Source organism: Cavia porcellus, unplaced genomic scaffold (assembly GCF_034190915.1).
Source record: "Cavia porcellus strain 051 isolate PalLab524CR breed Dunkin Hartley unplaced genomic scaffold, mCavPor4.1 scaffold_1, whole genome shotgun sequence".
Taxonomy (NCBI): domain Eukaryota; kingdom Metazoa; phylum Chordata; class Mammalia; order Rodentia; family Caviidae; genus Cavia; species Cavia porcellus.
This window is the reverse complement of record NW_026947484.1, coordinates 203,676,542-203,748,630: the sequence shown is the minus strand read 5'-3', so window position 1 is coordinate 203,748,630 and position 72,089 is coordinate 203,676,542. Positions and strand designations below refer to the sequence as shown.

General features: G+C 40.7%; 1 pseudogene; it reads left to right on the top strand.

Moving 5' to 3' along the window:
* The first annotated feature begins 26,735 nt into the window (after nucleotides 1-26,735).
* Nucleotides 26,736-44,828, top strand: LOC134477854 (protein lin-9 homolog; annotated as a pseudogene).
* Nucleotides 44,829-72,089: the final 27,261 nt, after the last annotated feature.

Genomic DNA, 72,089 nt, shown 5'->3' with positions numbered 1-72,089 from the left:
TGTTTTTATTACACTTTTCCTTTATTTTCCTCAATACTGGTATTGACCTTGGACCTTCCCATTGAACTACATCTTTAGCTGTTACTTATTTTGTTTATTTTATTATAATCTGTTTAATCTGTCCAGGTTCAGCTACAACTTACAATACTAGTGCTTTTGTCTTCTACAGGGCAGGTATTACAAGCTTTACGACTGCCCAGCTTGAATATGCTTTCAAGTTGGTACAGAGAATGCAGGTGAAACCTATAGTGCTAGGAAGGCAGAGGGAGAGTACATGAAAAGTGAGACAGCCTCTGTTAACCACAAGTTTCCTCATTTTCTGCTCCTGCGTGTTCTTCATGCAATATGCAACAAAAGAGTAGAGTGGACAGTTGTTTTCTTTGTAGGAGTTGAACCTATACACTTCACACCAGCTCAGGATGGCATAAATAGCAGCAGAGTGCAGTCTTTTTAAACATATAGCACAAAGAGAGCCAGGTACATCACCCTAAAAACCAAGATAGCTGTCATTCCCCATTTCCACTAACATGCATGGGAAGCAGAAGAGGAAAGGCAGGCCAACTAATGTTGAGGAAAGCTCTTATTCAGTGTATATAAATATGAACACATGTATCACTATATTGCTGCAATAGATACTCACATTGTCTGTGAGACTGAAGAAGACCTGCACTCTCAGTCTCCATCTTCTTCCAAATGGGATCTGGTCCATCAACTGTTGAACAATGCTCACCTCTGGAATGTCTCTTTCCTCATTATGAGAAAAGAGAGAGCTCTCACATTTTCCTTCAGGCCAGGGTAATTACAAGAGAACAAAAAGAAGTAGGTAAAGGAGCAGGGAGGGGGCTCTAAATTCTAATGCCATACACCAAAGAATCAGTTTAGGAAAAAAGGAAAATTGATTAAGTGGCTTTTGTCCAATTATTCATAGCATTGAAAATCATTCACAGTGGATCAGTGAATGTTCCATTGATCAACATCGATGGTTTTTCCTCCTGGACAAGTTTCCGTTTTAGCGCTCTAACAGATATGAGCCACAAAACTCAGACCCTTACAAAATCATGCCAAATGCAATAGCAGATAAACTGGAAAGGCAGTGTTAATACTATCAGGAAGGATGGAGGAAAACCCAGTCATGGGACAAAGCCAAAATAAGTCCAGAAGTTATCAAAGAGAGAGAAGGAGGAACATTTCTTAGAATATCACCCTGGATGGCCTGCTGGACATAAACATAATTCTCCAGGTTTATAAAAGTACATTGTTACAAATCTTAGGTGAAAGATGCATTACCTAGAACTTCCACGTTGAGTTCATTTTAAAAAGTTTGATAAACTTAAAATGTTCCTTGTGCATTAACAGTTCTATGATTTAATTATCAGCTTAATTTTCACTTCTGCTGCTGTTGTTTGCAACAAATGAGTATAAAACAGTTGAGCTCTTTGAAATTAAAGGGGCAGCACAACATATGTTATGAAGATTAGAGTAAGGTTAAGAAAAGAGCGTAAGCAAAGATAGAAGTGTAGGGTTTTGGTGTGATAGGAATTTATATAATAAGATTTGCCAATTGTGGAAGATTAACTACTAGTCACTGTAGAACACACTGCTAAATGGAATCGATGTGATTCTGGGGAACAAAGACCCACCTGAATGTTCTGGCCAGCAGCATCAAATGAACACTGAAATGGGATTCTGTTGTATTCTTGAGTCTCCTGTAGATGCTTGCCACCATGTTTATCCTGAAATGAAATCAACTGTTCTGATGATCTGAGGAGACTGGATCCTCACTGTCCTGGAATTGCTGTGGATCTTTCAGGGGGACTTTCTTCCTTCCCTTGAGCATTGCTTCTTACTCCAGTGCACATCACTCAGACGGCTGGAACATGTCCTTCAACCCACTGCGCAGACTTTCTAGCTACCACTGATGAACTTTTGGCCTCCACAGTAAAGATTCTTGAAACAGACTTGTCTGAGACATTATCATAGTCTTTTGCCCCCCAGGTGCACTCTTGAGAGACATGGACAGGAAATACAGGATTTGAGCTGGGTGTTTTGTGCCTCTATGATATACACAGTTCTACAGCACATTTTAGATTTGACTCTTTGTCTGAGTACCATGAAATAGATCTATAAAAATTATCTCTGCATGAAATCTTTTCCTTTGTAAACACTCAATCCAACATTTTTTAAAAACTGTCTCTTGTTACTTTTAAAGAATCTTTCATTTACTGACCATTTCCCAGAGCCCTGTCCTCTAAATCTCATATTTTGTCTGCAGATTGGTTGTTTCTGATGCCCATACTTTCGGTCACATTTTTAATCAACTGCATTTGTGTTTGCTAACACTTTAGAGTCTTTCATTCTTTTGTATGCTAGTGATACATAATTGCATAATTAGCTCCACTAGTCTTTTATTGTTTTCTTCTTTAGGCTTGCTGATCACTTGTTCCAGAACTTGTATCACAGTCATTTTCTGACTGTATATACCTTCTTTAAAATTGGAAAGCCACTTGCACCTTCATGAATCATATTTTCTCCACGGATACCCTTTCAGTTTTGTTTTATGGTATTTGTTGTCCTCTCCAGACACATTTTGGAAGATTGAGAGTTTTGAAGGGCGCTGTGTGTGTGTGTGTGTGTGTGTGTGTGTGTGTGTGTGTGCTAGAGCTTGTGATTTGTTTGGCTCAGTGTCCAGTTCTTCCACAGTGAACACATTATTGTTTATGATACTCAGACAGTTCAACTCATGGTATAAAGCAGAAAAGAAATGCAAGCAATAGTTGTAAGATATGGCTTATAATATTTAGGTAAACCAGTACAATATCATCAAATATCAGATGGATATGACAAAATCCAACAACCACTTATGAGCAGCCCTTAATTAGAGCAAAGGGGTCTGTGACTATAGAGAAAACCTTAAGTCGTCTCGATATAGATATACAGTTATGCAAATTGCTAATTTCCACTCAGTAAAGGCAGTATTGTAAGAGTAGAAACATTTCACTGAACTAAATAAATGTCTCATCCTTCAGTTCGACCACTTCTGAAAATTAAATTCAAGAACTCTGGCTTGACACCACAGCATACTGGCCCCATGATTGTCTTTCAATAATTCTGATCTTCCTATGTAATCCCAAGAGATTCTTCTCACCCTCTCCAAATCTGTTTCAAGGGAAACCTGATTTGTGTGGTAGGGTAATATCTTGGCCCTGCAGGGGGCGCTCATCCGATACACAAGTATAATCCTCCATCTGGTTGGTCTTTGATTATCACTCTACTGCCCTCTTCGGGGGAAATCTAGAAGCAGAACACCCTAGAGTTTTATAGCTTGCCTATCTCATTTCCCACACGGGTCACTTGAATTCTGGGCTAAAGTGGTGGCTTGAGTTATGGGTGTACAGGTCCTGTTACTTACTGTATCGTGCAAGGATTATGTGAGTCTTGTATCACCAACAGTGGCTCTTGAGTGTGAGAAGCATGGCTACTCTGTCTTCTTACTTCACTCACAGGCCCTGTGTTGCCGGGACCAGTGCTGGCAGCAGTGTGGGGGGAGAGCATTCAGCGCTTTTCTCCTTCTGTCTCCCATGCAACGTGAACAAGCCCTTATTGTTGAATTTGATAATGTTGCCACCAAATACAAAAAATCTAAATTAAAGAACACAGTAAAATTTTTCATATGGGCAGTTTACAATTGTCCTCATGCCAGTTGTGCTAGCTTCTCTAGTGTTTATGCTGTGGATATCAAGACACAAATAATTTCAGAATGCCAATGAAGCCGGATGGATCTGGACTTTGGGATATTCTTGGAGGCTTACATTTTTCACTTACCTCCACTGCAATAGACCATCTGCATTCAATGAGAGATCTACTTTCATGCCTTTAGTAGAAGATTTTTGAGAAGAACATGATGAATTCATGGTCACATCAAAAATTTAATTAAAAGTATAAGATGTGCAATCTCAAAAAGCATTTCCTGTGCAACAGTCAATCATATTCTTGGTGCTGGTAAAGATTTGAAGTGGATCAAGGAAAATAGTCACTCTTCACTCACAGGTGAAGATTTCCTGAGTTCATGGGTTCAGATAAGGAAATTATGACCACACCTGAAATACATGCAGACATTCTCTCCGTGTAATACAATATATGGTAATATACTGTGAAATATATAATATACTGTGTAATATAATGTGATTGGACCTCTATGAATGAATCCAGGGTTACAAGGATAGACTCTTTAAAGCCTCAAGCATGAGTGAGTTTTGGTTGGATATACCATACTAAGATCTGATTAGGTGTCTTTAATGAACATATATGAAAAGGAAAATCAAGATGTTTGAAAGATGTTTGCAAGCCCTTTTCCATTTGACTGCAAGTGTCAAATGAATGACTATTACATAAGTGAACGGTGGAAATAATCTGAGAAAATACTACTCCAGAATTGTATGCACGATGCTTCTACTTAAATATTTCATGCATGTCCTTGAAATTTCCCTTCTATAATAATTAGATATATTAAAGTACACAGATCATCATGAAAAATTAATAAGTTTTAAACTTCAACTACATTGTATAACTTACTTTTCTATTTTGTAATGATAGATTTCATTCATTAATTTTAAAATTGCTTTTTTTTTAAATTTATTTTTTATTTTTTTAAATCAGTACCAGCGATGGAACTCACGACTGCACATTTGCAAGGCATGGGGTTTATGCCGCTGAGCTAAATCCCCAGCTTAAAATTACTTTTAAAATATGGCCTATTCTAAATTTGAAAGGCAATTCAATGCAGTATGGTGAAAATGGGAATATTTTGCTGTTTTCTTGAACAGAGAAATAGTGCAATCTGACATTTAAAATATCAATGATGGTTTGAAACATGTAGGTTTCCTCTCTGAAGGAATTCTAGCTTTGTGAGTTGAGAATGGCTTCAGAGTATGTTTGAGAAAATATAAAAATCATAAATTGTAGAAACACATCAAATAAAAATAATCTTTTAAGCTGAAAAACTATAAAACCAAAGATTTTCCTTCTAAAAACCACACACAATTAATTTTTCTACTCAGGTACACAAAAGCATCACTGTCAAGATGCCACTGCTTTGGGACACTCTTCCTGGTAGAAGATCGTCTCCTTGACTCATGGTGGGCTGCACTCTTTACTTTTGTTCTTGCCTTACACATTCCTACCCATGTTTTTCCAGCTGTAAGACTGACATGGTTTTCATATTTTGCATCTTTAGTTTAATTCTTTTGAATCTTCGGTTGTCTCCTGTCATCTATATCAAACTACTTCTCCCCTGCAGTTTGAGCCATATTGGTCTCCAGGTCATCATTCATGTCTAATTGAATTTCAAACTATACATTACTGGTGTTTCAGGAAGATGTGCCTCAGATTTAATAAAAAAATACTCTCAGTTGCAAATTGTAATGCATATTACATCTCTGAATGCACACACAAAAGTGCATTCTAACTTTTTACTGCACCCTCATATCACTTACAAAACATCCTAACATTCCATTATTATTATGGAACTCAGTGCCTGGAAAACATGTTGGGTTAGATTCCTTAGATTCCTTATTGGAAATCAGAGGCATCTCTGTGGGCAGAGTGAGAGGAACAGAAATTCACTAGGGTGTGTTTGGTGTCATGCCTTGATACAGGATGCTTCTTGCTGCACTTTGTGTTCAAGGGAAAAGGTCCATGAGCACCATTCAGTGTCTAATAAGGGTGTGGTGAACAGTCTGCTCTTAAAGAGCTTTATAGCAAAGAAAGAAGGTGCACACATCAAGGTTTTACTAGACCCAAGAGATATAACACAAAATATACAAATGTATAAGAAATGGCAAATTGGTTTATGATGGTGATCCCCAGACACAGATAAAGAAACATGCAGAGGGTGTCTCAATGTCCATTATATTGCACTGTGTCTCCCATAGCCAGAATTCATGGGTCCAGGAATCAAGGGTAGAAGGAGGAATCGTATCACTCACCATTACCTCACTCCTGGTATCTAAATTCGAATTACTCTGGGTTTTACTGGAGAAAACATACTCCATGAGATATATAAATGTGTAAGAAATGACATGATTGGCTTATGTTGATTAGCCACAGAGGATGAGGAAGCATGCAGAAGGTGTCTACTTGCAGGAAGCTGAGGATTCAATCAAAGTTTTGGAGTTAACTCTAGTGTTTCATGCAAGTCCACACCCACAGGCTGATGGGTCTGTGATAGAACCATGGAAGCTCTGCTATGGATGGCTGAAGAGACTATGCCAGAAAGCGATAGTCTACCCTGGAAGCCAGGGGACGGTGTCCAAACCAAAGGCGAAGATTGGAGCGCCTCCAAATCTGGAATGCACTCACCTTTGCTTCTTCCTTTTAATATCCCCAGGTGATGACCTACTCTAGTGTGGGTCTTTTAGAACCTAGGGTGTAGCGTTTTAAACCTATTTAGGGAAGCTTTTAAATGTCTCAAGTCGACAGAATCAATCAACCTCTACAGATAGGGAAATTGGATTCCCACATGGTGACTAGATGGAATAGGCCTTCTTGTGAACTTGGTCTCAGCATCATCCTCCTAAGTAGACAAAACTGTGAATGTATCAGTTCATGCCCAAGCCTATCCACTGGGTCACTGGTGAGTGAAAGGACTTAAGGGTCCAAATTATCTAGAAATGTGGCACTTAGGATTATCCAAACTGCAAGTGTGGCAGCATGTGTTAGAATAACAGACATTCTCCTATCTCCCCATAGCCCTTTTTATGGTCTTTACATGGGACCTGACGTGGACTTGTAGAGCCACTCTAGAATCTCCCATGCTGTCTTGTTAGGCATAGCAGATCTCCGCAACAAGGCTTACAGATTATGAGGCTAAGATCCTTGGGTGAACAATCAGGGTTGAAACCAGAAAGTCCTGCTCTGCATCTGCATAGCAGGTAATACAACTGCATCAGTTCCTTCCTAGGAATTTCTGGAACCAGAGTCTGGAGAAATCTGGAGGATGTAGGATCAGTGGACTGGAATGTTCCTGTAGAGAGATGTTGAGTGTCTCAGCCACAGATTCCGATTTGTGCATATCAAATCTATAGGATAGGTATAGCTTCCCTGGAGATTCAGATTTTACATCTCAAATGTGTATGGCCTCCATCTGATTTGCATAAAAACATCTGATAAGCAGGTTTCACTGAAACCAGGAAAGATACAAAGAGTGTGATTAACCTGGATGGTGATAAATGGGTGAGAGGCACAGAACCAGAGGAACACAAAACTAAGAACATCCATGGACACCATGACCTTGGACTGGTAATTACACGGATGCAGGATTCTGGTAACAGATCTGGATGATGTTTGGTCCTTTGGGGGTAGTGCTTACTGACAGAACTACTGCCAGAGTGTCAATCTCTCTTTTCCTGACTTTCAGCATTTCCACTCATGTGGCATGCTCTCTAGTGAACTTAAGAACAGGCAGGAAAAGTTTCAGAAGCCCAAATACTTCATCCCTTTGCGGCAATGTGCATCAGATAGCCATTGACTTGCCCAACGTCAGCATCATGAAATGTGTCCTCTCTAGGCTATTACACCTGGGTATGCTAGGGCTGGAGTGTCTCATGATCCTCAAGCTCTATCTTAATCTCCAGATGCACCTCCTCCAAAGAACCAGCACCTCCTGATAGAGCTGGGATCCCCCACACCATACTACTTCCGCACAAACTGTAGGGCTCTCCTGATTCAAGCCACTTCTTCCCACACACTGGGGCTCCTCCTCTTGCAACACTGATTCCCTGCATCCACAGATCCTTGTCAGTCACATCCTTGACCTCTAAAGTGCAATTTTTTCAACTATACCTTTGCTATTGTTAACATCATCTGCATGGGCTCAGAGTCTCAGGTGTCATGAAGTTACTATAACAAATGGCAACACTATGGTAACTTGACTTGAAATCACCTTGCCAAGGTGATAAGAGCAAATTGTGAAATATACTGTGCGCTGGAATCAAGATTTGAGCAGGGTCTTACTCTCTCAGAAACCTTCGGTGATGGACCATGCCTTCTCCAGCAGCCAGAGCCTGTGGCTCAATCACTTGTCTCTCTGCCCGTGTCAGAATAGGCTTTCTCTTCTGTGTTTAATCACACTGCAACTGTTTCAAAGCACACTTTTGATGACATTCAGGAACAAGTTTAATATTCAAGGAAAAATACCTGTGTCAAATTCTTACTTCACTTAAAAGGGAAAAATGTAATAGGGAATATGAGAAAGAGACATCCACAAGAGGGAGATAAAGAAATAAGTCCTGATGATCATTAGTTAAGATACAATATTTGGGTCTTGGCTAAACATAGTGAGTTCAAAAACAGTCTGCTAGATTAGACTGTGTCCTATCAATATGTTCCAATTCACAAGTGAGAAACTGTCCTAGCCAAGAGGAGGATGAGGAGACAGGATGGCTTCTATGATTTGGGTGTGACCAAAATGTCCTCCAGGGTTTCATATGAGTTAATTTTGTCACTTTCTCCAAGCTATTAATAGGGTAGAGTCAGTTTTGTGAGACATACTGGTTACTGTTCTGACAAGGGGATCCCAGAATGGTGGTTAGAGGCTGACTGAATCCGAACTTTTCCTTGTCAGAGGCTCCATTGTCTCCAGTTCAGGTGAATGCACACAACCAGCTGTTTGCTATGCTCTGCAAGCAACAAGTCAGAGTTGTCTCAATTCCTCGTGCTCCAACAAGACCACTATAGCCTACATTAGTTTAAGAGATGATATTTGTTTCTCACAGTTCTTGAGGCTATAAATCCACGAGGCATCAGGGAGTTTGGTGTTTCACCTGTTCCTCATATTTGGCATCATTGAAAGGATCCTCAAATTGTGAAAGAGTAGAAACAGGAAAAGGATGTAACTGCTTCCAATTTGTACCTCTTTTACAATACTCATGTCTCATTCTCAAGAGCTTGTTTAACTACTTCTTGGAAGCCCAACCTCTGGATTCTACCATGTATTGTCTTAGTTTCCACTAATTGCTTTGATAGAAGAACAGACAGCTCTGTTCCTATGAAGCAGGCACACCTAAAGGAGCATTCTTGTTCTTTGCCTGACCCTAAGGAGAGCAGACTGTGCCCACATGCATGATTATTAACTCAGAGCTACACTGGCAAAAGACAGGGTCAGGGAGAATTGTACGGGGGTCGAGACAAGGATGACATTGGGGTGGGGTTGATGGACTGAATGTATTTGGTTCCAAAGAGACTGTCTGGAGCCAGTGGATGGATACCAGGAACATGCATCACACATCCCTAACTGAGCACCTACCTGCTCTCCCATACTGGAATTCAGATTTGCTGAAAAATTAATCTAGGATTTCAGTCAAAGTTGTCACCTTGGTCCTGAAGTCTGATGCACCCTTCCTCAAGCAGAGAAGTGCCTAGTGCTGGCCACAACTTGAATCTCTCCATAGGGGTAAAGTCAGCAAGCCAGAATCAATACTGAGAAGTAACTAAACTTAGCTTGGCCCCTACAATAATAGAGCTTTGACAAATATTGTCCTGATGACCTGGTGACTGTGTTTCCTCCCTAAATTTTGCATAGGATGAATGATGTTATGCTGGTCTAGTAGTTACCAGGTATGTATGTAATTGGGATCTCCCAGGAATCAGCACAGCTAACTTCTGAGCCTGTTCCTATTCATTTTCTCATTTCATTCAAAATATATTAATTCAAGATTGGATTAGGGTAATGGAGTCAACTTCCGAACTAGATTAGTGTAAGTAAGTTGTTTCTGAGAGTAATTTGAGGAAAATTGTTAAAGTGGCAGTAGGAATCTCATTCCTCTAGAGACCCCAGAAAGAAGCAAAAAACCTAGGAGGAGCAAGGGATAATCAAAAGCTGCCTTGCGTTGTGCATCATCAGAAGAAACACAGGATGCAGATTGTATCAACAGAGACAGGGATTCTGACTAAAACTTCTGTGTCACTAGCCAGCTCATGGGGTTGTGGCTATCAAACCTCATGTGCATCTCAAAGCCAGGAGCAATTTGTCCCCAACCATCCCCAAACAACTTAAAACACCACTGCCATCTAAAGGGTCTCCCCCTGGAATCTGATCCAGATTTCTGACAGCCACTGATTGACTTAGATTTGGGCCTTTCAAGATCAGTCATCAGAGGCCATGGGAAGTGGTCATATTCTGAAAATCTAATAGCCAACATTAAAGTAGCATGTAAGGGGCTGTCAGGTGGGAAATCAGGGTCCTTCAGAGTAGTGCTGACACTTGCTGTTGCCCTGACAGGGTAGAAGGGGAGAAGAGGCAGAAGGAATTGCTCTATTTTGTGCCTAACTAGATCGGGAGCTGATGTGACTATTGTGGAGATGGCGCCAATTGGGTTAGACACAGGTCCAAGCATGGGAATCTTCTCTGAGCAGAATGCAATCCCAACAGCATATGCCTAAAACTCCTGACCTGGACTTTGCTTCTGAATGCACCCTAAAGTAGTCTGCAAACTGTGGTGGTTTAGGGAAAACTTGAACACAGTTAGAATGGGCATAGTTCCCAAGTATTGAGGACAAATGGAGGGTTTGTGTCCACAGGTAATTGCCTAATGTAAAGAGCTCCAGTTTTCTCATTACATGCCTATCATAGATGTCTGCTTCTACCCTGGAAAATCCTGCCAAGGTCACCGACACCCAGCAGACACATGATCCTGATAAGTCTTGGGGTAACTGTTTCATACATCATGAACCTCCTATTCTCCAGCACTGATGGGGATGCTGATGGAGGATCACTTGCATGTGTCCTAGGGTGAACATGATATGAGATCTCAACAGTGCTTCTCATGTATTGACATTCCCCCAAGTAGTTTATCTCGAGGTAGAATTTGGGTTTCAATCAAAAGTGCCTAGTCAGGTGGGGAATAAGGAGCATGTACAGCATTCTGCCCAGGACCTACTCAAGGCTGAAAATGGCAGGAAAGGAGCCAGAGCAACCTGGCGTTCTGGCCTGGTGCCTCTTCTGCAAGATCATGTTTGAATGGTTCTCAAAACAGAGTAATCTTAGAATGATGCTAGGTGAGCCTGCACTTTGTCTGTCCCCAATATCATGAGCTAGTAACAATGAGCACACCATTGGGTTCCTGCCAGCGAGTGTGTATTTGGGTATAAAAGAGGGCCAAACAAGTGGAGTAGCATTTCACGGGACATTGGGCCACACTGTGCTTTGAGAAGGGTCTTCCAGCTCTCTTGTGGGCATTGTGGCTGGTGATGAAACCCATTCACAACTTGGGATGAAGTGACAGAATATCATCTGCACAGACATGAGGAAGCTTGAAGGAAACTGAGGGGTAAAATCACAGGAGTACACGAATGTATGCAGTGGGGGAGAGGGGAAAATGCAGGCCTGAGCACCACAGTGCACCCCACCCTGTCCTCCCACCAGCCCCAAGCAGCCATACTCACTTTCTCACTTCCTCATTAGCAAGTCAGTCAGCAGTGCACTCCTCTTTGGGGGAGAAATAATGTCAGAGCCGGCAGGTGACAGACAGACAGACAGATAGACAACTTGAGCTCAAGACTCCTACGCAGTCTCAGTACATCATTCCCAGGATCTTAGTGTTCCTTGAACTTCAGGCCCAAGAATGGGAAGTCAACTGGATCTCAAAGCTGCTCAGGAAAATGTAAGTCGTGGCCTGTTTAACTGTAGACCAAAGTAGCTGTTCATCTAGCAGCACTACCTGATCTGTGTGATGCCTGTTTCCAGGTTTGGACTGAAAGTAAGGACATCTCCCATGTCGGAAATGATCCAGCTGAACAATATAGGAGAGATGATTCTCAACAAGCAAACTCAAAACATAAGGAAGGCAGTAGCTCAGATCTTCAGGACACAATGCATGGTGGGGAGCTGACCCAGGTTAATGAGGCTAGGGATACTTGATCACAAGCTGAAATCTGCCATCTGAGCAGGCCTTAGATAAACTATCTCAGGAAGCACTTGATGCTCAAAACTTGTGGAGACAAAAAAAATAAAACACGGAAGCCATCGTCACTCGAGTGATGAGATCAGGAAACTGAGTATCTAATGTAACCAACACCTGGTGCAGCAGCATCAGAGCTGGACACTCAATATTCCACTCACATCATACCAGATGGCACTTACCTTTGAGGTCAGTAAAGGTGAATTCAGCAGAGAGGCTCAGAGACCTGGCAACACTGTGGCAGTGCTCTGTCACTTCAGGGGTTAACTCCTTGGTCCTCCCTGTGTCCAAGGTGGCAGTGTGTGGGGCAAAATAGACAACTCTGTTCATAAATTTTTAATATCATGTTTTGTTATGTAGCTCAGATTTGCTTTCGTTTTTCAGTCTGCATGTCTCACTCAGTCTTCCTCAGTAATGATGGTTTGCCTACCTGCCATGGCTCACTGCCTAGGCCTTTATGTATGAATGAGTGAAGTCTACTTTTCCACAGATTATATGTGGGGAAACCTCCTCTTAAATTGGAAGCTTGAACTGGAGAACTGTTCAGATTCTTGAGAGTTTGGACTACATTGTATAGGTCCCATAACCAGACCCCTGAGGGGATGCAGCAGTGACTCACCAAAGATGAAAACAATAAAGACTTCAGTGTTGTTTAAAATCATGCGGAACAGCACGGTGGCAAAATGATTGTAGTCAGTATCCATCACTTTCATGCTGATATTCTGTGATGCATCACCAGCTACAATGTGGATGCCAAAGTTTATCCTTTCCTGACCTGGTGGAAAGGACTTTCCCCTCCCTCCTCAACACAGTAACATAGGCTTCTCCCCCAGGACGCACCTCTGTAGAAGGACAGAGCGGCCTATTCCTTCTGGAAGGACTCTCTGCTCCCCAAAACCAAACTCAGACCTCCCTCACTTAGTACTCACTTTGTACACTATGAAAGATGAATACACCTGGCTCCTCCATTGGGAGTGAAACATGTTGATGTTGCTTACATGTAAAGTTGCTGTAAGAGAAAGAGAAAGGTGTGGTGTGGTTGATGAAGATGAACAAGGAGAGGGCTGAAGCTCAGTGCCCCTAGGTTTCAAAAAGCAAGACCAGTGCTGCAGTAGGATTCTGAAACTGAATCCCAAGCCATACTGTTCCACAATGGGGCAAGGTCCCATCTGGCCCACTTGTATGGTGTGGCCTTTGCCCACTGATCTTCTGCCTGGTTTCTTCAGGGTCTGTCTAACCCTCCAGCAAGCATGCTCTGTTTCCTTTATCATCACCCCAGGGAAATGTATTACTCACTAAAATCTCATGTAAGGATCCAATATACTTACTTTGCAGCTACACTTTCTAATTTCTCCTTAAAATTTCCTCCGAGCCTCCATTCTGTTCAATGTTAAGCAGTAAACTAGCATTTGGCCAAAAGTCACCTGTCACGTGGGTCCAACTAACCCTTGCACCATAGATCGAGGCTCTTACTTCTCTCTTCCCATGACTCTCAATCTTCAAATTTTCCAGTTGCATACCAACCTGTGGTGAGAGCCCAAATTGGCTACAGGATCATGCCTACATGATACCCTCTCTGATTCTACATCTGCGCTATTTCTGTCATGTTCTACCTGTGGATTTTTAATATTCTTTTGACACCTCCCTCAATCAGATCCTCAAATTCTCTCACTTGATGATCCAAAGACCAGGCTCTGGATTGGATCAGATGCTCCAGATTCTGGACTTCGGCACTCCTTTCCCAAATGCTGATCAATCCATTCTCAGGGCCCCAGGCTGATGTCTGGCGGGTTTGCTGCATCCTAAGGTGAAGCTCTCTGACTCAGAGATTCAAGCAGCTCTTACTGGGACAGATGTTCCTTCTTCTTTTTTAGAAGTGATGATAGTCATACTAGCAATGGGGTTTTGAACATTTGGCCATGGCACCGAGCTCCATTCATGATGACATTTTTGCTTTTATTTTTATGATAGTGTGTCCTAATTTTCACAGACAGAATTAAAACTTCTGTATTTCCTGCCAAAGGTCCTGGATGGAAGCCTACTAGGATTGCAGGCTGGGTGGGGCCTTCAGTTTATTTCCCTTCAATCGCTTGATGTAGCATGGGCCAGGTTTTTGCAGGAGCCTATGTCTCCTCCATAGCAGGATAATCTACTATCTACTGCATACTACTGGCTGTGTTTTGCTTCAGCCACATAAAAAGATTAAAAGAGAAGAAGGAAAATGTGAAGAATGAAGAAAGGTATAGAGAAACACAAGGACAGAAAAGAGGAACCTGGAAGTATATAGAAAACACAGTGAAAATGTGAGGAATAGTTACTCAATACAGAGAAATGAGATGAGGGATATTTTCACTGAGTTTGTTAAACTCTTCGTTATGACATTGATATGCCCCTCAGAACCCAAATTGTGGCAGCTTTACCTGTAAAAGGCAACAGTGACATTGTAGCTGTTGTCATCATTCAGCTTGAAGTTTATGCTCTGGATCACTACGTCACTTCGATTTCTATTCACACCTATGAACTCTGTCAAAGTTAAGAAGTACCACTTCCCCTGGAACTGCAAAAATCTCATGACAGCACACAGAACTCAGTATTGTCTTCAGGTCCACCACTCCCACACAAGCTCTGCTGGTACCTTGGGCCACCCACCCAGTAACATTGTCCAAGAAATGAATTCCTCTGAGGGAACAGCAGTAGTTTGAATCTTACAAGAACAAGAGTTATCATGACTATGAATTTGCTCTGTGTTTTCTAGCATGGATGGGCCCTGTGGGTACAATGGGTCTTTCAGAACCTACTTGTTCTTATGGGTGAGAAATGATTATAGAGGTTCTAACCGTACATGCACAGGACTTGCATTCTCTGAGGCCTTCCACCCAACCTTGTCACTGCATCCATTCATCCCCACCCTCTTCTAAACTAGCTATCTCTAAACATAGTTCAGCTGCTCTTCCAGAAACCTACCTGATCATATTGGAAATCTGGTTGCAGGGAGAAGTTGCTTAGAGATAGTCTTGATATAACAGTTGGTAGAGAATCCTGAGCCTGGATCTTCAGGGCCCCCACGAGGATACCAACCAGACACAAGAGATGCAAGGCCATGGTTAATGAGCTATTGCTGTCTTGGCAGGTGTTGGAAGGGAAAGAGAAATCTAGGATAGACCAAGAAGCCTGAACATTTTATAGCTTTCAGTCTGCCCCTCCTTGCATGGGAGGATCGTTGCTTTGTTAAATACAGAACTAGTCAGCTTGTAGCCAGCAGGTCTTCAGGAATACGTGACAAGAGATGTAACCTTCCTCACCAGTGAGAATTTCACAATATGGAGAAAGAGCAAACCAAAATGAGACAGGAGGTACATGCCCAGACCTCCATACTTGTCATGCTCAAGACCTCAATGTCTGTACTTACCGTGCCTCTTTTCTTATCTGATCAGTGCTGCCTGCTGGTCGATACCTGTAAATAATTGATACTGTACCATCTGAGCTGTGAGCCCAGTGAGAGGGTGTGTGGGGTAGCCAGTATTAATTCATTGTATGTCAAGCAAAATTTGGAGGGAAAGCCTTTTTTCCCTCCTTGTTTTGAGCAACTCCTCCTAAAATCCTCCTCCTTGTATCCAGTAACATTTGCTCTAATATTATTAAAGCAGAACACCGTGTTTCTGAAGCCGGTGCTAGGATATCATGGAACATGCTGTTTATATGAGATAAAGTTAACTGTGATATGAGTTATATGAGATAAAGATAACTGCGCCGCTGTAAAGACAGTCCAGTGACACTATAAAATTCCAGAAATCTACTTTCTTTGAATGCTAAGTTGTAAACTTGGCACTGAGTAAATAATTGACTCTTTCTCCATTCAGTGACTTTGCAAATTCCCACCAACATTTGCAAATTCCCATCAATCAACTTCCAAGAAAAGTAGAAATTGTACAGCCCTTCCTTTGAGAATCATCCTTTTGTACACAAATGTTTGGAATCATGTGTACACCTAAAATTCAAATATCCTCCACTTTCCCAAATCATTTATCTGTACTCTTGAATTCTGCAACTTCCCCACATAAATAGAGCACATTGTGTGTATTCTGCCACATTTTCTGTCATCCCAGAAAACAGAAAGCTGAAGTTAAGGGTAATTTGAGGAGAATGTCATGCATCAAGTGGCTCTAAACAAGACTAAAATACAGAGTAAGACTGTGACTAAAGAAAATAAACACAAGCAAACAAGACAATCAAAGAAAACAGGAAAACAAAGCTAGAAACCAGTCATTATTGCTCAAGGTTCTGTGGCTCATCTTGGACCTTGTAAAGGTCAGGCGATGGTGGTGCACCTGACCCTGGACATTCTTGACAGGGATGTCTATGATGCCTGCTTTAAGCACACTGAGCCCCTATCTATGCTGTCCCCAGGGTCATAGGACAGGCCTTAGAGCATGCCCAGATCCCCTATCCTCCCACACATGTTTCTTCTCATTTTTAGAAACAGACAACACATAAAAGGTCCCCAGGGTATTGACCTTTGCTCTGTGTTGCTTAGGCAGAGGTTACCAGTCACATGCACAAGAAATACTTGTAGTGATTTGACAGAGCTGAATGCTGAAGCTTCAGTGAGAGCTAAGAATGCAGTATTGGCACGGTGACAATTAGGATCAGAAAGCTACTCTGGGAAGATGGGCTTCACTCTCCTACTCTTTACATCACTTTCTTTTATTTTAAAGAGAATAAAACAAAAGAGAACACAACAAACCAAATCAGAACAAAACAATGCAAGCAACACAACATTTCATGACAAGATAACTGGATATCAATAGTGGCCATAATGTCTCTTTTCTTTTAAATAGTTGAGCATACCTTCACACACAATAGTATCAAACATAGCAAAATAGTATAAAACCATTGAAAACAATGCAAGTACTATAGGACATTCAAAACCAAATTACCAATAATGAACAATGGCTACAATAGTATTTCATTTTCCTTAAAATTTTGTTTATAATATCACATATATTGAAATTCAATAAGACACATCATGGTAGAACCAATGGAAATAGAACAAAATCATTATACGACTTTAATGTAAGATGATAATAAATCAGCACTGGCTGCCATAATGTCTTGTTTTCTTCAGAATAGATGTTTATACCATCACACATAATAAAATCAAACAAAGCAGAATAAAACCATTCCAACAATGAATGAAACTATTATAAGCCTTCAAAGTGATAGAATGGGGAATCATGATTATTATAAAGTCTTATGTACTCTTGCTATTACTTACAATAGGGAGACAATATGGTATTTATACATCTGAGTTCGATTTATTTCATTTATGAGTACAGTCTCAATTTGTGTCCATGTATTTATAAATATCTCAATGTGATCATTCTTTATAGCTTATTAGTACTTCATTGTATAAAATTACCATATCTTTTTTATCCATTCCTCAGTTGATGGATACTTAGTTGTTTGAAAAATATGACTATTACAAGTTGTGCTGTTATAAACAAGGGTGAACATATATCATTGTGGTATGATGTTTTCAGTTCTTCTGGGGAAATGCCCGAAGTGAAATAACTGGATCAAATGGGACTTCCAATCTCAGCTTTTTGATGAATGATCAGCATAGAGGTTGTAGCAGTCTGCACTCCCAGCAACAGTGCACAAATATTCCTTAATCCCCACAGTCTCTCCAGCATTTGTTGTTCATAGTTTTCCTTGTCTGGTCATTCTTTCTGGAGTGAGGTAGAATCATAGTGTGGTTTTAATTTTCATTTCTCTAATGACTAATGATGCTGAACAGTACTTCATGAATTTATTTGCCATTTGTATTTCTTGATCTGAGAACTGTGTATTCATCTCAGATACTCATTTTTGGATTGTGTGTTTGAATTTTGGGAGTAAGTTTTTTTTTTTTATATCTCTATATGTTTTACACAAAAGTCCTTTGCCTGAGGGATCATTCAGTAAGATGTTTTCCCAATTTATGGGTTTTCTTTTCACTCTGCTGGGGATTTCTTTTGACATGCAGAAAGTCTTTAATAGTATGTGATCCCAGTTACTGGTTCTGTGAAGTATTTTTCCATGTGGTTTCATTCTTATTCATGAATTCTGTGCTGACCCGTATGTCTTCAGAGATATTTACTTAGTTTAGGCCTGGGTCACGTTACTTGGCTGAGACCCTATAGGTTATCCGAAATCAAGTCCCTATGGCAGTGGTGGACACTAACCCAGGGAAGGCTCAGAAATTTGACTGCCCTGGAGGGGAGGCAGTGCAAAGTAATACAGCACAGGTCACAGCAGATTGACTGATCCACAGGGAAGGGGCCAGCATACATTGTCCATGTCTGCAACTCACTAGCACATGGCAGTGGGAAGGGTCATCTAGCCAGCACACTTAAGAAGAATTGTAACCAACAAAGAAGAAATTAGGGCCTCTTGGAAGAAGCATAAAAGATAAGAGGAAGCAACAACATAAAGTCCCTAGGTCCCAATCCTGAGAACACTGAAGCAGGACAGGTAAACACAAAGGAGAATGAGAACAGCAAACATGCAATATCTGACATGGTACCAGTGGACATAAACAGATATATTCAGGACCTCATAGACTAGTTCAAAATTGAAATATTTAGCCAAGTAAAGCAAGATGTAAAATGATTAATAAAAGAGATACTAAGCACCACTCAAACATACATAGAAGGAAGAAGGGAGAACATCAACCAAAGGAAAGAACCATTTGATGAAGAATATAAAAGAGTTATAGAATACATAAATCAGATTCAAAGAAATCAACAGGAAATTAAAAACTCTATGGAAAGATGGCAAATCAGCTTGAAAGAAACTAAAGATAGCTTATGCAAGGTGGAGGACAGCTTTGCAATGTGTGATTATGAAAGGGGAAACCTTTTAAAAATAACAAGGAAACAAGAAGTAACAATACAAAGGCTGGAAGATGACAAGAAGATCTATAACTTGAGAATAAAGAATATGAATGAAGAAGCAGGGGTAAAAACAAAGGAACTTCAAAGTCTATTCACAGAAATCATTAAGGAAAACTTCCCAAACATAGGAGAAGGAAATGATATTCTGATATATGAGGCATACAGAATTCTAGCCACCTACAACCAAAACAGAGCTAAACCCAGCCATATAATAATCAAGATCCGAGAAATTCAATACAAGAACAGAATATTAAAAACTGTTCGAGACAAGAAACAGATAACGTATAAAGGAAGGCCCATCAGAATAACAGCAGACTTCTAGACACAAACCATCAAGTCAAGAAGAGCCTGGAGCAAAATATTTCAAGCCCTGTAAGAAAATAACCTCCATTCCAGATTGATATAGCGGCTAAACTGTCTCTAGAAATTAATGGAGAAACAAGATGCTTCCAAGACAAAGAGGAACTTGGGAAATTCACAATCACCAATCCAGCTCTATAGAGAATACTGCAGGGCATTCTAGAGAGAGAGAAAAGTACTAGGATTCCAGGAACAGTGGCAGAGATGCCTCAATGAATAGAGCTGAAAACAGAATGAAGAAGATAAGCAGACAACTAATGGCAAAAAAGAGCACAACAAAAGTGAGGCAGAGAAGGTTGGTTATCTCTAATAGAGATAGTTTTGATACACTAAATTAAAAAAAAAGAACCACATGTGGAGTAGATCAGGAGGCAGGGTCCACCAAGATGCTATTAATGTGAAATATAATTAACATCAAAAAGAGTACATGGCCTGAAAATCAAATGTGAGAAAACAATGCTTTATGTGACAGAGAACAAGAGAGTAATAGGGGCAACTTAGACCAGTATTTGTGGATACATTGGTAAGATAGGCTTTAATAGGTAAAGGAATACAATTAGAGATCCAGTCCAAGAGAGAGAAGGTTCAGAAACACCTAGGTAAATAACATATCCCCCCTCTCCAATTAAAACCAAGGGTCTTGGTCAGACCCAAAAATGCACAGTGTACCCTGGGGAAGTGAATGGGGGAGAAAGTCTTAAAAAAAGATGGCAGAAGATATTGTTAATAGTGTATCAAGATTTAAAGCCCACATCACTCCCACTAGTCTGCTTAAATCTAAGTCTGCTTTATTCTATTTTTCTGATAGATTTTATTCTGTCCCAGTCTGTCTATTTGCATTATATTTGAGGGCACAGACAGCTATCCCTTAAACATCAGGATATAGCACAGTAATCATCTTTAATTTCCTATTACCTTATTGTGGAGACCTGTATGACTTATCCTGCTTTATCATAATGGATATTAGTTAAATCTGGTTTGCTTGATTGCTTTTTGGTATTGACAGAGCTATTTCAAAACTGATATGATTGATAATACCAAGTCTGAGGGTATAGGAAACTACACTGAAGATGACAAGACTCTGTGGTATACATCCTGGTTTGATAACTGCCTGTTTTTGAAGTTGTATACTATATACAAAGTTGTGTTTTTAATAATACTGTTATGTACTGATATATTCAATTATATTATGTCTTATGATATAACCAATTCTATTGAAGACAATAATAGACAACACAGGAACCGTGGTAGAACTCTATGTACAATGGTCTTACATGTTTTTTTTCATTTGAGGGTTTAATAGGAATATGTTTTGTTTTGTCTTGCTTTGTTTTGTTTATCCCTCTAATATAGAAAGGATAGAAATACATGTTAAGACTCATGCATGTGTAGAATCTACAAACAGTTTATGAGAACTGATCTTATGATAGATGATGAAATGAACACATACTTTGAAGAAAAAGACACAGTAAAATACCCAGTGCTGATCCTGGAGTGTCATAATGTGACACCCAGCAATAGTATTACTCTTTGTTCAGAGTGATATTAGCCTGGTTGGGTTCGTTCAATCTCAGCATAATTGAAGATATGGATAACTGCATGTATGTTTAAGTGTATAGGATTGATAATCATTTTTTTTAAGTTTTTGTTGGGTAGTTGAAGAGAACTGGTTGCACTCTCACTGCTTGAATCCCCAATTTATATGCTCCACTTTAGTATCTTGAATATATGCTCCACTTTAGAATCTTGAATAAATATTTGAAAGAAGATGATTTGTAATCATCAACTAGTGATTTCTTGTTTATTTTTTCTTTGAAATTATGTATTATTTTTCCACATTTTCTGTTTTGCTTAGTCTTTCTTTAAATTAAATTTAAAAAAAGACACTAAAGTACCCAGTGCTGATCATGGAGTGTTATGGTTTGAGAACTGGTGGTCAAGTTAACGTCAGCTGGATTACATCAGCATGCATTGAGAGAAGATACTCTGATACTCTGAGGAGGGTTGCCAGGATAAATAGGTGGAGAAGAATGGAGGTATAGAGGGTTGAGGCATTAAGGAGACATTGTGGATTCTCCTATGAGTTGCTGTCTGAGCTGTTGGTTCTCCTGGAGAAGCTTTGGTCTTCACATTGAGCATTGCTTCCTGGCTCAGCAGGGGAAGACATGTGCTTCCTGGTCTCCAGGATGAACTCTTCACGTTGCTTCCTGGCATGCACCTGACTGTGCTTGTCATTGGAGGAGCTTGGGGCCTCCGTGTCGCTGGTGCCTTTCGGGCTAGCCCTGCTTTTTGTTGTGAGTATGACTTCTTGGCTGCAGCATAGAACCCTAATCCCACTAGCACAGCTCCTTCATCTTGCTGGCATAGACTTTCTGGCTTCCACCGCTGACCTTTGGGTCTTCCTGGCATGGATCTGTAAAAGAGACTGGTGTGAGTCTTTCTTGTGGGCTCTGGACCTCCAGTTGGACTCGTGGGAGGCTTTGTTCTGAGCTCTTGGTTTTTATCTGGACTCATGTGGGACATTGCCATAGGGTTTAGGCTCATTAGGAGTGAATTCTCTAAATCTGTGAGGTATGCTAGTGGTGTTTTGATTGGGACTGTATTAAAATTGTATAAAATTTTGGGAAAATGGCCATTTTCAAAATATTTATTCTTACTATCCAAGAACAAGGGATGTCTTTCCATTTTCTGAGATCCTCTTTGATTTCTTTTTTCAGTGTATTATAATTTTCTCTGAATGGATCTTTTACTTCTTTTGTTTGATTCCTAAATATTTCATTTTTTGGACACTTGTGAAGGGTGTGGTTTCTCTTAAATATCAGTGATTTTTTTTCAGTTTATACGAATGCTAATGATTTTTCTGTATTGACTTTGTATCCAGCTACATTACTAAATTTATTTATTATGTCTAGGAGTCTTTCAATAGAGTTCTGGGTTCTTTCATGTAGAGGATCATGTCATCTGAAAATAATGATAATGTAACTTCTTTTCCTATTCTTACTCATTTTATTCCTCTCTTGTCTAACTACTCTGGCTAGTATTTCCAGCACTATGTTGAATAGGAGTGGTGATAATGGACATCCTTGTCTTGTGCCTGATTTTAGGGTAAAGGCTTTCAGATTTTGGACATTTAATATGATGTGGCTGTTGGTTTGTTATAGATGGCCTTTATCATACTGAGTTAAAGACAATCTATTCCAATTTACTGTAAGGTTCTTAGCATGAATGTGTGTTGGACGTTTTCAAAAGCATTTTCTGCATCCATAGAAGTCATGATGTGGTTCTTATTTTTTGCTCTATTGATGCAGTGGATTCCATTTATTGATTTATGTATGTTGAACCATCTCTTCATGCCTGAGATGAATCCCACTTGGTCATGGTGTGTAATCTCCTTGATGATTTGCTGCGTTCTATTTGCCAAAATTTTACTGAGAAGTTTTGCATCTTTTTCATTACAGAGACTGGCCTGTAGTTCTCTTTTTAGTTGGATCTTTCTCAGATTTTGGTACTAGGGAAATATTTACTGCCAGGAATGACTTAGGTTACTTCCATTTCAGTTTCATTGAAGATTTTGAGGCATGTTGACATTAATTCTTCCTTGTGTTTCTTGTGGAATTTTGCAGTGATTTCAGCTGGGCATGGGCTCTTCTATGTTGTAAGGATTTAATTTCATTTTCAAGTTCATTAATAGAAATTGGGTTATTCAGCAATTTTACATCTTCTTGATCCAGCTTTAGGAGTTCATATCTTTCTAGGAATCTTCCCATTTCTTCTGTGTTACCTAATCTATCAGAGTAGAGGTTTTCAAAATCGATACTGATGATGTTCTGTATTTCCACAAAGTTTGTAATGATTTTACTCTTTTCATTCCTTATTACATGAATTTGAGTTTTTTTTTCCTGATTAGAATATGGTTGGCTACGACTTCATCAATATTATTCATTCTTTCAAAGAACCAATTATTTGATTCATTGATTCATTGTATTGTTTTCTTAGTCTGTATTGCATTGATTTCTGTTCTAGTCTTTATAAGTTCCTCTCTTCTTTTGGCTTGGGCTTGACTTGCTCTTGTTTTACTAGATGTTTGAAGCATGGCATCAGATTGTTCATTTGTGTTTGTTCTGTTTTCCTGATGTGGGAATTCACTGCAATATATTTTCCTTTGAGGACTGCTTTCATTGCATTCTACAGATTCTGGTAAGTTGTAGTTGTGTTTTTGTTTGCTTGTAAATATTGTTTAATTTCTTTTTTAATGTCCTTGTGACCCACTGATTACTCCAGACTGTATTATTCAATTTCCATGGGTTTTTGAGGGCTTTTTTTTTTTGCAGTTGCTTTTATCATTAATGTCTACTTGCATGGCACTATGATCTGATCACATGCATGGGATAATTTCAATTCTTTTGCATTTACTTAAGTATGTTCTGTGGAATATTATATGATCTATTTAAGAGACTGTTCCATGTACTGCTGAGAAGAAACTATCTTGTGATGTTCTTGGATGGAACACTCTGTTCACATCTATCAAGTCCATTTCTTCATAGTTGTGACTCAGTTTTGTTATTGCTTTGCAGATTTTCTGTCTGGTTGATCTGTCCTTGGTGCCAATGGTGTGTTAAGGTTTCCTGTTATAATCTGTTATTGATTATTTGATTTTTTATTTCTGTTAAAACTTGGTTTGTATAGCTGGGTGCTCTGGAAATTTGTGCATATATATTTAACTTGGTTATCTCTTCAATTGAAGTTATGCCCTAACTAGAAGGTAGTGACCTTCTTTATCTCTTTGGATCAATCTTGGTTTGAAGTTCACATTGTCTGCAAACAGAATAGCTGCCCCTGCCTTTTTTGTGGTTAGTGTTGCATGAAATGCTGTTTTCTACTCTTGCACTTTCAGTTTATAAGTTTCCCTTTGGATTACATAGCATTTTTACTGACAATATATAGTTGGATGTTGTTTCTAGATCCATTCTGCCAGTCTGTTTCTTTTAATTGGTGAATTGTAGCAACTTACATTATTATAACTGATAAATACTGGTTTATTTTGACATGTTTTCTTTCTCCTGTTGCTTCTTTGTCATTGCACTCTGTTTAATAGTCTGCCTTCCTTAGTGGTTTTTTTCTTATGTCTATCTCGAATGTCTTTCAATATTCTTTGCAGGTTTGGTTTGGCGATCATGAAATTCTTCAGGTGTTCTTTCATATGGAAGTATCTTATTTCTCCATCCATTTTGAGAGACAGTTTTTCAGGGTACATCAGTCTGGGTTGGAAGTCTTTTTCCTGTAGGGTCTGAAAAACTTCATCCCATGCTCTTCTTAACTTCGTTGTTTTTGTTGAGAAGTCTGCTGTGATACTGTTATGTTTTCCTTAATAGGTGATCTGTCTCTTGAAACAGCTTTTAATATTCTGTTCATATGTTGGACTTCTGAGATATTGAATATTATATGCCTGGATGTAGTTTTATTTTGGTATGACTATTTGGAATTGAATATGCTGCACTGATCCATATGTCAGTTTCCATTCTCATGTTTGAGAATTTTTCAGCTATTACTTCTGTAATAGCATCTTGATACAATTTGTGTTGTCTACTTCTTTTTCATTTACTTTATCCATTTTCATTTTCTTTATCCATCTTATGTTGTTTTCTTTGAATCATCTTGCAGCTGTTTAATTGTAATTTCCTAATTCCTTGTTATTTTTAAAAGATCTTTCTTTTCCTGTTTATAGCTGCAATTTTGTCTTTGAGGTCCACCATTCTATCTTCACTTTTGTTGAGGCCTTGCCAACTTTTGATGGAATTTTTTATTTCTTGTATAATTTTTGCATCTGCTTCATGCATTCTGTTTGTTTCTTATATTGTTCATTCTTGGTTTCCATCTTTTAGCAGTATTCCTCTAATATTTTAACAATGTCTTCTGTAGATGGGTTTAGCATTTCTTTCATTACATTTATCCTTTCTTTTTTTACCCTAGGATGTAATTTCTGATCTGAATTGTTTGATAGCTTCTGAGAGTTGTTTCTTTATTTTGGTTGATATCATCTCAGGGATTTCAGGTGTATGTCTTATAGTTTCTTTTGTGTATATGATGATTAAGCTTGCTTAGTATGAGCTAGAGGTTTGAGATTGCACTTTTTTCTTTTGTTTTGTCATTTTCCTATACATATATATGGCTTTTTATTGGTGTAAACTTCCTGCAGGTGTGCTGGAAATCACCTTGCATGTCTGCAGCTCCCCAGGAATGATTGGAGGTTGCTGGGTGTGGCCAAGTCACGCTGGCAGGGACCTCCCATACATCCTCCGTTGGTCTTGGATGCTGAGGAGGGTCGTAACCCCTGGTAACAATGGTCCAAAGCTCTCATTGAGAGAGCACAAGTGCACTGAAACTTACCTTAGGAGTTCTCAGCTCCGGGGCTCAAGGGAGCTGGATAGGTGTCACCTAGTCAGGCCTGCACGATCTCCTGTGCCTCCTAAGTTTGTACAGAAAGCTAGGCAAGGTTCATCCCACCGGGAGCAATGATCCAAAGCTCTCACAGAGAAAGTGCAAGTGTGCTGGAACTCGTTATGCATGCCCTCAGTTCCAAGAGCTCAAAGGATGTGGATAGTAAACACCACTTTCTTTTGGTTACAGGGTGTGACATTTGCTCTTTACCTTGAGTGCTCATTGTAACCAACACTTTGTCTCTGGCCAAATTTGCTGGTCTACAGAGCCCAATTTTTTAAGCCTAGTGTCTCGAAGTGTCCCTTACATAGCTGATTCCAGACTTGTCCCTGAGGGAGACTATTTTCTCTTTGGGGTCTGGCCAGCAACCTGACCAAGCAATGATGTACATAAAGCCCTCTGTTAGGTGGGCCACTGCCATGCACTATTGACTTGTGAATTATCTAGATTATGGGTTTATTTGGGACTAACAGTGTCCTCATTGCCTCTCTCATTGCTTTTTATGGCACAGCCTGAACCCTGGGGCTGCCCCCAAAAATCTGTTTTGGAGGCAATCCTGAGTTGGTGGGTAGGGTGCTGCCTTAGCCCTCTATACCAAACAGCCTTCACTGCATTTGCATACCTATACAAGTAGCACCACAATTCTTAAGAGATAAACTTTAAAATGGCTTTGGTATCCAAATAAACCTAGAAAAATATGTGATAGTTTAACTAACACTATGGGATACTACTGTGCCATAAAGAACGAGGACCTCTAGTGACATATAGATAAATGCACAGGCTTTGAATTTATACTTTCATGGCTATATATTATGTGGGTTTTCTTTCCTATGAAGTACAAAATATAAATAGAAACCAAATAAAAGGTATATGTTAGGAAATGTGTTGTGTACATATAAACCTTTCATGGAGGGATTTAATCATTCTATACTGCAAATAAGTACTAAGAAAAAGTAAAGCATGGGAACAGTAAAGTGTCTTTAGACAATCACAAATCAATTTACTTAAAATAAGTTCTTTTTGGTGACCCACAAAGGGCTTAGCAGAAATGTACATGCTGGCACCCCCTGGTGAGACCCAACAACACAGCAAGGTCTTGGATGGTGTAAACATGCTGGCCTGGGACAGGTGAGACTCTTGCATCCCAGGGATGCCCAGGAAGAGGTACACTTGATGGGCAAATGATTCCAGAGTAGTGGAAAACTCCAAACATCAGTGACAACACAGCCAACAGTTAGTAACTCATATGAACTCGCTTTGTGCTTCAGCACACAGACATATGGAGTACGAATAATAGGGTAAGATCAGCATCTTTTATTAAATTACTTGGGAAAAGCAGCAGCTACAGAAGACAAACCACAGCCCCTGCATCCAGAGGCCACTATAAATGCTATAACCAAGAAAATTCCTATTGCAAACTTGTCATGACTACACAGCACATTTTCCAGATCTTTGACCCACCTCAAGCTGTAAACATCATGGGAATTTTACTGCTATTTTTTCTGTTTGTTTAACAAGTCTTCCATTTTCTGTTGTTCTCTTGATGTTGCTTTGTTTTATATTGTTTTGGTTTTCGTGGATATTTTTGTTTTTTATTGTTTATCTCTCTCTTTTCTTTCATGATTTTGATATCTTACCCTTTCTTTGTGATTCACTCTACTTGTATTGTTTCTCAGTTTTCTCCAATATCTCCATATGTGATACTTTCACTGGAGTAAATATTGTGTCTTCTTTTTGGAGATCACTCTAATACTCCTGTCTCTGTGGGAAGTCTACAAGACCACAGAAGGCTCAGTATCAGAATCTCCTCAATTTTATCACCCTGTGCAGTCTTCAAATGGTGGATATTGTGAGACACAAAACAGGGTATAACATCCCTGTTAAATACTTCTAGCCTCATTTACAAAGGATGATTTATTTATCCCTTAAAATCTCCATCACCATATACTACCTCACTCTTAAAATTATAAGTATAGATTTGTGGATTTGGTAAGGAATAATGCATGCATTTAATAGCAGTCACCTTACCTGATGGAGCTTTCCACCCTTTCGCATGACCCTAGAGAAACAGGGTGTGCCTTTTGGGCTAGGGTCTGTAGGCAAGAAAATAACAGAACAAGAGTCTCATTAGTTTTCTAGCTACATCTGACAAGAAGGAGACACAAATCTAGTAGAAACCTTCCAATGGGACCAGCTTAATGATCAGGACAGAGAAAGAAAAAGTACTTTATTTTTTTAAATGAAAGAGAATACATGGGGCTTTAGGAACTTAACAAAGAGTTGGAGCTGATACTTGGAGCACAGAGAACCTGGTACAACAGTACAAAAATCTGTCTCTCTCCATCTCCAATAAAATGAAGGGGAATCAGAAAGAGGTGTAGAGGCTGATTCTTTTTGAAGAAGACTCCTATTCAATGTATATAAATATATACTCACATCTATACATGCATACATGCACATATTTATGTATATATGCATAGAAATTGAAGCATTTTAGGTTGACTGTATTACTAAAATAGATATTCACACACTTTGATTAACCTGAAGCTAAGTATAAACAAGGAAACTTCAGGCAAACCTGCTCTCCACTCCACAGGTAATGTCCTGTCATGGACAAATAAATAAAGAGCTGAAAAAATATTACACTTAGATCACTGGAAGAAAAAAATACAGGAAAGGGGGCCTGGCCTAATCCAGACAGCCCAGTGAAGCTATCAGGTCGTGGTAAGTTCCAGGTAAATAAAATCAGTTAGTCCCATAGGCCCCACAGGACTCCATCCTTCCAGTGCCCCTCCATGGTTCTTATCAGGGTAGCTACATATCGTCTCCTTTATTTCCTTACTGGTAAAGAATCTATATTCACAAACTTGTGTCTTTTTTTATTTAAAGAACAAAAAGAAAAGATAAAAAAGCAGTAAAAGGATACAAGTAATGCAAAATTTCAAGAAAAAAAAATATACAGTAAGAAATCCCCAGTTAATAGATTACATATTATCTTCCCAGAAACAGTTGTCCAAATTACAAAATTAAAGCATATAAAGTGGACATTCATACAGTGATATTGGAAAAATATAAAGCTTTTTGTGCGATCCAACTAGGTTAAAGCTTTCTGCTTTTTTCATGTCTTTTATATCCCTCAGTGATAGCCAAGATAAATATCACTGGGTTGGGCCTATGAGGCCCTGGGGTTGAAATAAGGAAACTAAATCACCCTCTTAAGGAATGCTTGCACATTAGCTGTCTTCCATCATAGAAAATGAATTTTAAGGATAAGTCAGGAAAAAAGATATGAGAAACGTTTATTTTAGGACATACTCAAGAGTAGAGAGTGGGTGCTCAGAAAAATGAGATATGTTACAAACCAGACTGTAGTACACTTACTACAGACAGCTAAGTATACATCTTATGACAAGTCAGCAGGGCAGGATCCTTGAGGGAGTCAGTGCAGAAGATAACATATTGCATCTGTGGCTGGAAGCACGTCTCACCAAGCCCTGCCCTCAAGATGAAGAGGGAATGACTCGGCACACATGCCTCCCTAAATATAAACAATAACTTGTGATTATCATAACTGATACCACCTGGCCCAGTAAAGTCCAGATAGACATCAGTCACATAGGTAGTGAACCATAATCTCTAAATGCATTCCTTCCCAAAATGTCTTTGTTCTCTCCATGCACTCTTTCTCTGTGACCTGCCTCCGTTATTTTGAAAATAGCTAAACTGATACATTTGTAATAATGTTGGATGATTATCACTTGACTTATGTTGTATTTACCTTACAATTTTTCATCCACCTCGTGATTTTGCTTTATAAAATATTCTTAAGAGAAGTGGCCTCAGTGACAATCTATTTTAGGGTCTGCTCCACTCTCTTAGGAGCAACCTCTTAATAAATTTTTCCTACTCTCAACTTCGGTTGTTCTTTAGAATTCATTCTTCAAATTTGGGAGACACTAACACAGTGTATCTGAGTCCCAGCAAATTGAAAGTTGAATTTCCTCTATGTCACATTTATTTAATGGGGTGTCTCCAAGGTGGTTGATCTAGGGTATGTTTTCTCACTGTCAGATTACAATCCAAGCCATCTACATGTCCCTGAACTTGAGATATGTTGCTCACCAATACTGCTGCCTCCTTGGGATGAACAGATGGAAAAGACAATTTAAAGAAGTCTTGTGTACAGGCTTATTGTAAAATGTTACTTAAGATTATTTATGAGTGAATTTCTAGGAAGGGAAAAAAGGCTTCACCAACTTTAGTATCTTGAAGCCACTATTTTACATAAAAGTATAATTTTAAAATCTCAATTTTTGTCTCTATTTTGGTGAGTTTTTACTTCTTCTTCAAAACTTGAACATAGTGCAAAGATCAATATATTTTTTTCTATTTTCTTGTCTGCACTAGTGCTGGCTTGTGCTGGACACTCTGGTCTATCTCTGCAGGGTGCTGGACTCTGCTGCCACCAGGACCCATTTTCTCCAGCTATCTTATCGTGGGTACCATAGGTTGACCCCAATAGGTGCTGGTATCTGCCCCTGGTCTTTACCGGATAAAGGTCTAAAATGTCTTAACATTCATTGCCTTTTCTCTGCAATGGCCACTCTGTGTATGCATCCTGAGTGGAGTGATAGGACTTATAGACTGAACACTACCACTCACAAGAAGGTTTACATAAATATCAGAGCCACTGTTTATGTGAACAGGGCCTGTGCATTTGGGATCAACACTGGAAGAGCACTCTTACTCTAACCTGAGAAGAGCTGAGCAGAGATCTCCACATCATCTGCAGGTTCGTGCCAGTGAGTGGAAGGGAGGGAAGCAAAGAATCCTCTGAAAAGCTATCAGTAGGGCTCGGTATGTAAAGTATGGGTCAGAATTCCTCCTGCCCTGACCTTAAACAAGCCAGCATGCCCCTTCCTTCAAAAACATGCAACAGTAGCTTCTGACATGGCAGGAGCTCGGGGGACACCACTCCAAGTTACCTACTCATGTTGTGTGGCAGCGTAGCAGAGTTAATACTTTTGGCCTTGTAATTTTTTCCATAATGACCTTTATTTTGTCCTGCCGGCATACACCCACCACCTCCTGCAATCTCTCCTAGGAACTCCAAACACCTGCTAGTGATCCCTCAGAATCCCTCTCCAAAAGCTTTGGGCCAATTCTCTGATAGGAAAAGCAAGAGTTCAGGACCCCAAGTTCATTCGTAGGTCTATTTCATAATAGCCATAGCCATATCTTCTCCACAACTCTATTTCTTATAGTCAGAGGGCTGGAGAGGGCTGGTGAGTTACACTTGGCCCAGTATGAGGTTCCTGGTATTTCACGTTTTAGACCATGGGAATCCACTCTGACCCCTGGTCTGGTTACCAGAAGCAGACCACAAGAGCACTCTTCCACCTTATCATGAAGAAAACAAGAGCAAAGCTAAAGCGGGTCAGCGAAAATGGAATGGGGGACAAGGATATTGGGGAAAGAACAGAGGCGAACAGAGCCAAAAGCAGCCACAGAGATCTTGTTCTTGGCTGGGTTTAGGTCTCTTAGCAGCTTCAATTCAGTAAGGTAGGTCAGAGATTTCAGTACAGTGTGAATTCTGGAGATAGAGCTTGGACACAAAGTCTTTGGACTGCTGGAACAGTGACTCTTTGTTCCCTACACATGATCCTCATAATCATCTCCAGTGCATGGCATGCTCTGAAGGAATTTGATGAAAAGGCAAGAGAATATAAAAGGATGAATTTCTCTGTTCCCAAAGTCCCTAAGGTCCCCTCTCCAAGGAATTCTCAAGCCTAATGCCAAATTGTGGCATCCTGTGACCCAAAGCAACTGTTGTACATAGCAGTGGAACTCAGTCCACCTTGACACACATGATGCCCCTGCCAGGGCTCCACAGCGAACTGCATCTATGTCTCAGCATTCACTGTTCTGCTGAGAAGCCACATCTGTCATCCATATATCCACGTTCATCACTGTCTGTTGGATTCACATTGAGGCCGTGTCTCAAATGTCTCCTCTGTCCTGTGCAACTGTAAACTGGAGGATGGGCATATAGAATTCAAAGAGTTCAAAGCATCTCACCCTACCTGAAAGCCTGGCTGGGGCTCCTGTGACAACCTGAACCTGGGCTCAGTGAGCCGTCATGAGACATCAAACCCTTCACTATTTGCCAACCTCTGAAGCACCACAGGGACTGTGGGTACAGCACATTCTTTTGTTTGCATTCCCTTTCATTTTGCTTTTGTTTGGTTTTTAAGTAATAGTTTTGGGTAATGCTTTGAAGTGCACATGGGCCTTGAACCTGCTCTGTAGCTCAGAATGGCATGCACTCACATGATCCTTCTGCCTCTGCCTCCCAATGGCTGGTATTACAGGCAGGCGCCATCACCCCCATCTTCCTTCTTTTTTAGTTACATGGTGCTTTTCTGTAGTTTGGCTGTTTGTGAACTCAGTATGTCATCCAGGCTTCCCCAAATTCTTGGTGAGCCTCCTGCCTCTTGTCCCTTCAGTCTCAGATTGCTGATCCTGGAAAGTGTACCTAGGGCATTCCTGAATTTTGTGGATTCAGAGAGGAGGGTCTTGCCATACACACCTCTCCTAGGTTCACAGGGTCAGAAGGGAGAGATTGTGCAGAGCTGTGGTATGACTGACAGATAGCCATGATCAAATGAAAGGAACAGGCAGAGGGAACACCGGTGCCTTACCTTTTCTCTACCTGACACAATTCTGGCTGTGGAGGGATCGGAGCAGGTATTTTGCCACACATTTCTTAAACTGATGCTGGAAACTGCATGTCCATTCTTAGAATTACAAAAGGAAGGATCAGCACATCTGATGGTGGGGAGTATTGGTGGTCATATACACTTTTCCTGGTTAGTCTCCCTAACCTCCTCTTTGCCCTCTGAAACTTGCCAGCTCAGCCACTGCCATGAATCCATGGCTCTGGGTCTCCTGTGGCTGATATCACCCTGTTGGTGGCCTTGAATTCCCAAGTCGTGGACTCACCTCTACGTCTGGTTCTGATCCCAACTCTGCGCTTGATCCCTCAGTAGCCAGACTCCCTGGATAATCAGGTAAGGGCTGTGGAAAGGCAGATATTTGGGGTATCTAGGAGTAGAGTGTGTGGGATAATAGATGATGAGAGACAAAAGACACCAAGACAAGGTGGAGTAGATTGACACAGAGATCATCCCAAAACCATGGCAAGGGGACACATCTTTGGACCCTCTGCATACACTAGAAATCTATGGAACCAGAAGGCCCACCAACCACTGGATTATGTCCCTGACATCTCAGTGCAAAATCCTGATGCACAGAACCTTATGGCCCTGGAGAATTGCAACTCCTGTTACCTCTCAGAGAGGCCCAAACTGAGGTAGTGCTTCTGAGATTGTCCCCTAAAACACTTGGAAAGGGGTAGCTCTGGGCCCACCAGGAACAGTGCCTGTGTTCAGCCCTTTGCAGTGGTAGCCAAGTGTTTCACCTTAGGATTGGCATTTCCAGTAGGAAATCAAGTAACCATGTTATGCCCAACACCACATAGGAGCAGAAAAATTGTCTCAGCTACATTGTTGCCTCCACCTAACTCAAGTGAGACTGCCACCTCTTAGAAGTAAAAGACACAGACTTATGCCACATCCAAGTAGTGAGGGACAATGTCAGTCATCTCCTATCCCTGTTCCACTCTTCCCTATCTACTTCCAACCACATTCATTGTGGCTTCATCACAGACACAGTCAGTAAACAATAAAACAGTGACTCATATGTCCAAAGGGAGAAAAAGGGACTCCATATGTGAACTGGAACTCCACTCACTGCATCTATCAATGGATTAGAGAAAAATGACCTTAAAGGAGTCATTTTTCCTATAATCAGAACAAGCTCAGCCACAGAGGCTTAGGCAGAAGGATTGAAATGTAAAAGCCACCATGGGCAACTGAGTGAGAACCCACACCAAAGTAAAACTATATATAGGACTGGGGATATAGCTCAGCCTGGTGCCCCTCACTTCAATCAGTACTACCAGTGCTAACACCATGACACTTTAAATCAAAGAAAGCAGGAGGTATACTCATCATATCAGGGGTTGTTGAATTCTGAGAAACATAACTCCACGTTAGAGGCACCAAAGCAGCCAGCCAGGAATGTGGACACCTGAGCATGGTTGAGGAGAAACCAAGAGGGGAGTGTTCCCAGATCAGTCTCTGGAGCATCTCATTTGAGCGATAGCCTGGCTTGGGTCAACTGAGGGGCAAGGATTGGGGGAGAGTTGTAGCAGGGGAGGTGGGAAGAAGTTCAAAGATAAAGTTTTCAATCCGAGAAAGGAAATGACACAGATGGGGCAGATGAGGCCTGGGGAGTGTGGAGAGGAGCCTGGATTGATCCACCTGCAATGCAACCTGGCACTGTGCACAGAAGGGTTGGCGTGAGAGCACTTGAGGATCAAGTTCCCAGGAATCAGTGAGGAACAAGGGCTAAGATAGTGTTTGGCATGGAACAGACTTGAGGCTCAGAGGCACTGGCCAGGAGATATAGGAAAGAGGAGCATCAAGATAGCAACAGAGGTCAGTGACTGCAGTGCACATGTGGGACGGGTTGCCCCAGATAGGCAGCAGAAGAGACAGTGAGTGCTGGAGTTAGGGTCATGTGGCCAGTGTTGTGTATCATCACAGCAGTCAAGCCTGAGGCAAGAGGACTGGGAGATTAGACCTAGCCTGAGTTATGTAGCAAGACCTTGTCTCAAAAATCTTGATCATCATTATGCCCAGATCTTTTAATCTTAATAACTATTTCTAAGACAACAATTTTCTATATATTAAGTAGTGTCGATTTCTTAATGGGTTTTTAAACATTGTTTTTTTTCTAACTGTTTTTTTTTTGTTTTGATTTTTTAATATTAAATATTTTTAAATTGTAGGATGTCTTCCTGTTGGCCACTCACTGTTCATCCCATTTGCATGGAGAAACAGGAAGTGAGCGCTGAACCAAAGAAATACCTCAATACATATTAGATGTCTGGAGCTCACTGAAGATGACACAGTCTCAGGAGACCCCCACTGATAAAGCCAGATCTGGAGAAAGTTAGATCTGGGGTCTGTCCAGGATGAGGCCTCCCCATGAGGTGAAGTACACAGGAATCAGATTCAGTCACTGGATGGTAATGGCTCTCACCCTGGAGTTTGTGGGTTCCCCAAGGACCCTGGCCAAATGGCTTTTGTGACAGTTTAGTCAAAACATTCACAGATGATAATTGCAGATCCAGGATTATGTTTCCCCATTCCCATTTCCCTGGGGCACAGGCTGAGGAGGAGCCAGGCTCATTGTCTAAACATATCAGTAGCCTTGGCTCTGACTGCCTTGAGATACAGCATTGGGAGAATCACTTCCTTATGCACTGGAGGAAAAGAGACCCCAAAAACTGTGTAGCCAAACTGAAATTGAAACATCCAAGGGCTTCTCAGGTGTCTCAGCACTTAGGCGTCACTTGGTCTCTCTCTCTCTCTCTCTCTCTCTCTCTCTCTCTCTCTCTCTCTCACACACACACACACACACAGACACACACACAGACACACAGACACACAGACACACACACACACACACACACACACACACACACACACACACACCTGCCTGCTCTGATGTTCTATCTCCTACACAGTAGAAAATTGTAGACTAATCACACAGTGAGTATGGCTGACTTTTTGAAAGCCAAAGGATGACATGATGTGGGTCTTCAGCCTGCCTTTGTTCCTACACTTCACCTACCTTAAACCACAGCCATCTTTCCTCTACAATCCCATTTCATATGACTCCCCTTTCTACTCCCCATGTTCTTCATATTACTTCTACCATACATGGTATCTGGCTGCCCCACAGTCCGCAAAGCCAATGCAAGTCCTGGAAGAATCTTACACTGAAACATTGACACACTTGTCACCCAGATCCACTCCAAAGATAGATCCTACTTTTTCTGCTAAATAAGCAATCAGTTCTGGGATTCCAAGTGATTTTCCTTGTGCCCTGGTCCACAAGGATGGGTAAAGGACCGAGGGAGGGCTTACACCAGCATCAACCCAGGACCTGTTGTTCTCAGAAAACATTTTTATGTCAAGGTGCTGAGAGAAGGTACAGAACTCCAAGTCCCTAACAGTGTTACTCTGAGCCCATCCTGAGAAGAATAATGCCCACTTTGGGCACAAATAAGCTGAAACATTGACCCACCTCTAGAAATATCTAAGAGGGGAGCTTCACCCTGCAAATGCATTCAGCCACCAAATTTTATTTCAGCTTTCAGCTGCTTGCAATGTGTCCTACTGCAATAGTCCCATTATGGCTGTGGACCAGACACTGTGGATGGAGACAATGGCTTCCAAGACAAGAAAGTGTGTAGTGGGTAGTAGAGAGGCAGAGGACAATTCCAGTTAGGACAAGAGAATGCACTTGCCCTTCAGTAGTCCACCTACAGAGCTGGTGCCCATTTTTCTAATCTCATTGAGTGGAGCCCATGTTGAAGCTATTCAAATGATGCCACCAAGCCGATGACATCCTGATGATGTGAGGGTACATTCTGAAGCCATGCCAGATAAGGGGAACTGAGGGAATATGGTGTCAGGACTGTCTCCTGGGGGAAGCCACATGTTGGACCTGAATTCAGCCTGACAGCATCCAGAGTCTTCCACTATGCCCTCCCATAGTGCATGACACACAGGGATCTCTTTTGCCTCTTCCTCTCTTGTAAGCACAGCAGCCAGAGCAGGTTCATCTATGAAGAATCCTGGCTTTTCACTCTCCTTACTCACAATGCCATTGTCACACTAGATGGTGAACAAGGAGATTCCCAAACAATGACAGTTTCTACCTTGCCCACCAGGGAGCAGGACAGGCCTGAGAACAAGAAGAAGCTATCAGGAGGCCTTCTTGATAGCAGTCAAGGAAGTCAAGGTGCTTGATGCAGCCAGGAAGTAACCTAGGGATGGGCACTCTCCCTGACTTAGAGAGCTTCAGCTTCAAAGGAGTTCTTAGGAGGCTGCTTGCCACAGCCTCACAATTTGCGAAAGGACTCAGATCCTTCACACTACCTCCTGGACTTTGGGACCCATCTGATAGCTGATCCAGTTTATTAACTCGGCCCAAGTGTGGAAGCTTCCTGTCTTCCCTTGTCCTGGATATTGCAGGTGTGGTGGTTATAGACTGACTCTTCTGGGACGTATTCCTCTCTCGATCTGCCTCCTTGACTCTGGCTTGAACTGGTTGATTTTGATAGGTTTGGCACAATCTATGATGGTATTAATGCTATGCAAGAACACAATGATGTTTTCATTATAGAAGTACTTTATAAATGTTCTCATATATGGTGTTCTGGATACTCTAATGTCTATGTGGACAACAAAGCATTCAGAATTACAAAATGCCAATAAATTTGGAAGGAATTCTGTGTGTTGATGCATTTTGATGCCTCTTTGGTTTGTCTTGTCATTATTGCAATATTTCTTTTTTTGGAAACTCTCTGTCACTTTCTCCAGCTGAGGAGAGATTAAGGTGTACAGTGGGAACAACACGTTTCATACCAAAACACAAAACATTCCCATCCATGTACAAAACACAAGCATGGCTTCTGTCACAAATCAAAAGGAACAAGGTTCAGAGGGGCTGTGTAGAATCTGGCCTGATTTCCCTCTTGCACTTGTGGAAAGGATTATTGAGACATCTCTGTCTGAGCCGTTTCTGATTCAGTGTGATACTCCAATCTTGAGTGTGAAATTTTAGCTCTTCAGGCTCCAGTTTCCAGTGGATGACACTTGGGCAAATTCTTCCATTAATTCATCATAGGGATAGGAGTAGTTTTTTTTTTTTTTTTTTTTTCTTTTTTTTTTTTTCTTTTTTTGGTATCCGGGGATTGAACTCATGACCTCATATTTGCCATGCAAGAACTTATGCTGCTGAGCTAAACCCGAAGGTATGAACAGCTAATTTGAGGGAAAGAAATCATTATAATAGCCAATACTGCTATAATATCATCTTACTCTGAGTCTGACCGTGATTTTGCTCTTCTGTTTCCATTGGCTCTATCATGTTGTACCTTATTGGATTGTATTACGTTTGAAAGTATAAACAAATTTTCTATGGAAATAGAGATATTATAGTGGCCATTGTTTGTTTTCAGTTATTTGGTTCTAAAGGCCCTGTAATACTCTCATTCTCCTGAATGTTTTATACTATTTTGTTGTGTTTGATACTATTGTGTGTGCAGTTATACTCAATTATTTCAAAGAAAGAGACATTGTGGTAGTTACTTTTAATTAGGGGTTTTCTTCTAGTGAAATTCTGTGTTGTTTACATTGTTCTTTTCTGATATGCTTTGTTATGTACTGTTTTGCCTTAATCTCTTTAAAACAAAAAAGGGGGAAAAAAGGAATATGAGTAGGAATATCTTCCACAGTCTCTGGAAAGTCCAAATGTAAATTCTCCCAATTTCACTTTATTTCGGCTACCTCTGTCAGGCTCATTCTCCTCTTGGGAAAGAAAGCAGAGAAATATGGAGCATGAGGGTCCCATTACATCCCTGAGCATTCACCCATCCAAAGTCTTTCACTGGTTTCACAGCTAACCTGGGGACATAATGCCTGCTGAGGCTCAAACCAGTCCTGTGGATTAGGAAGATGTCTGCATATGACAATAACTTCCTACACTGCCTTGAAGAAATGGAATCTTGTCAGTGAAGTTCACACTGTAAAATCTGTTAAAAAGAGTGTGGGTTTCACCTTAGGAGTGAAAATTAAGTAGATGAATATCACATACATAGATTTCTATATTCCTGTAGCAGTATATTGCTGACTTCACGTTATATTCAAGGCTGTATGTTTCCCAAGTGTACAGATTTTTAAAGACACAAAACTGAAAACCATTTTGCAAACCGGTGACTGTAAACGTTTATAATGGTAAACTTTTCATGTCCAAGTATCTGACTTCCACTCACTCACATTTCAGCTAATGCAATGTGCATGCCACCCCAGCACTGAAAGGCCAGTCAAAAGATGTGACTATTTTCAAGCCCTGCTTATATGATTGTTATATCTATGCTACGTATATGTTAGGACATTTAGACACTCAAACACTATGCAGTCAAGATAATATCACTCTAGAAATTAAAAATTAATAATCTAAAAATACATAATATAACAGGGTCATCAAAATTGTTAATCTAAAGTGTTATGCCCTTTTGATCTCTATTTTCCCTGTACAACATTACATGAGTTATCTTTTAACATTCTACATGGATTCAAACTCTAAGGCAACCATTATCAGTAAGGAAATAACAGCTGTCTGAATATATTAGATATTTCAAGATTATTAATATCCAGAGAGGATTATCCAGTTCAGCACAATGCTCCCACTAAAATACTGGTATGACTGATCTTCTATGAGTTCAACAACTGAGGTTTGGAGGCCAGAGTTAAAATGATAACAGGAATAAAAAGGAAAGTCAGTATTCTGACTGCAAGATTTTAAAAGACCCATGACACAATAAAATAATTTCTATGGCATCTGAAAAGTTTGGTGTGTTACCCAAACTTTGGTGAGTAATGAGCTTTGGTAAGCAGGAGGATTGTTGCACCCCAGAACAAAGAAATCATTAATGTGCAGGGTGCTACAAAGAAAGGCAACCTAAGGGAAAAATCTCTTATGCCTCACAGGATGTCACATGATCACACAAGACCATGATCCATCCTGGTTCCTGACACAGAGGACATGATTGCCTGTGTACATAGTTCCAAACTAAACCTCAAAATGCCTTCATTGTCACTGATATATAGCAAGAGGTTATTTGATTATGCAGGTGTCAAATTCACTTAGTCTTAAGCACCTTGTTAAGTAAAGCCATATGGAGTAATACGTAATTTGTTGCAGATAACCAACTTCAATGCTAATGAATCTGATTGGACCCAAAATGCTGTGAGATTTGTGTAATTTGTAAGATGTCAAGATTTGTTGCAGTTTGCTTTCAGAAATGGTGCTGGAATATCATCAAATTCTGGCATGAATGCTTACCCGCCAAGGGCCATCTGTACAAAATTAAATGATGCTGCACAAAAAGTAACACTTCTCACCAGGTAGAAAACAAGGGTCAGATTATCCTACAGGATAATCAAATCAGCCAAACAGCCTAATAGTTACATGGACAGTAGGCTATAGATTACCCAACATCCCAGGGGTTACAGCAAGATAGACAATGTCTTCCTTGTGTGACCATTTGATTGCTGCATTGTAAGGCCTCTTAGCGACCATTCTCTTGCTATGCTTTGTAGGCTATAGAGTCTCAGGTTTCTCTCTGACTGTATTCCAGAAACAATAAAAGTACCAAAACTAACTTCAGTTCTTCAACTGAACACCCAGATAGTGCCTTCTTCCTTTTAACAATATACAACTGGAAAAACTGTATGCTGAAACTTCCATCCACTTCTCCCCGCCCAAAAATGACATCACTCAGCTTAAAGATTCCATGTCATTCCTTACTCATTTCCCCAACATCAGGGACAGATGTATTGGGAGGGGGGAAATGCAGTGGAAAAGAATCTGTGGGAAGAAAAATAACAAAAAATGGCCTTACTATGCTCTCTTAAAAACCCTGAAAAGGAAGAGTTAATACTTTCCTGGAGGGAGAACTCAAAGGGATAAGGTTAGATACAGAAAGTCACCAGAGAAGAACAATGGCATAAGGACCTAAAACAAACAATCAGGGAGTGAGATTCTTTCCATGTCATGGATACAACCAAGTGCACAGAATCAAGAGAGCTACCCCTCACGACCCTCAATAAAGTACAAAAGAGACCAAAGATGGAGGGGTTTATCTAATTTAAATCAATATCCTTATTTAATATATAAAATATATGCTCAGTCATACACATATATATTTTCACACTCTAAAGTCACTAAATTACTGCACTAGATACAAAAGAATCACCTGGTTGAAATCACTAAGCCTAGGTTGCATTTCTGTGATCATCTTCATACCCAGACTATGAAAACAGAGGAAAGGTCCTGACAAGGACAGACAGAGAGGAAAATACAAAAACAAAGCCCACCAAAAGGAATGTGCACTATTGGGCCACTGAAGCTGAATACATGTGCAGATTTAGGGCATGGCTGAACTGAGAACATAGTGATACCTCAAAGAGCAAGATAGGCCACAGTTGAGGACACCTAGCTCAAACCCGAACTAACAGGATGGAGATTTTGGCTACAGCCATTTCACTCTGCAGCCAGATTCAGCTGGAGACTTTCTCCTAGGATTGTTCTCCTTAATTAGCACACCTGTTGCTTGAAGGGGCACTGCTCAGGTTTCCTGCATATTCCACTCTAACCCCTTCTTTGTGTGAACACTAAATAAATATGGGCCACCCAGAGATATTCCCTGACTTAGCCCACTGAGTCTTGTACTCTGTAGAGGATTTTGATTCTCCTGGAGCCTTAAAATCATGCCACTTGTCTCATTTATTTAAGCCTTTGCTATGTACTTGTTTGGGAGATTGAGGATCTAGATCACGTCCCTGATAGCATACATCACCAGGTGTGCCTGGTTTAGAGTGACTTGACCTAGGCCCCACGAATGACAGCCCAGAGAACCAATCAAACTGTGGCAAGTTCTAGATACCCATGAGGAGGAGGGCTCTGTAAACTCAATAAAATAGGCTGGGATCAAAGTGTTTGAGTGAATAAATCTTTTCCAGATACCCTTACCTCTGTCTCCATAGCTGCTTTATGTGTTCTTTTTGATCTTTACAAGTGAATCATCTTTCATGCATATCTCCAAATTTTTATTTGGTGATCTGTTAAGGATCTTGTTTCTCTGCTCTCATCACTCACCACGCACAAATTATGAGAAGCTGCAAGTGATGAGAAATGTGTTCGCTGAGTCTGGATATTACATTGAGCAACTCAAACTTTCATTTTAAGATGTAAGTGAAACAATAAATTATGAGCCTCATACAGTTACCATGGAACAACCAAAACTACTTCTGTTAATTTTGATGAAGATTTAAAGTGGCTGGAAAAGCATTCCTTCTTCATTCAGATGAAACTGTTCCTGTGTGTTAGTAAATTCAGATGCACATAATGTGACCAGATCTAAAATAGGGGGAAAAGGTTGTCTTCTGTACTTACATTGTGATTCTGTTTGTACAAATGAAACCAGGTTAATGGTAAAAGACACTCTTCTTTTTTCAATGAAGTTTATTGGTACTTCATTTGGAGAAAAGTTTGTATTACTTCTAAAAATTCCATCTGCCTGATCCTCCCCCTTAGACCATGCATACAGATGATGCTGACAGGGAGCAGATTGTTGTCCCTCACCCATTCTCTCCTCCAGATCATTCCTATCTCATCACCTATGACACTCATTCCTGATGAGCCTTGTGAAAATCATAACTGCACCATGGATTTCATCTTGCCATTGTCTGTTTTACTACAAAAAATGAATGTAATCACACCCATTTTATGTGTGTTAGTTTGTAATTATTTTTTAAACTATTCAACCGTATTTCACTACTTATTCTCTAGTCAGTGATTGGGAAATTTATAAATTAAGTTTATTGGTATATTTTAAATATACATAATTATCACTTTCACAACAAGAATTTTTTTATCTGTACATGATTTATCTTACTCCTGTGCTTTTCCCCATTCCCTTTTCCTCCCTTCAGCTCCTCTTTGCCTCCTATTTAGAAGAGTTGCATTTCCATTTTTCCATCTTTCTCATTTTTCTCTTTCATTCCTTCCTTTCCAGGTCCCTCCATTCAAATTCTCCTTCTATTATGATTGTGTTTAACTGGTCTTGCAAAAGTACATGTAGCTGCAGATGGGTCTTTTCAGAAGTAGGTGAATCTAGAGTTTTGATGCATAGTGCAATGCTGTGATTAAGGGTTTCAGGATTAAGGGTGAAGGATTTCTGGATAAGGCCACTGACAAGTTTTGTGCCATCCTAACCCCAGTATTCAGAAAAGATAAATGGGGTGGAAAGAGGCTTGTTTTCTCTTTTACTCCTATTGTTGTTTCTGTATTTGAGTGTCATGAACTATTGCCTCTCTGCTATTTCCCTCTCTCTTTTGGGGCCAGTCTGTTATGGACTGAAATCTCCAAACTGTGAAATAATAAGCCACTGTTTTTAAATTTGGGTGGCAGGTGCTTTGTCTCAGCAATGAGAGAAAAGTAACTCAGACACTTTCCCATTTGAGATTTTTCTATTTTATAATATCTAGTATATATTGTGTTCCTTATTTACATTTTTAGCTTCTCACAAAAAGGAAAGCAATATTTATATATGTGTGTTTGATTTAGTACACTTAAGAATGTGGTCTCAACGTCCACACATTTTGATATAAATATCTGAAGTGTACCCTTCTTTATGGCTGAGTAGGATGCCATTGTATTATTAAAAAATACCTCTTTTTTATCCATTCATCAATTCATGGATATTGCTATTATTTTCATGAATATACAAATCAAACTGTACTGCTAGAAACATGGATGTACAGGACTCCTGACGGTGTTCTCTCCAGGCCAATGCACAGTCTGTGCCCTACCCTCTGGGCTCTCAAGCAAGTTCCCCTGGTGCAGATACCTGGGACAGTGTTGTGCCAGCCACACATCGTGTGCAGGGAGGGGCAGAAGAAGTGCAGCTCAGAAGGCCTCTGCATTGGAACTTCCCTCACAAAGAGAAACTTAGCCCCACAATGTATCCAGAAGACAGCCTTTGAAAAAGTTGAGAAGCTTCTATAAGATGCAGAGATCAACCAGTTGGCTGATGAGGGCTCCTCAGCAAAACTCTCATCAGTTTAAAAAAGGAAAGCTTATCTAATACATGGAATGAAAAGTGATTTACACATAACCCCTGGTGGGAAAGAAAGATATGTAAGTCCTGCTGTAGAAATTCCTTTCAGAAATTCAAAATGAAGTCAACTCTTTTCTGATGATGATGATGATAAACAAACAAATACAAGATCGCCTATGAGAAGTCAGGGAGTTGCAAAGTTTCCACAGACACTTACAGCCCAAATATGAACAACAGATGCCAAAGCTTCACAGAACATTACAGAACCTACTCGTGCTTCCAAGCACTCAGAAATGGGGCATATATGAGTGGTTCTATTCAAATATAGGTGAAACACACTTTGAAGATGATGATGATTGCTGTGCATGTCTAAAGGATTTTATTCCTAATTTGAAAGTAAGAAAGTAAACAAGAGTAGAATGGGGAAAAATCAGACATCTTATGGAGAACCCATAGAGATTTTCTCCACTTTGTTTGAGGAAGAGGTCAACATTAAAACTGAAATGCCAGAAAATAAGGTTCTCGCAACAAAGGAAATGACAGATGCCTCACAATTCAAAGTTCTCCCAGATGAAATTCCTTTGCCCTTGGTTATGGGGACCAAAGTTATAGCCCGATTGTGTGTCATACATGGTGTTCTACTCACAGGACACACAGATGTCATGGATCCTCTCAATACTCCTTGTATTAAAGATGACCTTTGATAGAGCAGACTTTGAGATTCTTACCATCCCTGACTATGAATTTATTAGTAATGAGCCTGATGAAGCCATGCCCATGCTTTGGAAATAAACAGTGGCTTTCTTGATTTCTTGTGACCCCATCATGGCTGTGTTACACATCCCATCTCCAGTCACTGATTACAGACTGTGGTCCTTTGCAAGGCAAGTCACCTCGGAGAAGTATAATTTCTGGCTCTGACACTGAAACATTGGGTGGTTTTCCAGTAGAATGCCTTATTCAAGTGACGAGATTATCAAAATTTCTCATGATTCAGAAAGAACATACAAGGAAACAACAGGAAATAGACACAGAGGAAGAAAAACTGAAATCTATTCTGTGTTCATTGGCACTGAATTTCAGCAGAGAAATGTAACACTTGATTAGAGCTTTAACTATCTGAACAAGGACCTAGACAAAGTTTTGCAAAAAGATCAGTGGTACTCTTAGGAGCTTGCTCAAGATCAGGGGCTTCAGGCCACAGATCAGTTCACAGACCTGGGATGGAGCTGCCTGTCCAACACTCAGATACCGGGCACTGACTCCTGCGCTTATCTTGCTGCTCTCTTTCTCATGTCTATTTGCAAATTCCTTTGAGCATTTAGTCTGCTCTGTGTCAAACTACCCACAGTTGAGCTTTACGCTCCTTCCACACTACTCATGAACTTCCTCAATAAAAGTAAAAAGCCCTGACCTCCTTTTCGTCCTTGCTTCATAAGTGATCCAAATCCAATTCACCCAATGAAAGGAGCCAGAACTCACTGTAAGTGTCTGAGCCTCGACTCCCACATACATGATTTCATCTAATCCACCTCTGTTATCTCCTACTTGGGAACCCCACACCATAATCTTGGGATCTCCACACTTCCTGTGCTACACATGTGACCAGAGTCTGGGTTATGCAGGAGCACAAGACCTGATCCTAACTGGTACCTGAAATAATGTAGACAGTGACCTGGAAATGTTCTTTTCCTGCTTTCTTATCATCCCCTAAAGAGTTGCCCAAATTGACAATGGGCTGCATATCTTCTTCCTAAGGAGAAGCTCTGTGATTCAGAATTCCCCTTCTCTGGTATATTCTGAACCTCGATACCCCTTCCAATTGGTAGATCGGTTGATAGTGGAGATGGAACCTCTTATATCACATGACTTATATTCCTAGTACTATTATTTTATTTATGATCTTCTTTCAGCAAATCCTCATCTTCCCAGGCAATCCCAGGAGATTCCTATCCATCTCTCACCCTTTCCAAACCTGTCTCCAAGGCTGACTAACCTGGTTTGTGTGCTAGGTTAATACCTCAGCCCTGCAGGTTGGCACACCTCTAATGCACAGGTCTTCCCTGCCATCTGAGTGGTCTTTGTTTATCACTCTGCTGCACTCTGCTGGGGGAAATGTAGAAATAGAACAGGCTGGGAATTTATACCTTGGCCTGTCTCATTTCCAAAGCAGGTCACTTGAAACTAACCTAAGACTGCTGGCTTGGGTTATGAGAGTTCAGGTCCTATCACTTACTGACTCCTGAAAATGTCACATGAGACCTGGACTACCAACAGTGACACTCAAGCATGTGCTGCATGGGTGCTCTGCTTTCCTGTTGTCCTCACAGGTCCTGTGTGGTCTGGACCAGTGCTGGCAGCAGTGTGGAGGCAGAGAAGTCAGATATTTTCTCCTTCTACCTCCTATACTAGTTAGACAAGTGCTGCTTGTTGGATTTTGATAATGTTGTCACAAAGTACAAAGACTCTGGTGTGAAAAACACAGTAAAAATTTTTTTATATGGGCACTTTATAAGTGCTCTTATGCCTGTTGTGGTAACTTCTCTGGTGTTCATGGTGTGACTATCAGGATAGGTACAATTTCAATATGATAATTAAACTAGATGGGTATGTAGTTTATCTTAATCTTTGACACACACGTTTCTCAATTATCTTTACTCTAATGTTTATATAAAGACCATCTGCATCTAATGAGAGACCCACATTTATGCATTTAGTGGAATATTCTGGAGATGAACTTCATGATTTGCTGAATACATCCAAAAATTTAACTGAAAGTTTAAATGTACAGCCTCAGAATCTGTTTTCAGTGCAAGAGTTAATCTTACTCTTGGTGATGGAGAAGATATGAAGTGGATCGAAGGAAATAATCTCTAGTCACTGACAGGTGAAGCTTCTCCTGCATTAGTGGATTCACATGAGGAAACTATGACAACATCTGAATACTGCAACAATCTTTCTCAGTAAGTAATACTCTGTGATTAGACCCATACATATGGTTCCAAGTTAAAAAGGATGGACTCTTTGCTCAGATCACTGTGAATTTTTTCATATACCATAAAAAGGTCTGATTCTGGTACCTTGGGTATACATATATCAATAAAAATCAGCATTGTGGAGAGATGCTTGCAAGCTCCCTCCAATCTAACTTCAAGTGTCAGTTGAATGGCTATTTTATACCTGAGCTGTGGCAATAGTCTGAGAAAAGCACTACTCCAAAAGTGTATGCATGATGCTTCTTAGTTAAATGTTGCATGCATGATGATTTAAGTTGCTCCTTTTTCACTTAGCTTTGGTATAATCAACAGACTTTTCTTAACTGCAGGAACTCCCCCTTTTGATTGTACTGATAAGAGAGACAATAATTTTCTTTTGCTTTTATACTGAAGTCAACTAGTTTTGGAACACAGGCCTGCATGTTCCAATGCTCATTTTTCCTTTGCTTTTGATCTGGGAAATATCTTTTGCTGTAAATAGCACTATGTACCTTGAGTCATGTTGTTAGGTATTCTTTTAGCTGAGGGGAACAGAGATGAACACAGAGCGAAACATTGATTGTAACTTCCCGAGAGCTACTATGCCATTGTCTCCTTCCCTCTGGCCATGAACTGATGGCAAGCAGGTCAGCTGCAACTGACCATATGGTTCCTCCACATCACATCTATTCAGCAAGATGGGACACTCATTCTTAATGAGCCTCGTGAAAACTACAATGACAAGATTTATAACATCCCTGAATTGTTCCTTTCATCATAATTAGATATTTAAAGTACACAGATAATCATGAGAAATTAATAATTTTAAGCTTAAACTACATTTTATACCATACTTTGTTATTTTGTAATGTTATATTTCAGTCATTTTAAAATTTATTTTGAAACTGGGACTATCCTAAGTTTGAAAGGCAATTCAAGTCAGTATGACAAAAACATGAAGATTTTACTGTTTTCCTGAGTATAGAAATAAGCCTAGTTACCATTTAGAATAGTGAAGAAGTTGTGATTGTTTTGGCTCAGTTGAGAAAGGCTTCAGATTTGAGAAACATAAAAATAATAATTTGTAGAATCACTCCAAATAAGCATAATCTTTTTCAGGGTGAAACTGTAAAACCCAAACTTTTCCTGTTAACAGGTACACACTGAATGAATTTCTTTACCCGTTTCAGAGAACCTAGGAGGAAAGTTGTCGTTGTCAAGATGCCAAGGCTTGGGACACTCTTCTTGGGAGAAGACTGTCTTGTGGGTTCCATGCTTTGGTTCTTGCTTCACACTCTTCCTCTCACTTTTTCCCAGTTGTAATTCTACTATAGTTTTGATATTTCCTGTCTTTGGCTGAGTTCTTTGAAGTGTTGAGGTGTCCCCTCACTTCTTTATCAAACTACTCTTCCACTGTAGTTTGCGGCAGATTGACCTCCAGCTCATCATTCATGTAAAATTGATTTTCAAGCTTTGGAGTCCCAGTCTTCCAGGAAGACTTGCTGCACACTTAAGAAACATAAATATTCTGAGTTCCAAAGTTGTATATATTGATAGGATTATCTTCAGAGGATAAAAGATGCTTCCAAACGTTGAGGAGTATAAGACAAAAGAGGCCTTTGGTGACTCGACAGCAGGTGAGAGACTCCTGGGATTTTCCCAGTTTTTAGTCCCTGCTTTTCAAGATTCCTCACTTCTACAATCACAAATCCTAAGCTCGACTCTCCTAGACCCCAATACAGTGCCCTCAGCCAGCAGGAAGTAGTTACAGAGAGAAATCTTTGCCCCTTTTCCTAATAATCATAAGACAGGATATGAAAGGGTTGCTGGCCCAGGCCGGACACTTTAACTAGGAAAAGCCATCATTCTTACAATGACTCACACCTGTGATCTCTGTGCTAGGACCTCTCCTCAGGGACACATGACACCCCCTTCCTTTCCTACCCATCAATTTCGGGGACACACCCCTGGTGTCAGGACTGGCAGATAGATTTTACACACATGCCCCGCCACAAGACTCTCAAATATCTTCTCACTTTTGTTTGCACCTTTTCAGGATGGATAGAAGCCTTTCCCACAACCAGGGAAACTGCTGATGTAGTTACCAAAGTCATATTACAAGAAATCATTCCGAGGTTTCGTCTACCTCAGAGTATTCAGTCAGATAATGGTCCTGCCTTTATTTCTCGGATCACTCAACAGGTATCCTCGAGCTTACACATCACCTGGCACCTACACACCCCATACCATTCACAATCTTCAGGAAAAGTAGAAAAGGCAAATGGCCTTATAAAGACACACCTTACAAAACTCACTTTAGATCTACACCAAACTTGGCCTCAAGTTTTGCCCTTAGCCTTAGCCAAGCTCAGGGCACTTCCCCGGGCTCCTACTTTCTTAAGTCCTTTTGAACTTATGTATGGCAGGCCATTCTTAATCCACAATCTTCCTGCTCCCCAAAATCTCCCTCCCCTGGCTGACTATGTCCCAGTCCTCTCCTTCCTCCGACACCTGTTGTGACAACATGCTGATCTCTGGCTTCCACAGCCCTCTGGAGAGGCCAAACCAGATCCTCCCATATCCCGAGGAGATCTAATTTATCTCAAATGTTCTAAATCCACAGGACTACAACCAAGGTGGAGTGGCCCTTACCTGGTCTACTTGGCTACCCCTACAGCGGTCAAAGTTGCTGGACTCCCATCCTGGTTTCACATCACTCAGGCTAAGAGGTGCCCTCCCAGCACCAAATCTGATCATTCTGAGTGGCCATCTCATCTTCTGTCACCCACCCGTCTCCATTTCACAAAGGCCTCACAGCCACAGTTAACAGGCTAAGTCATGTTTTGTTATCCCATTTGGTTCCTAATTTCTTATGCTCTATTAATGATCATTTTTGCAGCAGGACTCTTGACAGTCTTTCCTAGAGACTCCCACATCATGCGTAAGATCATCTTTATAATGTTCTATGTGATAACTGTCGTGGTTCTTTCCACCCTCAGCTGTCTGGTTAAACATGACATCCCTGAAAACCTAAGCCCTCACCTTCCCTATATTGATAGAGCCAACACCTCCCCCACTCTCCCTATTTTATCTGGCTCATCTCCTAGACCAGAGGCAAGTTTTACACACCTACCCTCCCAACTTTTATGCCTTCAGATGGGGGAGTAATCACCTCTCATAATTTCACTCCCTCTAAACTCACACTTATTTTTCAGAATTCTACCTCACCATGATGATGTTCCTACCTCAACGTCATCCTGATAAAATGCCATCTCTAAACCAAAGGCACCTTTCTATCTACCTCACCTGGGTCCTTAAATATGACAGTGCCATGTCTCCTAACAACATCATGTCTCTTTGTTTTTTCCAGTCTGACATATGTACATTCACCAGTGAAGTTGTCCTGGCTAAAACACCTGGCATCAGTGTCTACCTGGGTTTCAACCTTCATCCCGTCGACTCCCCTAGGCTCCAATACAGCGCCCTCTACCAGCAGGAAGTAGTTAAAGAGAGAAATTGTCACCCCTTTTCCTAATAATCATAAGACGGGATATGAAAGGGTTGCTGGCCCGGACCAGACACTTCAGGCAGGAAAAGACTCAGACGGAATTAGGGGGCTCCTGCCTCCCCTGTCCCTATAGATTTACCTGTAAACCTATACCCCCATCCCTTGGAACCTGTCCCTTGCACCAAACGTGTGCCAATGAAATACCTGTGCATCTCTAATGGCCTTAGACACTGCCCTAAGCTTAGGCTATTTATATTCCCCCACGCCACGTGTCCGCGAGAGAGATCGCCAGATTCCAGCAGCCAGTGTGCCAGTCCTATCTCCCCATATTCCCAGAATAAAGGCCTCTTTTGTCTTATACTCCTCAACTTTTGGAAGCATCTTTTATCCTCTGAAGATAATCCTATCATATATGATCCATCTATGAACTTCCAATCTAACCTATCAAGTGTGTCCTAATTCTCTAAGAAATCCATCTCATTCCTCATACAAAACAACTGAAAATGCATTTATCATGATTGAAGTTAGTATCTCTAAAACAATGTTGGGTAAATTTCCTTTTGAATTATTGGAAAGCTGTCAGAAACAGTTTGATGACAGAATGAGAGGGACAGAATCTAACTGGGTGTATGTGGGTTTTTCATTGAGTCAGGGCATTTATTTCTGAAGGATTTATTCAAGAGATAAGGTTCTATGAGCTCCATTCAGAATCCACCAAGGCTGTGGTGAGTAGTCTGCTTGAAAAGAGCTGTGTAACAGGGAGCAGCAGGAAAAATTTGTTTCTGACTTGGTGACTACCATGAAGTAGACCTGGTTTTCAACTTGGTCAAGGTATCAGGTTCCTATGTTGAAAAAACAGGTGATATACCAGTTCATGTCCAAGCCTATACCCTGGGACACTAGTTAGGGAAGGGACTCAAGAGTCCACACTAGCTAGAACTATGGCGTTAAAATTGTATAGGCTGCAAGTCTTGCACCAAGCATTGGATGAAATACACTTTCCTGCCTTCCCTGGATCTTCTGATGACTCTTACATGGGACCTTACCTGGTCCTATAGGGAAACCCCAGAATCTCACATGCTGGAACTTTGTGAATAGCAGATTTCCATGGAAAATATGCACAAGGCTTTCTCAGACATTGGGACTGAGCACTTGAGGGGACCAACCACAGTTAAAACCAGAAGGTTCACCTCTGCATCTCCATAGCAGCTACTGCAGCTGTATCAGTTCCCTCCTGGGATTTTCTAGAAGCAGATTCCTGGATAAGACTCTGGAGGGTCCCTTTGGGGAGACACTGATGACCTGATCTCCAAAGTCAGTGTTGGGCAGGTCTATTCTACTACAGGATAGATAGAGGTCCCCTAGACATTCAGATTTTAACCTCTCAACCTGATTTGCAGAAAAAAACTTCTGATAAGCAGGTTTCACTCACATAAGGAAAGATACAAAGAACATGATTAGCCTGACCAGTGATGAAGGAGTGAAAAGTAGAGTGATTGGGAGGGCCAGAGGAACACAGTGCTAAGAACATCTGTGGACACCATGACTTTGGACTGCTTATTACCCTGTTGCAGGTTGCCATGTAATGGATCTGAATGATACAGGGGAATTTGGGAATAGTGTGTTAATGACCCACCTTTTGCCACAGTGACAAGCTCTGTTTCCATGACTCTCAGGATCACCATTCATGAGGCTCTAGTGACATGATGAACAGGGCAGAAACATTTCAAAGGGCCAAACACTTAGCCTATCTCTCTGGGTCAATGGATTGTCAAGTAGGCATTGAGAAGCCCAGAGACAATACCACACACTACGTCCCTCCCTAGGCCCTTAGCCAAGGACTGCCAGGACTGGAGATATCTAGGACTCTCTGTCTCTATCTGTATCCCTAGATGCACCTCCTCTCGTGCACCAGTTCCTCTTGACAGAGCTGGGGTTCCCTGCACCATGCTACCTCCTCCCATGCTGTTGAGTTCTCTTGATTCCCACTCTCTGGGGTTCCTTGTGACTGTTTTGGGTCACTGATTCCCTGTGTCAAAAGATCCTTGGCAGTGACATCCCTTGGACTCCAAAGTGCAATTTTTCCAACTATACCTTTGTTGTTGTCAGTGTCATGTGGGTAGCCTAAGAGTCTTGCAAGTCATAAAACTACTACAACAAACTGCTACACCATCATAACTCAAAATGAAATCACTTTGCCAAGGTAATAAAAGAAAAATCAGATATTTACTGTGTGTTAGAAACAAGATGTGATTAGGGTCTTGCTCTCTCAGAAACATTCAAGCATGGACCTCACCTTTTACAGCTACCTGAATTTGTGACTTCATCACTGCTCTGTGAGCATATGACTCCCGCTTTTGTGTTTAATCACACTCTACATGTTTCAAAGAATACTTGTGATGCCATTCAGGAACAAGTTTAATAATCAAGGAAATAGTTCCATGTTAAATCCTTATTCACTAAAAATGTAGAATGATAAGAAGGAAAACTGGAAGGAAACAACCACAGAAAGGAGATTGAAAACTAGTCCTTCCTATTATTGGTTAATATAAAATGTCTGGGTGGTAATTAAACATACTGAGTTCAAAAACATTCTTCCAGGTCAGATTGCATGGTATCCAGATGGTTCAATTCAAGTGTGAGAAACTGTCATAACCAAAAGAAGGGTAAGGAGACAGAATTTTTTCTATGATTTGAGTGTTACCACAGTGCCTGCTAGGGATTCATGTATGCTAATTTTGCCACCTACTCCAAGACATTAAGCAGGTAGGGCCAGGTGTATGAGACACCCAGATTACTTTTAAGATGAGCAGAGCCCAGAATGGTGGTTAGGGGCTGACTTGATTTGTGCTTTTCTGTGTCAGACGTTCCATTCTCTGCTACTCAGGAGAATGTAAAAAACGACCTGTTTGCTGCTCTATCCAAGTAACATGTCAGTTACACCAGTCTCAATTTCTGATAATCTAACAAAAGCACCAAACACTGTATTAGTTTAAGATTTGATATTTATTTCTAACATTTCTTGAGACTGGGAAGTCTACAAAACATCACGGAATTTGGTATTGGCCTGTTCCTCATATTAGGCATCAATCAAACAGTACTCAAATTTTGAAAGAGGGGAAAGTGGAAAAAGTTCATAAATACTTCCTTTCTCATTTCTTGTATAACACTCAAGGGTCATTCTCAACAGTCTGTATAGCTACATCCTTGAAGCCCACCCTCTGGATACTACCATGTGTTGTCTTAGGTTCTAATTAATGTTTTTGGTAGAGAGACACAAAAGTCCATTCCTCAGAAGCAGCCACAATGCACCATTCCTTTCCTTTACCTGGCCCTAAAGAACGGAGACTGTGCCTAAAATCTTGATGCTTAAATTATAACTATACTGGAACTAGAGCAGGATCAGAGAGAAGAGTATGGAGGAAACAACCAAGGATGGCATTAGGGCATGTCTGCTGGAGAGAATGTAGTTGGTTCTATAGAGAAGGTCAGGATTTAGTAGATGTACAGGAACAAGAGTCACACAGCACAAGCTGAGTACCTGCTACCTCATACTTAGATTCAGATTCACTGAAAAAGGCCTCTATGTATCCACCCAAAGCTGATGTATTGGTCCTGCAGTCTGCTGCACATTTTGTCACCAAGTAGAGATGTACCCAGTGCAGACCACAGTCAGAGGCTCTGTATAGGAAAAAACGTCATCAAGGTAGCATCAACATTGAACAACAAAGCAAAACTCATTTTGATCACAACAGAAGTAGAGCTTTGCCAAGTGTTTGGGATACAAAACTGGTGACTGTGATTTCTTCTGAGATTTAACACAGGATGAACCTTCTTATGCAAGCTCTAGTAGTTACCAGGGATGCATATAATTGTGATCTCCCAGGCATAGCTTGCTCCTATTCCTTTTATCATTTCATTCTAACACATGTCAATGCAGGATTAGGTTATGATTATGGTGTCATCACTGGAACTAGAAGAGTATATATAAGTACACAGTTTATGCTGGTAATTTGAGGAAACTTGTTATAGTAGAAATAGGAAGCTCATGTCTGTAGTCACCCCAGAAGGAAGCACAGAGTATCAATGTATTCAGGTAATTTGACATCAAATACTCAAGAGGAGCAAGGGACAACAGAAAGCTGCCTTTTTTTGTGCAACATTAGAAGAAACGCTAGCTGCACAAAGCCTACCAGAAGAGCCAGGGATTCTAGCTGAAACTTCTGTGTCAGTAGCCAGCACGTGTAGCTGTGGCTACCAAACCTCATATGCATCTCAAGGCCTGGAGCCCTCTGGGTCAGACATCGTCCCCACCACAACTTAAAACACAACTGCCATGAAAAGTGTCTCATCCTTGCGTTTAACCCAGATCTGACAGTGATTGGATAACCTGGACTTGGGCCTCTCTGATTCAATGGAGGAGGCCCACAGGGGGTGGTCATAGACTGGACATCTAACAACTAGTATCAAAGTGACATGTAGCAGTCTGTGAGGTGGGCAACTAAGGTTCTTCTGAGCAGTGCCAACTCTGGCTGTTATCCTGACAAGGGGAGAAGAAGCAGGAAACAGTTTTGTGTCGTTTCTATTCAGTTAGGCAGCTGCTTTCACAGTTATGGAGACAGAGCCATTGAAGTCAGCTATAGACCCAACCATGGGAATCTTATCCCAGTAGGATGGGGCACAACAACATATGCCCCATATCCACTGGCCCAGACCATGCTTCTCAATGTACTACATAGTGGTCCTTTCATCATGGCGTTAGGAGAAATACTCCAAATATAGTCAGAATGTGCACAGTCCCCAGGTGTTGGGGTTAAACGGAGGGTTTGTGACCACAGGTAATCGACAGATGGCCTAGAAAAGGAGTTTGATTCTGCCCTAAACTATATGTGGTGGTCAGCACCATCCTACACCCACAGGATCTTGCTAAGTCTTGGGTTGACTTCACCTTACACCAGGACCCTCCTGTCCTACAGCCCTGATGAAGACGCTGCTGGAGGACACATTGCATGAATCCCCAGGTGAGCTAGAGGTATTTCCACATAAGTGATTATCTGGAACTGGCCATCACTTTTATGGTATCAGTGCTGGGAATAAAAGTGCCCAGTCAAACCCATAGTGAGGAGAGAGGCTTGCTTTGGACCTTCATGGTTCACTGGTGGGGCCAAGGGGAGCATGGTCATTGCTTGCAACACTCATGTCCAGCATGAAATTGACATGTTTGCACTTGTAGGATGGGATCTAGGGTCCGTCAGAGCTCGTCTGCTCTGATGCTGCCTACAAGTTGGAAAGGGTGAGGAGTGGTTCCTGTGTTTTCTAGATGGGCAGCTAATGCCACCAGTATACAGAAAGAACAGTTCAGTATACCAAAAGAACAATTCCCAGCAGGATGGGATCCCAAAACACATGTCCCACCTTCCCTCATCAAACCCTAGCATCTGAGTGCACCCTGCAGGGTGGACATCATGACGTTGGGAGTAAAACTGTGAATACTGTTTGAATGGATACAATTCCCAGGTGTTATGGTCAAATGAAGGGCATTGGGTACACAGGTTTCAGACAGAAGGGCAGAACTTCACCTCTGCTCATTTCTATTCTAGAAGAGGAGCGTGCTTCCCTCCTTGCCACTTCTGCTTAGGGCAGCAGCACCCAGCATCCACAGAATCCCGTTAAGTTTCAGGATGACAGTCCTGTAGCAAAAACACCATCCTGTTCCCCTGCACTGATGGTGATGGTGATGTAGGGCCTGTTGAATTTGTCCCTGGTTGAACATGAGTTTAGACCTCCACAGTGCTTCTCTTGGACTGACCCACACCCTTTAGGCTATCAGGTGGTGGACTGCATGCTGGGAGTAAAAGTGTCCTGTCCAACAGGAGTGATAAGCATGAAAAACATTCTGCCCAGGACCTACATGAGGCTTCCAGTAGCAGCTAACAAGCAAGAGGATTATGATACTCTTGTCTTGTGCCTTTTCTGCACAATTATATCAGAATGGTTCTTGGGATGGTGAACAATGAGAATGATCCCGGATTAGGCTCACATTGTCTTTCGCAAATCTCATGAACCAGTATATAAGGAGCACACCATTGGATTACTGCCAGCAAGTGTGTTTGGGCATAAAATTGGACTCCAAAATTTGAGTAGTATTTCAAAGGAGAGTTGGCAGCATTATGCTTTGAGAAGTGTCTTCCAGTTCTCTCACTGGCATTGTGCTTGATGATGCAGCTGGATTATAACTTGGAATGAAGTGACAGAAGAACGGCATCTGCACAGAAAAGAGGCACCTTAGAGATTAAAATCACTGTGGTACATGAATGTAGCATCGGGGGAGAGGCTAAAACCAAGCCTGACCACCACAGTGCACCCCACACCATCTTCCCATCAGCTCCACCAGCCATACTCACTGTCTCACTGCCTCATTTACAGTCAGCAATGCACTCCTCTGTGGGAGAGAAATAATAGCATAGCAGGCAGGTGGACAAACAGTCAGACAGTCAGACATACAGACAGACAGGCAGGCAGGCAGGCAGGCAGTGATATATCTTAGGCTTAAGACTCCTGCACTGCCTCTTTATCATTATTCTCAGGGGTCAAGGGTTTCTTGAACTCCAGATTCAAGAATGGGAAAATCAATCAGCTGGACCTCAAAGCTTCTCAGGAAATGATAAGTCCTTGCTTGTTTACCAAAGTAGTTGTGCTGCAAACAGCACTACGTGATCTGTGTGGTACCCATTTCTGGGCCAGGCCACCTGAAATTAAGTTCATCGCCCACATCAGTCATGAGCTAGCTGAAGGAGAAAGGAGAGATGATTCTTAACAGACAAACCCAACACATAAGAAAGGAAGTGGCTCAGATTAGCAGGACACAACTTATGGAGAGGAGCTGGCCCAGGTTAATGAGGTGAGGGATACTTGGTCATGAGCTCAAAACAACCATCTGGGTATAGCTTTTCTATGCTGTCTCAGGGAGCGCTTGTTGCCCAGAGAACTTAGGACACATGGAAGAAAACATGGAAACCATCATCACTCCAGTGATTAGACTGGGAGATGTGTTTCTGCTGTGACCTTTCGTTGGTGCATTGGCATCAGAGCTAAACACCCAATGTTCCATTCACATCATTCCTAATGGTGCTTACCTTTGAGGTCAGCAAAGCCAAATTCATTAATGAGGCCTAGAGTAGAGTCCTGGAGACACTGTGGCACTGCTCTATGTCTTCAAAGTTTAACTTCTTGGTACTCCCTGTTTCCAAGATGGCAGGGAATGGGGCAAAAGAGACAACTCTGTATATAAATGTTTAATATGATGTTTGGGTAAGTAGTTCAGAATGCCTTAAAACATTCAGGACTCCTACCTCCGGAAAAATAGTTCTGTAATGAAAGATGTGCCCACTACCCCGGGCTCACTACATAAATGCTAATGTGAATACAGTGAATCCAGAGCCTGTTTTTCCATAAAAGGTCCATGGAACAAACTTTTTCCTAAAAGAGGAGCTTGAACTGGAGAAAATTTTCAGTTCTTGTGATTTACAGCCACATTCTACAGGTCCCATGAACCACATCGCTAAGGGGATACAGAGATGGCTCACCATAGATGAAAAATATATAGCACTCAAAGTCATCAGCACTCAACCCGAGCACCACATGGCAAATTTCTGATAGTCAGTAGCTACCACTATTACAGTGAAGTTCCAAAATGGCTCATAACCTACAATGAGGTTGTGAATGTTCATCCTATTCTGAGCAGCTGGAAAGGACTCTCCGCTTTTTCCCAACCCATTAGAATCAGCTTCTTGCACAGGATACACATGTTTGGAAGGACAGGAAGCCTGCGACTTTTGGAAGGAATCTGCTCCCCAAACCCAAGCTCAGACCTCCCTCACCAAGGACTCACTTTTTATATTTTGAAAGGTAAATACACCAGGCTTCGCAGTTGGGAGTGAAACATCATAGTAGTTCTGATAGGTAGAGTTGCTGTAAGAGTGAAATTGGTCAAGGTGAACAAGAAGAGAACATAAATTTGGTCTCCCTAGGTTCCAAAAAGCAGGATCAGTGCCTTAGTAGGATTCTGAACCTGAAGCCCAAAGTAGTCTGTACCCCATCATGGCAGGGGTTTTACCTGGCCAACATTCATGGCATGGCCTTTCTTCAGGGCCTGTCTAACCCTCCCCTAAGTTCTCTGTGTCTCCTCGTCTATCACCCTGGGGAAATGTGTTATGCACACAGATCCCATGTACAGATCCACTACACTTACTTTGCGGCTACCCTTGTTCATCTCCCCTGAATCTCCATTCTGTTCAGTGTCAAGAAATAACCTACCTCATTAAACCTTTAGCCATAACTCAGCTCCTATGAGTCCAACTAACGATGCACCATAAATCCATCCCTTCCCATGACTTTCAATCTACAAATGGTACAGACACAAACAAACCTGTGGCTAGATCCCAAATGCACTGCTCAATGATGACTACATAGTTCCCTCTCTCATTATACATCTGCCCTATTTTTATCATCAGGTTTTATTAAAATTCTTTTGGCACCTGCCTCCAGCAATTTCTAAGAATCTCTCACTTGAGGTTCCAAGACCAGGCCCTGGATTGGGTCAGATGCCCAGATTCTGAACTAGGAGTGCTCCCTTCCCAGATGCTGATCAGTCCACACTCAGGGTTCAGCTGGTTTGCACCATCCTAAGGTGAAGCTCTCTGACTCAGAGATTCCAGATGCACTTACTGGGTCAGATGTTCCTTCTTCTATTCTGTGGAGGTGAAGATGATCACATTAGTGGCAAAAGAGTTTGAACACTTGGCCATGGCACTGTGCTACATTCATAATGCCATTTTTTATTTTTAATTTTGAGATAGTGTATTCTGAGTTTCACACACTGAATTCAAATTTATGAATTTCCTGCCTTAGCTTCTGGAGAGAAGCATGCTAGGATTACCGGAGGGGTTGTACTTTCAGTTTACTTCATTTATATCTTCTGATGTAGCATGGGCCAGGTCTTACGGGAGCCCATATCTCCTCCCTACCAGGCTAATACACTTTCTACTACATTACTCCTGACTTTGTTTTCGCTGCAGCCATGGAGTAATGTTAATGGAGGAAAAGGTGAAAGAGTGGTAGTAAGAAAATCATGGAGCACTGCAAAGACAGAGAAGAAGACGCTGAAAGTATATGAGGAACAGAGTTAAAAGAGGAGGAATAGTGACTCAATACAAAGCAAGAAGATAAAGGAAATTTTCCCTGAGTTTGTTAAACTTCTGATTATGACATTGGTATGTCCCTCAGTTTGAGGCAGCTTAACCTGTGCCAGACAATGGTGACATTATAGGTGTTGTCATTATTCAGCTCAAAGTTCATGCCCTGCCATGCTCCCTCGCTGTCTGTTTCATTGAAAATTGGGTACTCTGGTGAAGTCAAGACATTCCACTTCCCCTGAAATTGCAAGGATCTCATGACAGATAGAACCCAGAGATGGCTCCAGGTCCACAAGTACCATGCTAACTATTGTGGTAACTCGAGTCTCCCACTCAACAACAAAACCAAAGGAAGGAGTTGCTCTGAGGGGACAGCAGTAGTTTGGATCTTATGACAAGATTGATTATGACCATGAGTTTGTTCTGAGTGGTGAGGGATGGAGAGGTCCTGTGTAGATGTCTAGTGGGTCTTTCAGAACCTCACTGTTCTTACTGGTGAGAAAAGAAAACAGATGTTCCAATCACAAGTTCACAGACCTTGGATTCTCTGAGTCTTCCCACCCAACCGTCACTGCATCCATTCATATCATCTCCATCTTCTTTTTTAATTTCTAATCCTTAACGCACAGATCACCCACTCTTCCTGAAACCTACCTCTTCATATTGGAAATCTGGCTGCAGGGGCATCATGCTCAGAGATGACCTTGGGGTGATTGTTGGAAGATAATCCTGAGCCTGGATCTTTGTTGGCCCCAAGAGGATACTGACCAGACACAAGAAACACAGTTCCATGGCTACAGAGCTACTACTCTTCAGGAATGTGTTGGAAGAAAAGAAGCTGCCTTATAGAGACTAATAAGTGTAAACATTTTATAGTCTCCAGTCTGCCCCTCCTTGGCTGGGAGGATCCTGGTTTGTTAATTCCAGGACTAGTGAGCTTGTAGCCCACAGGTTTCCCAAATATGTGACAAGATGTTTTTCCCTCCCTACCAGTTGGGATTGCACAATGTAGAGAAAGGTCAGACCATAATGAGACATGAAAGACATGCTTAGACCTCCATCCTTGTCATGTTCAAGACCTCCACGTCTGTAGTTACTGTGCCTCTTCCTTATATGATCAGTACTGCCTGTTGGTCAGCAGCTGGAATTCATAGATACTGTGACATCTTACCTGTGAGCCCTGTGTGTGGGGCAGGGAGGCAATCTTAATTCACTGTATCTGAAGCAAAATTTAGTGGGGAAACAGTTATTTTCCCTCATAGTGTTGAGCAACTGCTCCTAAAATCCTCCTCCCTGTATCCAGTGACCTTTACTCTAATACTACTAAGGCAAGCCATTATGTTTCTCTAACCCAGTGCTATGGAAATTTGCCCTATTTCAAGAGATATGTACAAAGCTGATAGCCTTGTTCCTGTAAATACAATGAGTCATATCATAAAATTTTAAAATCTACTTCTTTCAATACCAAGTTGTAAACCTGTCACTGAGTAAATAACTGTCTATGTCTCACTTCTGTGACTTTTCTTGTACCCTAACATTTCCAAATTGCCGCCAACCCACTGCCATGAAAAGTAGAAATTTTGCAGTGCTTCCTTTGTTCCAGGCTCAAACCTTTAGAACATAAAGGCTTGGAGCGATATGTACACGGAAAATTAAATAAATTGTCTTGTTTTTCCCATTATCTCTCTGGACTCTTGAGTTCTGCAACATACCCACATAGACAGAGAGCATTCCAGGTGTTGCACCACATTGTCTGAAATCTCAGAACCAAGGAAGCTGGGATAAAAGGCATTTTGAGGTGAATTTGACCTGAAGAGTTGGTTCTAATCAAGACTAATATACAGAGGAGTACTAGATCTAGAGAAAATAAACACTCAAGCAAAAAAGATAACCAAACAAAACAACAACATTATAGAAAAATAAAGTTAGAAAGCAGTCACTATTAGTTTAGGTTCTGTGGCTCATCTCAAACCTTGTAAAGACCAGGGACTAGTGGTGTACCTGAGAGTGGGCATTCTGGACAGAAGATGTACATGGTGTCTGCTATGAGCACACTGAGCCCTTATCTATGCTGTGGAGTTCAGCCCACATGGTGCTCCTGCCAGGGCTCCACAGTGAGCTGCAACTGTGGCCTCATCATTTGCTTTCCTGGTTAGCCATCGTATCTGCCATCCATACACCTGCTTCCATGTCTCTGGCTGTTGATTTCTCATTGAGTCCTCATCTCAAGAGTCCCGTTTGTCCTGTGAAACTGTAAATTGGGGGAGGGGTGTGGGGAAAGAAAAGAGCTCAAAGCATCTCAGCCTGCACCAAATCCTCACCAAGGCTTCTGTGATCGCCAGGATCTGGGCTCAGTGGGCCCTCATCACGTATGTCCATCCCTACCAGCCACCCCAGAAGCACCACAGGGCCTGTGGGGACAGAACATTCTTTTCTGTGCATTCTGTTTCATTTTTGTTTTGTTTAGTTTTTGAGATAGGGTGATTCTTTGTTGAACATGTAGGCCTTGAACTGACTATGTAGCCCAAACTGGTATGAACTCTCGTTATACTCCTTTCCTCCTGACTCCTTCTGCTTCTGTTTCTTATCCCACCTCTGATCTAGATCCCTTGGTAGCCAAACTTCCAGGATGATAGAGTAAAGGCTCTGCAAAGGTCTTTAAATGTTTATCCTTATTTGTGAGTGAGACATACATCATTATATATAAAGCTGCATCTTGCTTATCTACTCATTGATTCGTGGACAATTGGGCATTTTGTAAGATTTTGATATTACAAACAGTACTTTCATAATATTGGATGTAAATATCGCCAAGTCTATGAACATCTTAAAGAAACATGGATACTGAACTTACTTGTTTTCATAATGAGGCTGCACAATTAAATTTTTCTTCCTAAAACTTATTTCTGAATTAGCTTGTACACTCATTTCAGAGAGGTGATGGAGAAAGAATTATTTCTCACCATCCCATTGATTTGGGATATACTTCCTGAAAAAAGAGCTTCTCCTCTATCAGTTGTCAGTTCTAATCTATACTTCACTTCCTGCCTCAGTCACAGGATCACACCCACTCTTTTTCAGCTCTATATCCATCACAGTATTCTGGTTTATACACTAGGTCTACTTGAGAAGTCTAGAAGCTTAAGTAAGTGACTCAGCAGGTCTATTTCCTGGGGTGCAGAGGAAAAGCCATTACCTTTCTAGGGTATTGTTCACTGTGTCAATTTCAGAAGATCAGCAGTTTAACTAAGTGGTTCAGCAGGTCCAGGGTCCCTATTCTGTAACATCCTCAGCCTGTGCAGTAGGACAGCATGAGCATGCAGATGGAATGAGTGCTACACCTGCCCATATGGAGTAGCCTCCTTACAATAAAGACAAGTAATGAGGGACTGATTGCTGGCTCTTAGAGGAGCTCCAGTCTTCACCTTTAGCTTGGATGTCTTCTCCTGGCTTCTGACACAGACTGTTCGGCTTCAGCCAGGATTCTTCAGCCTCCATTGAAGACTCTTCAGCCTTCTGTTGTAAACTGTTCAGTGTTCTATCCTAGATCTATTGGCCTCCTAGTACAGACTTACAAAGGACCCTGCAGTAAGATTTAGCCCTTGGGCTGGACCCTCCACAATCTTCAATGTACAGATACCTTTTCCAATGTTCTTCATCAGACTTTATGGCTGATCACTGTAAGCCAACCTTGTAATTTCTTATACATTTGTATATCTTGCGTAATATCCATTTCTCTAGTGTACCCTGACTGATACTCAGGTTTTGGAATTTCCTATCTTTTGTACAGTTGTTTCAGAAACAGCGATGTCTTCTGAGCTCTGTCTGATACTATGTACCATGTAGTTTGAGGCAGATTGACCTCTAACTCATCATATAGCTTAGTAGAATTTCAAAATAGAGAATAATGGGCTTGCAGCCAGAGGTCTTCCATTTAGTGATAGAGAAAAGGAGAACTGACAAGGGAAATTGCTGGTAACATATCTGAGATACTGCTACATTATAGTTTCCCTTTTTCCTTTGTTATTCTGAAGAAAGCTTGTGTTGGCATAGAACTCACTGTGTAGTCCAGGTTATGTTGGACCTTCCAGAGACCTTTCTGATTCAGGCTGTTGAAGTACTGAGGTTTCACATATAGGTCACCATGCCTGGCTTAAATATTGCTTAGAAGAATGTGCCTGTGGGCTGTGCTGAAGATAGATAATGTTTCCTGTATAGCATAGTGAGGAATTAGAGTATACTTTTTTCTGTCTTTCTAAAGAAAACAAAGTGTCCCCCTAATCATCATCACCACAGAGATGTTTCTAGAAGTGCATTGCTGAGCCTCACTTTTGTGCCGCTACTGTTTGATGACCTGAGCTAGGTGCCCAAAGCTGCCATATGTAAACCGGATGCAGGTGCCTTAGCACCACAGCTGTAGCACTGTCTTTATCCTTTAGGGAGAGCTTCAACCACTGTTTCCCACCCCACTATTCCTCTGCATGATCTCCTGTCCTGCCATATTTGCCTTTTAGTTACTCCCTTCCATGTATTTTCAGAAAAACACCTGGATTTACCCCTACTAATGAAGGAGTATGAGAATACAGGTCCATTTCTACGTGTTTCTTTTCAAAATGAGTAAGAGTTCTAATTGTATGCTTCATGTAAGAATTAAATGATGTTTCCACAAGAGGGAATTTTGTGAGTTGATTAAGATCACTGTTTAGTTATCTTGTTTAAAATAGTCAATTTATTTCAGAAATATTGAAGTAATGTATATTGTCCCTTCAAGGATAATAGATTGTTTCCATACTTTTCCTATCAAGAAAATAACATTTTTTTCTTTTGTATCCTACAGAGTAGCAAGTTGGCCTTCTCTATTACAATATGTAGGATTAACAACTGTATTGTCATGATGAAAAATATTAAAAATATACATATAATTTACGTCTTCATATTGTCTTTTTAAAATATGCTTGGATCTATCTCACAGCCTGTAAACTACTAAGGTAAAGAAATGTTATCCTAGATTTAAATACCTAGTTCTGTTCTGCTGTCTTTGTATGAACACTAGCATGCAAAATCCAATTCGAAACACAGGAATAGAAAAAAATAAGAAATAAGAAATAAGAAAAAATAAGAATAAGAAAAAATTATTACACAGTTATAAACATGTCAAAGTTATGTAAATGTATGTTGAATTTTAAAGAAATTTACACTGTAAGTTTGGAACTCTATATTTCATAGAAAAACTTTTTCTTATTTACCTAGCATGTACTTTATGAATTTAGCATTGTATATTTTATTTATAAAAGTAAAATTGAACTATAATGCCCTTATTCCCTTGAGTTATAATAGGATGGCACACCCTCAACATCTGTCTACGTTACTTTTTACTCATCACTGAGACAAAATCCCTGATGCCCAAAGTTGGGAAAAGAAAGGTTTATTTCTCACAGTTTTTGGAGGTTTCAGTTTATACTCAGTTGGCTCCAAAGCAGGGCGGCAGTTCGTGGAGGCTCAAACAGTAAGGTGGAGACTGGCAAAAGAGAGAGACACACCATCTTCCTGTATTACTTTGTGTGCTGGCTCCACCCCTAGGTGAGGGTAGCCCTGACACCATGAATTCAAGCACTAGACAATGAACCAATCAAAATGCACAATGCAAATGCATGAGGCCTGGGGGGCCACTGACATAAACCTGACACCATCCCGTGTAGAATTAGATTTACTTGCAACTTCTTGCATTCATTTATGGGAAGGGGACAAGCCAGTTTTAATTCCCACTGGAATCTTTGGGCCACTGCCAGAAAGAACCATGGGATTAATTGTTAAAAAAAATCAAGTGTAATCTCTAAATTTTACTGTAATTCCTTCTAAGATAATTAATGATTTTTCATCCAAATATAAGTTGTAGTGTCTTCCACACACATTTGGGTGATCAAACCTTGGGATCCAATTGCTCAGAATATGCTTCTTCTCACTGATAATTGTTCTGGACTACCACCTTCCTCTGTATGTCTCCAGAGATGGTAGATCTCTTTACAGGCTGGTATTTTGAAACTATTTATTCAAAATCATTTTTGAGAAATTAAGCCCTAAACTATAGAATTGGAGCACTCCTTTCCTCTCAATCTCTTGCCAAATGTTAAAAGCAGTCATTTAGATTCTTGATTATTGGTTTAATTTTCTGTTTGACAATGTAGCTGGAGTCAATCATAAATTCTGTTTCTAGAGGCATGTTTTGCTAAGGATTATAGATTACAACTGGGGAAGATTCTCAATTTTATTTGTCTTTTTGCACCTCAGATGGTTAGGATTTGGTTCTTGCACCATACGTGGAGTCACTTTTTGTTACTTGTCCACTGTCCTGGCCTTGAGAAATAACAGTACACCACAGCTTTTAATCCTAGGCAATTCTCTCCCTCAAGGAAAAATTGCTAGAATGGTAAGTTTCCCCTCTTTTGTGCTCTTCCAGAGAGAAACAGACCTTCATGTATCTCTGGGTGACATTCAAAAACAGGTCGAGATGTAATCTTGAATCACTTGAAAATAAATGTACAAGTATTAGTCCAAATATATCTGCCTTTTAGTCCTTAGGCGGAACGGAAGATTAAACCCTTGCTCCTCAAGAACAATGCTGACTGGTTTTTATTACACAGGTTCATTTTTGGAACAAAACATCTCTAGGAAACCATGTAAATTTAATGACAGTTTTAAACAGAAACATGTATTACGAAGTAGAAACAGCCCCAGTCCCCAGAAGACTGCCTCTCCTCATGATTTCTCTCCAGAACATCTTGTAGGCTGGCCACTCTCAGAGATAATCACTTTATGCACCCAAATTTGACTACTCACCACCTAGATATAATCAAAATTATCTTTAACAATCTGCCCATTAACAGAAACAGTTGCATGTGGCTAGCAAAACAACATTTTTGCTATCAGCTATGACTATCCTATATATATGGCTATCAAAACGGTAGTATGTAACCTGTATAACTGGAAATTCAAGTCAGAGAAACCATCAGCCTAGAGCCCATCTTAAAAGGTTTAATTCATTCTAATTCTTATTACCAAAGATCTCAGTTAATTGACCTATGACATGTCCTGGATGGTCGGTTTATACTGACAAATATGAAAGCTATAAAATTGTCATTGTATTTCTAACTGGCCAAATATATTCGAGGGCCTTCTGATTTTATAAACTGTTTTGTGTGACTTTATTTGTTTGTCTATTAGGTAAACAGCTGTTATATTTGAGCTTGAAAAATAATTATTTCCTTCTTTTGCAATTTTGAATTTTTGAAGTACACTTTAGGCTTAGGGACATTATTGGAACTGGATTCCAATTAATGAATAAGGAAACAGTTGCCTGGAGAAATTTCTCAATTCCTTGTTAATTAATAGGGAATCCTCAATAATCTCCATAGCCTTATGGGAGATACCTCAATAAATGTCCTTTAAAATATTGTTATATGTTCGCATTGATCATTGTGAAAGGATTAAATTTACTAGACAACAAGATTTTTATTTAAAGGTGCTCTGGTACAAAGGTTTTCATGTGGCTACAGTAATTCCTTATTATTAACCTTATGATGTATTAAGAGTATTCATTCTTCCAGATGTACAGGTCTTCCAAATTTTAAAACAAGAATTAGTTATGGTAATATACTTTTTTTCAGATTCAGAACTCTGTCTTTTAAAAACATTTATGAGTTACACATTCCACTAAAGTTCAACAAGTTAGATGATAGCTTCCTATGTAATAGATAGAAATGAATGACTAAAGGGTTAGTTTATGTTAAAATGGAAATTCAGGTTGTTACAAAATGTCAAAGTTGTCACAATAATATATATGGATTTCAATTCTAATTTTCTGTGTATAATATATAACTGTTAATATTCTACAGGGATTTAAACACTAAGACATCCACAGTTGATGAAAATAATGATCCTATTTTATATTTTAAGGTGCATGATATTCAGATAAAGTAGTAATGTTACACTTACTGCCTTATTACTCGGTAATATTATCAATCTCTTCTTCTAAATGTTTGACACTTAGATTTGGAGACAAAACACTAGAAAGATAGACAGGCTAACAGGAAACCAATATGGTGGCCCCAGCCATCTGAGGTCCATGAGGATCCAGGATACAAGAGAACCTCATCGGTGACATCAGTAAGTCTCTGAGTTTCTGATCAAGGAGACTATAGGACCACAGGGGAAAGTCACCATCGGTATTTAATGTGCCTAAGGAGAGTCACCAGGAGAAAAGAGTCTCCTAAGCTTTCAAAGAAAGCAATTTGGTCAATTTGGATGGCAATGACTCATTCAAAGTTTGACAGTGACAGAAGCACCAAGTGATCCTGTGCATGGTTCCAAGGTAATTTTGAGGAGACACAATTGACCTTGACAGGCATCAGAGAAGTGAAATTTTATAAACATAGTTTCCATTTCAGCTTGGGCTTAAACACCCAGCAGAGGAGTACAAACAAAAGATGCATATCCTATATGCTGTTTCAACTACTTCAATTATAAAAACAAAATGGGGGTTATATTGGGGAAGAGAAATTCACAAATGGCTAATTTTGCATAGTTTCCAATGGGATAAAATGGAGGTTTGAGATTATTGGTACCACCAAACTGGGATTTCCCATTGGTTCTTTCAAGTGTGATCATCTGTGTACTGGAGTTATCACAATAGTATACTCCAAAACAAGATCCTATTTAGCATAAGATTATCTATGCCTTCTTGAGTCACCCCAGGATTATATTCCAGGGTAAGCTCTCTCTTAGCATTTCATTATCTATATCATCTTTAGTCTCAGGCTTCTACTGAATTGGAATCATTCACAAACTGATCTATCATTATATACCTAATAAATAGTGGCTCCTATGGAGTGTCAGAGGAGGACCCACTGAATTCCCTGCTATTCACGTATTACTAAGCTCGTTTCTGTTTGTTTATTTTCCTTCTCATATCCTTAAGGCAGACAATTGGGACTTTCAGCAGGGTTCCTGATAGTCCCAGCCTATGTTCAGAGTCCCTTGTACCCTCTGGGACACCCTACTCTCTTTCAGTTTTGTTGTCACTCTTAGTTACTGCTGCAGTCACTAATGAATGTTGATGCTGTGAATACAGGAAAAGAGGAGTTTGGGAAAGAGAATGACAAATAATCTAGGACCCTGGGCTTCATGCAACCCCTGTAAATAATCCTACATCAATGGTGACTCACGCAACCTCCTGAGTAGGAAGATTGTTGGACTCCAGAGGACAGGAGTTAACCACTATCTGTTATTATCAAAGCAGGCACACTAAAGCGGGAAAGTTCCCATACTGCCAGAGTACAACTGTGCTCAAGCAAATACTGTCAAAAATGCTGCCATATCACACAACTGACAAGGGAAAAATGGAAGCGTTAAATGGTTAAGCTGTGAGGCAAAAGCAATGCCTGAACACTGTAAAACTGCCTTTAATAAATATATGCAGAGAGAACAATTTAGATTAACATACATTTCATTTAAAGTTGATCTCAAACACCCAGATGGAAGGATTAGAAATAGATAGGTTGGTGAACAGATAGATGGATAGATAGATAGATAGATAGATAGATAAAGAAATAGATACATCAATATATACATTTATACACACATAGATATATACACTGATAGAGTACTATTAAATTAAAAAATTAGATATAAAATGTGGTTTCCATATACTGAACTGTACTCGTGGCAGTCTCTAACTATACCTACACTTTACAGCCTTAATTACATTTTTGATTATGAGTTCCACAAACAAACAGTAACATTAAAAAAAGATGCAGTCCATAATTCTGTCATTACCTCCTTTTAGCCCAGTGCATCTGGACTACCATGAGCTGTATTTATTCTGCACAGATATGACTAGATAAAGTTTTAAAATGTTACAAAAGAGTTAGAAGTTCATCCAAAGTTTTAAAGTTCATCATACCAGGTATCACAAAGTTCATCACAATGGCCAGTAGATGTGACCCCTCATCATTAGAGCCAAGGGACTAGTTCTCTAGCCATAGCCATTTCTTAAATATGAAAGAACAGAGAGTGTGATACAACCCTGGTTGTATGAAACTCTCACGGTGAAAGATGAGACTGGATTGGCTGCCCCAAGAGGATTGCAGAGTCCAGCCATGCACAGTGAATTGGTGCCCCAATCAAACTGGTATTCTTTTGGCAACCAAACTCCCAGGTTGCCATGTTAGCCTAAGCTTCTCTGGGATAGGAAAAGACCCCTTCATTAGAAAACTAGCTAGCACCAAGGTCTCTTCCCTTGGTCTGGTTTAGACTTCTAAATGTTCGTGGACCTGGGTGTCATGTGTGGGCTGCTGACTGGGGAGGCAGTTAAGGGATGTTATTGCTTGGCAACCTCTCTATCTTCCAACAAGTGTAACAGTTATAGTGTGTGTGTGTGTGTATGTGTGTGTGTGTGTGTGTGTGTGTGTGTGTGTGTGTGTGTGGTGTATGTGTGGGTGTGGTGGGAAGACAGGATTATTTTAGAACTAAAATGATTGCTGCTGCTCCTCCTAGAAGGATGAGGTAATCCTGGGTTTTGTGCTCCACTATAGAAGTTTCTGCTGCAGGCAGTGTGGGACAGTGGTTTATTGGGCTGAGCCAGAACTGCCCATGTGGATGTTCTCCCGGGAAGCTAGGTTCCCAAGAGCATATTCCTCCACCACCTCTAGCCCTTCCCTAGCTTCATTTTGCTCTGTTTCCCTCCTCAATTCCATCCTCATGAACTCAACAGTTGTTTCTGTGTTCTACCTGGTTATCTAGGGTTCTAATCTCTAGCTCAGTCTCTAGCATTCTGCCTCCCTCATTCAACACTAACATGAATTGAAGCATATGGTCAGCTCCATGTCCATATCCTGATGCTGTCAATTCAAAGGCTAAAGTTCATTTCTGAAGAATATGGAGGGAATAATTTGGTTAAGATCAGGGAGGGAAAGAACTGAGTCTACAACCCCAAATCCCACTACTAGTAAATGAGAAGATTCTCTTGTTTCATCACTGACCCTCAAAGCTACAAGCCTGCAGTTACTATATTAACAGCACCTCACTTCCAGTTGCACTAGGAGCGCTCCTTCTACTTTGGAGCTCCATGTGCTGCAGCTCAGGTTCGGTTCACATAAAGACATGCTTTGATGTTTCTGTCAACCTGTTCATGATTGGTTTCTGAAGTACACTGGTAAGTTCTGTAAAACTACTTCAAGTTCTTCTACTGAGTAATACACAGATAACACTTATTTCAAAAGAAAGAGCAATAAGCAAATAAAAGAAAGAGCTCTTGATATTCAAGAGCTTCAGAGACCATTAGCCCACACAGGATGTGTAGAGTGCAGAGATCAGCTCTGGTAAAGTCAGCCCACAGTAGTCAGCAAAAGGTGGTACCAGACCTTCATGGCCAGCCAGTGTTGTTTGGAACATTTATCAGTACTATCCAATGACATCAGGACCGCTAGCACACCTGCACTTTGCCTATTAGTCCAAAAGGACCCAACCTGAATGTAAACTTCCCTAGTTGAAACAATTAACCTCCAAATCATTTTTCTGGTGGCAGGGATGAGTCAAAGCTAGGCCTGGCCACTGTTTCACTCATAACTGTGACAGCTTTGGATGCTTCTACCAGATACAGAGATTTTGCCTGTGACACTGCACGCTGGCCTGAGATGCAGCCCTCTCTAGGCCTCATTCTCTTCTTTCAATCCTTGTATTAATATTTTTCTCTAAATCCCAGTTAGAACTCACTAGAGTAACAGATTCAATATTATAAACATCTACAGACAGATAGATATTTATTTAGACATGGAATTTATAAAGTAGACTTACAATGGCCTTCTAGAGAGGCAGGTGTAGAAGAATGCAAAAAGGCTTTCTCCATGCTAGATAGCTGGACAATCCAGTCAAAGGTGGGAGATCTGGAGCTCACTGAAGATTTCAGTTGAATTCCCATCTAGAAGCCACTGTCTGCTTTGGAAGGGTGAAGAGTCTGCACTGGAAGCCTGGAGATGGATATGCAGAGTAGAGGGTGAAGACGAGGTCCTGCAAATGTCAGAAGTGAGACTTCCTTCTTGTTTTCCTTTTATTCCATCCAGGATACAAGCCTATTGGTTGTTGTCACCCACACCCATGAGTCCATCATCTACACCAGAACTCTGCTAAGCCAGTCAGATGGGTATTTCAAATTGACACCACAGTTAGCTTTCAGAGTTCTGACCTCCATGACTACAGAGAATTAAAGGCAGGAAACAGCCTGTGAAAGGAGGGTAATGAGATGTTACTGGGTGTGAGCAAGGGAAACACCAACAAATGGATGACAATAGAGCTCTAGAGATGGGGAGAGAGTCTGAGACAGTCCTGCTATCAGTGCAGGAAGAATGCGCCCTATACAGATCTCTACTCTGAACTTACCACCTCTTCCCACTTCTGAACGTCAGGAGAAACAGTTACTCTATTACTTTGATGACCATGCATAGATGACTCCTGGCACTTGATGAGTACCTGTTCAAGGCTGTGTTTGATTTTTTTTATCTTTCTTTTGTTTTCATTATACTTTTCATTTATTTTCCTCAGTACTAGGTATTGACTTTGGACCTCCCCATTAAACTATGTCTTTAGCCATTACTTATTTGATTTATTTTAAGTCATAGTCTGGTTAATCTGTCTGAGTTCAGCTTCAACTAACAATATTCCTACTTCATCCTCCAATGCAGCAGGCATTACAGACTTGTGCCACTACCCAATTTGATTCAATTTGGTATAAAGAATGGAGTAGGAAACTCTAGGGTTAGGAGGGGAGAGGGAGAATACACGAAAGGTGAGACAACCTCTGTTAACCACAAGTTTCCTCAGTTTCTGCTCCTTCATGTTCTTCATCCAA